At 45.2% G+C, this 72089-nt stretch overlaps 1 long non-coding RNA gene across 1 annotated transcript; it reads right to left on the bottom strand.

Annotated features, from left to right (window-relative positions):
• Nucleotides 1-26195: 26195 nt before the first annotated feature.
• LOC144771066 (uncharacterized) lies at nt 26196-62949 on the bottom strand. Its single transcript, XR_013599096.1, has 2 exons — nt 62423-62949; nt 26196-26978 (listed from the first exon to the last, which is right to left on the bottom strand). It is a non-coding gene; the product is annotated as an uncharacterized LOC144771066 (long non-coding RNA).
• Nucleotides 62950-72089: the final 9140 nt, after the last annotated feature.

Here is a 72089-nt window from a genome sequence, read left to right as displayed (position 1 = left end):
ATGCTCTGATACTGCATTCTGCCCTCTCGTTGACTGCCAATGATGTAGCTGCTCTGGTGCCCACTTTGCCCATGCTCACGCATACACTGTGATTATACCCCTATTTTGTACAATAAAGGTAGTCTATCAAGTCTCGTGGTCTGTCGTTGTCATTCCTGCTTGCGTACTACTAATGTGTATTCGTATTTGCTTCTCATCAGTGGTTTCGGTGACATGACACTCCCCCCTCCCTACGTCACGTCCCTTACTGGTATTCCCCTGCAGACAGCCAATGGTTTGTGCCTTACCTGCGTCGTCGTCCATGGTGGGCCATGACTAGGACGTGGTGGATCGCGAAGAGCATCGGGAAAGCGTGTAGCGCTGGGTCCATGGTGGTGGTCAGCTTGCGGTGGGTATCTCTGCTATGTCACCTATCTTCGCAGTGGGGATTCCGCCGTGTTCAGACAGGTTGTTTTTCCGCTGCGGTTTTATGTGTATTTTCCGCCATCTTGATTTGGGGGACGGTCTTCGACGTCAGTACGTACGGCGGGGCCTCCGGATGTGTTCCGTCCGCCACGGTCTCGTGTGTAGTTCGGCGGCGGTGCGTGCTTTTCCGTCGCGGACGGAAATTTGACACGTTTTCCTATCCTGATATGGCGGACGGAGTATCCGCGGCAGGCGGACACGGAAAAGGCTTTTTCCGCCTACTCCAGGGCCGCGGTGGCTCTTCCGTCCGCCATCCTAATGAGCCCCTTAATCTGTAAAATAATAAGTGCATGGCCCCAAACCTTTGCTCAGCTGCCACCTGTGCCAAATGCCAAGGCTGGTTAGGCTTAGTTTCACCTCATGCAACTTTAATCCATCACCAGACCCTCCCTGCCCCTCAAACACAGTGCTGCATTTCCTCTTTTGTCCCTGTTGTCTCCCTTTGTCATTCTTTTTCTTTCTTCCTCTCCCTCCTCTTTCCCTCTTTCGTGCCTTTCTCTCTTTTGTTCTAGGTCAAAGTCTGATGAGGAAAAGTAAGTATTGGTGACCTAAAATAAGTGCTGGTAGGCTCTATCTAAAACTAATAATGCAACTATTCAAATTAGTATATAGCAAAGATCGCAAAAACCTGGAGGTGGGAGAACGTTTAAAGAGAAGATTAATGGCAGTTTTAGAGACTGCTTTAGAAGGACCACATAAGCAGACAGGAAGATCAATCAGCAGGGTAGAACAGAATGAGACAGAGTAGAACTGGGAGTGAAAGGTTTGCAGCAGAACAGCGCTGAAAAGAGTCGAATTGAAATATGTTCTTCCATGAAAAAGTTGAGATTTCAAGAAAAAAATATTTGAGAAGTTGAAATAACGTGCAAGAGAGGACATTCAGAAGTCAACTACCGTAAGACAAGAGGAAATGGTGTCATGGAAAATAAGGGTAATGGAAAAAACAAATTAAAGGCTTGTAATGATCAGTATAAAGGTGCAGGAGAGCAGTGAAGATGGAAAAAAGCAGGAGCCCACCATCAATCCTAGGGGTACAGCAGGAAGTGAGTGGGAAGAAGAAGTACACCCTGAAACAGAATGTGTGTGAAACAGAGATGAGAAGTAAACTAAGAAAGAGCTCTATCAGAGATACCAAAGAATGGTAAAGTCTATAGCAGGCTAGAATTTTCTGCTTGGGCCTTAGCTATCAAGCGCCAAGTCCAGACCATCTCGTACGAGCTTGATTGCTCATCACTCCGATATAATACACTAACCCTGGCCCTGGACAAGTCTTACATTCCTGGAAAACCCCAACCGTATTTGCAAGACTCACTATCAACCCAAGCGAGAAAGAAAATTCTGTATCTGCGCCTCTTGGCCCTTGGGATCGTAGATTGTAACCCAAAATGGGCACGAACGGATTGTGCCATTGCCTGCCGGCTATGTAACTACCGCAGAGAATCCTGGTTACACCTTTTGTGCTGCTGTACAAAGTTGGTCAGCGATCTCCATCGTCTGCTGCGCCCGGCCCTACGGAACCTAGGCTATAGAACTTGCAGAGAGGCCTCGGTTTGGTGCTTCACGGAAACAACGACCTGTCTACAAGCTAGGGCCGGCAAGTTCATCCATCAAGTCAGAACTGCACTTGACATCCAGCAAAAGGCCACTGACCCGAAGGTTCCTGCTTCCGAGCCAAGAACTCCATCAGGTGCCCTAATCATACAAGCTGTCAATCAATTTAGGAGCCATTGCTAAGTAATTGGGATTACTAGACCCAGAAACCAAACCAGGGGCAGATAAAGGGCTAGTGAAGTATTCTCCCATTGACACATAGCACCGAGTTGAGATCAACCTTGCTGAATTCTGATTTAACTGTCTAGACTCTCGAAGGCGTAAAGACAAGGAACAAACAAAAGAAGTTTTAACGGACATAATGTAGTAAAAACAGTCATTATGAAATCCTAATGTTGTATATAGGGTTTTATTGCGGGAAGGGTATTCTGGGGAGGGATGTCCATGGGGGATGTTCATGTGTTTTATACTGTAAAGATTTTAAGTAATCGTACAGTCAATAAAGTTTTTTATACACTATAGCAGGCTTGAATTTTCTAGTGTAATGAAGGCAGCAAACAGATCTAATACGATGTGCTGAAGATGGTTTGGAGTGTCAAGTAGAATGATGGTGATTAGAAATTGCAACAACAAGGTGAGGGATGGAATGCTTTAATTAATTTCAATGACAAGGCAGTCACTTATAGCTGCATTCCACCATGCCACTCTAGACAAAGTCACACCTTATGCAAATCAGCACCAACCCTGCTCCTCATGGTAAAAGTCCACCCCCAACTGACAGGCAAGTCCCTTTCCAGATAGGCCCACAAGTAACCCTAGACTACTTTCAACCTACTTCTGTCTCATCAGTGCAGTATGGATGGAATTCTAGGCACAGTGAGAACGAGACCTTCATCTGGGTATACCTATTACACTTAGGGCACCCACTACCACAGCGAAAAGGTGATAGATGGAATGCCTGAACGTATCTTAGCTACTGGCAACTTGGGACACAATCCATCCCATTGTTTTTGTCCACTATGGCACTCTAGACAAAGTCCTACCCTATGCATATCAGCGCCAATGCTGCTTCTAATGGGACATGTCCGTCCCAAACTGCACGGCAGGGCTCCCTCTGGAAGGGTCCACAAGCAACACTAGACTGGGTTTGAACTAATTAGGTCTCATCAATAAGGTATAGCTATTGTGTGATTTGTTCAATGCCGTAAGTTGCCAAGGGTATGTCTAGGGTATAAACAGCAAGGATGTCCAGCAATGGTATGCCAAGACATGGGTCCAGTGCTCACCATGCCACTGGTACCAAGCTACACTTGACTGATGAACCTCAGTCAGGGCAAAACCAATCTTGTGTTGCTTTTGTGTTCTGGTTCAAGGAGGACCTGGCCTGGCAGTTCATGCTGGACTGTTTCTATTGGAGCAGGATCAAGACTGATTTGCATATGGCTGGGTTCAAACTGAGGGTTCATGGTGAGCAAAAAAAAGATGGGTAGGAATGCTACCTCTTGCATTGCCAGTGGTTAGACTTATTTCAAGCATTCCTTCCATCTCCTTTTGTGTGTGTGATGTAAAGACATAGGTGACCAAGGGTACTCCCAGATGGGATCCCATGCTCACTGTGCCACTTGACCTAAGCTACACCTGAATGAAGAGCCCCAATCAGGGTGAAACCAGTCTGTGGTTGATTTTGTTCTGGAAGGACGTGGCCTGGCAGTTTGGGCTAGACTGTTCCTATTGGCCGAGGGTCAAGACTTATTTGCATATGGCTGGATCAAAACTGACATGGCATAGTGAGCAAAAGAATGATGGATTGGAATGCTACCCTGACTAATTGCCAATGGTTAGGCTAATTACAAGCATTCCTCCCATCACCATTTGTGTTTTTGATGTAATGCCCTAAATTGCCGAGAGCACGCCCAGTTGTGGGTCTGTGGTCACTGTGCCACTGGGGCCAAACTACACCCAGCTAAATAGCTCCATTTAGGGCAAACCTATTCTTGAGTTGCTGGTGTCCTATTCAGGGAGGACTTGACCAAGTTTGGGCTGTATTGCTACTGTTGGACCTGGGTAAACCCTGATGTGCATATGGCTGGGTTCAAACTGAGGTGGAATGTTGGGCAAAAGAACAATGGGTTGGAATGCAACCCCAAGAGATTGTCAGTGGTAAGCCTTATTGCAAGCATTCCCCCCATCACCTTCAGTGTTCTTGGTGATTAGAAACAACAAGCAGTGCCCATTGAGTCTGTAAGTGGGAGGCACATTGGAAGATAATGAAATACATAAATGAAGAATATCAGATAGTTGGTGATGGAGATTTAGAGTTCATTTAAGGGTTTTAGAAAGAAGGAGGAGAATAGATCTAAAGCATATTTACAAAGGGGTTAGAGCGTCAAAACTAGAGCTTTGAAAAGTTATATATTGGCATAGTAACAGAATATCATAATTAAAAAATAGACTGACATAAATAGTCTGTCCTAAATATCATAAAAAAAATATTGCCTCATTGAAGTTAATAACAATCTACACATAATAGATGATATTTTTGTAAGTAATATTTAACCCCTTCGATGCTTGTGACGGAACCATTCTGTCATCAGTCACGGCTGAGCTGTGCTGATGACGGAACGGTTCCGTCACGACCGCACCCTGTTCTGGAATGTCCAGCACAGGGGCGGAATCGGCGCCGCACGGAAGCGGTTAGGGCACAATATTTCCAACAGATATATTTGCTGGTAATATTCTGAAATACAACCAGTAGTTAGGTGTAGAGAAGGATGACAAAGAGTGTGGGGAAAAATAAGAAGAAGAGGGAGGAGCTTCGACAAGAGATGCTGGATCAGGGTATGAAAGGTCTGCAATTTAATTGGTCATTTAATGGACAAAAAATAGGGAAACAAACAAAAGTAGGGATATATTGCTGAATGTGTCAGAAAGGATGGCCAGCACAGAAAAAATAAGTAGTCCGTTTTTTTAATTTAAAACAGTTAGAAAAGTCAGAGCCTGAAAGAGAAGATCAAAAAGATGGAGCTTGGAGAGGGGGAGCAAGAGACAACTGATAGATAGTGCAAAAAATGCACTGAGGCTAGGGGAAAATTGAGGGAGTGGGATTCTTCAAGCAGAGTGATGATATTTTTACCCACTGATGCTTCACCTCTCAATGTGGATGTCCTTGAGAATGGAGAAAAGGATGAAGGCAAACTTGAGGACATTTGCTACATAAAGTGAAAGAATGGAGATGGTGATAGTAATGTGAAGCATGGTGTACAAAGAGGACTGTACTGGATTGTGGAGATTGTGGTTTGACTAAGTATTAGACGTAGGCAGGAGAGTGGAAATAGGGAATGCCATGCATATATGTTTGCATCTTGTGGCCCGTGGCCTGACAGTTGGCAGGTACAGAGATATGACAGCATGAGGGAAAAGCAAAAATTAAGGAAAGAGATTAGTTGGGGAGATTGAACCAGCAGTGCAGCTCTCTAAATCGATGAGTGAAAAGCTGGAGCTGGATTAAATGCTGTATGCAAATGATAGTGCACAGTTGTAATTGGACGGTGGGTGGCTTTGAACAATTTATTGAACTACATACGGCAAGGATCATTTGCTTGCACGAAGCCTGACCAGCATATTTTGCTCACCAATATATTTCACCTGTCTGCTTGTTCGGCTGGTGTCTGACGGTTTAAGTAATCTATTGTTAAACACTCACACCTATGTGTTCTTATTGATATTTTCATATTGAAGTATAACTTGTTTAACCCCTTGGGCGCGGACGCGATTCTGCGCACTTTTAAACAGTGGGCGGGTTCATGACGGACCACAGCCATCATCAGCACACGCCCACTGTGGTCAGCATTGAAGGGGTTAATGGATTTGATTCAAAATGTTTGAGTCTTAAAAACTGTCAGAAATCTGCACCACAACCTTTGAAACAGCGAGCCAGGTTTCTATCCAGTTCCCAAATTTTCTAGTAGGTGGGTCATGTGAGCTGTTTAAGCAAGGTTTGAATCATTGCTTTCTAACTGGTATCAGCAGCATACAACCACATCTGTAGTCTCATTTTCAGCTCAAGTAACCAGCCACGTACTAAGCTGTTTCTCTATTTTATTGGCAAAAAATATGTAGCAAATTACAAACTTAACAGGACAGACAGCTTTAAGCATAAACAGCATTCAGCATTCGCCTCAAGCACAGTCCTTCGTTGAATCACGTGCATGGTGTCCAGTTTCATTCATCTATGGACTATGTGTATTACATACATATTAAATCACTGTTCAATGTATTACTTTTAGTGATAAATGGACGACCACGACTCACTGAAACCTGAATAAACCAACTTCCTATAGGGTAATGCCAATAAAATGCATTCGAGTAAAGTAACATTACCTGAGTTTTAACAACTACACCAAAGATCACACATCGCTTCCTCTAACCCTTTACTGTTAAATGCTTTGTAATGACCAGGTCCAAAAGCAGGAAACCAAATAAGTAGCCTTTATTGAAGGACTTTCATTTGATAATCAAGCTGAAAACAATAAAAGGATGCTTCTTCCAGGTAGAGAACGGAGAGACATGGAAATCTTTAAATCTGTACCAAGCATAGAAATACTGCCCCACGAATCCTACGAGGAATCTATCAACTGTTTAAATCATCGTGCAAAGCAAAGCTGCCCACCTGGTAACAAAACATGAACATAATATAACTATTGTAGCAGTCTTTCATTTAATTCAGTTTGTTGAATCCTCCACAAATGTGAATATGGGTAAGTTTCTAAATTTGATACAAACATCAAGTGTCACCAATCACCCTACTACACCTGGATATTCTCTTAACAAGCACTAAGTTTTCTGCAAGCAAATATATTACCAAATGGTGGTTGAAGAATAGAGGGCCTGATTTTGAGTTTGACGGTGTGAAAGCAGGACCACCCCGCACACGTACCATCAAACCTGTGGTTGAACCGCCTGCCATATTAGGAGTTTCCGCCTGGAATGGCTGGCGTTTTTTGGCATTCCCACTGTGGTGCCTATGAAATAGGCACCCCATGGGAATGTCAAAATCAGTACCTGCACAGCATGGACTGCAGCATTTCATGCCATGCAGGTACTGGGGTGCAGGCACACAGGGGGGCACAAAAACTGCCCCCTTACATCTATCCTCAGGCCCAGAGGCAACAGGTCCTGCAAAGCATATTGTGGCCTCAAGACCTCTAGGATCTCTAATCCCTGGTGGTTGTGGTGGTCCCTGGGCAGTCCACCCACTCAGTTGTAATAGGGCAGTTGGAAGACCACGGCCGCCACGCTCCCACAAGTCTGGTGGTCCATAATTAGCCCCTAAGTGTGTAACTTCTGTGATCTGGAATTCTCTACAGTAGAATATCCATTCCTGTAGCAATCTAGTGCAGGAAAGCCATTAGAACTAGAATAACCTCTCCTTATTCTTCAATTATTTATGTATTCATTCATTTATTTATTAAATGGATTGTTATGTCATGATGTAGATCATGGGTACTCACAAACATTTTCCCAGGTGCTGAAAAGTTTGGTCTTTGGTGTGACCGAGGGCTGCACTAATGCCGGCAGGGTGGTGGAAAGGGTGCGTGGGGTAAAGTGGGTGTAGGGGAAGTGAAGCATGTACCTCTAGTGGCTGAAATGAATTGCACAATGTGGAACTGTACAACCTGGGTTGCAGTACACGCTAGATAATTCTTTTCTTTAACTGAAATGAACATTTAAATAAATGCTTGGCGTTTATTTTTATTTTTTTATGTTAGTGCTAAGTTCAGTAAACAGCAGCCCAGCACTGCTGTAGCCCAGGGGGCCGTATGTAAAGGTCAGGAGGGCCACATGCGTTTCTCGGGCCATACTTTGAGTATCACTGATATAGATAAACCTCCCCACTGCTAGAGTTCAAGCTTAGTACATTAGTGAAAATAATATGTGAGAATCTGTAGAACATAAGGAGCGAAAATGTACAGTGGGAAAGACGATGGGTAGGTATCTGGAAGGGCAGATAACCAATAGAAGTACAGAAACCAGCTAAGTTGTCAGTGTCTTTGGAAAGGGTCGAAGGTAGAGGTCTGACACCTGTCACCGAACAATGCCTGCCATTTGTTGCAAAGATAAAGGCCTGATATATGTCCCTGGACAATGCCTGTCGTGTTACAGTTCATAAGAACGTACAGATGCATGATTTTGTATCATTCTGGATTGCAATCTAAATATATTGTGATGTAAAATTGGCGGTGAAGCAACAGATGTACCTAAAGGTGATTTGATTTTTAGCAGTTGTGCTCCAAAACTCCAAAATAAATTTTAAGGACCAGATGTATTTAGAAACTGTTTTGCAATTCGCAATTTGGAAATTGCAAAACAGCATGTATGAAAGTGTGTAGAACACTTTCTGCAATTCCCAGTGGATCGCAACTGACCCACCTGATGAATATTAATGAGGTAGGTTTCAATTTGCGAACCATTAGGAATCACAAAAATCACAAGGAGGTCAGCAGAACACCATGTCTGTGATTGCTGTTAAATAAAGTAATCTTTCTTTTTTGTAAAGCAGCCCGTTTTCCTGAAAATAAAAAAGGATGCTTTACAAAAGTAAAAATGAAAAGTTTTCCTTACATTTTTGAAGAGCAGGCAGTGGTCCCATGCTCTTAACAAAAGTTTTTGCATACATTCACAGAGGGTAAGAGGTCCCTTAGGGACCCCTTTCCGTTTGCGAATGGGTTACCACCAACTTGAAGTTGGTCACGGTCACAAAACATTTATACATAGCGTTACGATTCAGTATTTGGAAGGGAAGGCCTAAACACCTCCCTTTCACATACCGAATCGCAAACCCATTTTGCAATTCGGTAACAGGTTACTGAATCGCAAAATAGGGTTGATGCATGGGAAAACACTTTTTGTATTAAAAAACGGGCCAATTCTACTATAGGCCTGTTTGCAAGCGCAAAATTGCTTGATACATGTGGCCCATTAATTGTATTAAACAAGTGCTTTTACACCCACCTGATCACCCAAAACTCCTCCATATGTGAGCTTCAGAAGAAAGGAGTGCAGAGGATTAAAATGTGCACGAAGAGTGTGTGTTCTATTTTGGCTCATCACTCACTCAGTTGTTCTCCGTTAATGGGATTAACCACGCCCAGCCTATGCTTCGAGAGGGGATTTTTCATAATGTAAGTAATAATAAATCTTTAACGACCGCTAGTACATTTTGAAGCAGTATTTTCCACTTTCACTGGTGCGTCATACATTTTTTGTTGTTCTAAAAAGTAATTCTTGGATGACTATACAGCTTAACTTTGAACAGATGCACATTCTCAATATCACCTTTTGATTTTTTTCCAAATACAATGCTTTGGTCTTTGTTTCGATAAGCTGAGCTGCGTTTAATTGCTCTTCTCTTTAATTCGATAGAGAATTTCTTCTCACTATAATTCTTGTTCTAATTCCATCTGACGTGGATTGAACATTGTGGAGGGCAGAGCACGTTCCACTTGAGATTCCTTGTGGGTCTTTAAAACATCTGTTTTTCTTTGCTAACCTAAACCTGAACTATACACATGTGTTGGAAGAATGTATTTTGGAATCGGGCCCCAAAACGGCATTATTTATTCTTAATTCTGAAATAATTTATCCACAGTTAAGCTTGTGAGGTGAATCAAAAGCAGATATGTTCTGTCTTTCCTTGTTATGTACATCACATACTCTTGTTGTGCAAATTGCACACCTGGAAACAATGACTGAAAGTAGAATAACTGTGCCTAAACTGAATTTAAATTAAAGAAAATCCGCCCTTGCTTTACCAAACACCAGTTTATGACAAATTTTCTAATTTACCAAAACTATGAAAGAATCAACATATCTGCACACGGGCTGTATTTTATCTTATCAAGGCAGCAACATGAAAGGCCCTTTATTTTCAGGCCAAGTGCCCATATGTTGTGTCTGTATGTGTGCACGACAGAGGTCCCATTGATTTAAACACTTAACGAGGAGGAGAGTAAGAGTGCAGACCCACACTGACCTGTGGAGACCAGGAAATTACTTCTGTCTTGCATAACACAGTGTCCGTCTTGAAGCAGAAACTGAGCCAGGAGGAGGGTCCACCCACACTGACTTGGGAGAGCAGCAAAGAGTTTTAGGGTCTGTTTAAGACTTTGGCGGTCCGACAGCAGACAATGTGTCGTCCACTGTAGAACCGCCAATGCTGTTGTGCTGCGGCAGTCTGACAGCGGCGGTCTGTTAGCCTCATAGAAGTAGCCTAACATGCAGACTGCCACTGTCAGAGCACTGACTGAACCTCCCTGCATGGTGTGGCATACATGCCACACTGTGCCGGAACTCAGGTGCAAATCTCGGGGGGCACTACATGTGCCCCCCCCCATGCAACCCCTGGGCTCAGAAGCAGCAGGGGATCCTATTAGGACCTCCATAGTTGCCTCACCACCACCTTTTTCATGGTAGGCTCAACGCCACACAAAGTGTGGTGGTTTGGAAACTCAGAATATGCTAGGCGGTGTCTCTGTGGCACTACCAACATATTCCTGCCTCGGATCACCATGCTGCAGGATGCTGGATCCTGGTGGAGGCGATGATCCTGTGGTGGTTTGACCACCACACTCAGAATGCAGCGCAGTGTGCCGCAGTGGGCGGGTGGTCGGACCACCACTGCAAGTATGTCTCGTACTCGTAATCAGGCCCTTTGTATTCACAAACCCTGGGCTACAAAGGCTACCTGTTCTCCATAGGCCAGAATGGTCTGTTAGATTATTACATGTTTGTAATCCTAACTGCCTCAGAGGACATGGTAGAAATTCGAGTTTAGTATGCCTGAACTCAGAATGATAAAACACATATTTTAGTGAAGTTGGATTTAACAATCTGTGTTTGCAAATACCACTTTTAGAAAGTAGGTATTTGCTTGTCTAACCATTCAAACCTGCCTCTGCTAGGTTGTGTATTCCTTTGTCTGGTTTTGTGAGTGACAGGGCTGGGGGATTCCAAGAGACAGCCTGAGTCACCCAGTGGTGAATAGAGAGATCTGCATCTAGATGGGAGGGAGGAGTTGCACCTGAACCTTGAATAGGGCTGTGCCTACCTTCCACAATGCTGGCTCCACCTCCTGGGGAGCAGCTGATGTCTCTGCCCTGCACACTGAAAGAAGAGAAGGAGTCCTGTAACAAAAGTGCTCCAGGACTGTACTTGCCTTCCACAATGCTGGCTCCACCTCCTGTGGGGCGTCTGATGTTCCTGCCCTGCGCTGTGAAAGGAAAGGAGAAGTCTGGTAAACAGAGTGCTTCAGAACTGTTTGGACTGGGCAAAGGCCCCTCTCCCCTCAGAAAGTGAAGGATTTTGGTGTATAAATATTGGGACCTTGATCCCATGAAATTAGATCACTTTTGGACAAACAAGAAGACACCTCTGCTGAGAGACTATTCCTAAGCTAAAGTGGTGCTTAGGCCTGCAGTGGTTGCCTTACTGCCAAAGAGAGGATTAAGGAACTTTGTGTACTTTGCTTTCAACTTGTGAAGGATCTCCAAGGGCTTGGAAAAGAACTTTCCTCCTGCTGAAGTCTCAGGTACAACAGACTTCAACCCCCAGCTCCCCAGAGTTCTTTGGAAGTGCCTGCTGCTGTTTTGGGCCTCTGTCGCAAGGAGCTGGAAGCGCGACTCAACGAGAAAAAGCGTGTTGTCGTCGCTGTGCCTGCCTTCGCAACTCCAAAGGAGGGTGTCACCGCTGGAACTGTCGCACTGCACCGCATCGGAGAGAAGCGTGCCGCAACTAAGAGGAAGCGTGTCGCCGTCGCTGTGCCTGCCATAGCAACTTCAAGGGAGGGTGTCGCCGATGGAACAGTTGCACTGCACCGCATCGAAGAAAAGCGCCTCGCATCCCCGAGAAGCACGCCACGATCGGAGCTGCTGCCGTCACATCATGGATGTCACCGCTGTAGTTATCGCATCGTGTGGAAGCTTCATGCATCATGGGAGAAGAATGTCACAAGTAGATCTGCTGCCATCGCATCGCGGAACAAGGGCGGCGCCACTGCATCGAACCGAGAACTTCTCGCATCCCCAAGAAGCGTGCCGCACCTGGAAGATCTTCACGTCTTTATTTCTTTGTAACTGAACTTTGCCGCATTCCCATTGCTGCAACATTTCTTGTCGTGGAAGCGCAACGCAACCTATGGTACATTGATGCAAAGTGTTGCTTTTAAGAACTGAACTGAACTAAGCCTATTCTACCATCTTAACGTAACAGGTATTGTGTATTTTTGTCGTGTATGGTCTTGTGGTAACTCTATATAAAGTCTACCTATTTTTGATATAAAACTGTGTGGTGTCCATTTGTAGTGTTGTCACTGGGTTACTGTATGTGGTCACAAATGATTAATACAACGCCTCTGAGATAAAGCCTCTCCGCTCGTGGCAAGCTACCAAGGGGGTGAGCAGGGGTTATTTTAGGAGTGTAATCCCCTTATCATGACTAGAGGCGAGGGTCCCTATTTTTCACAAGTACCTATCTGTGCCAAATAGAGACCCCCAAATCTAACATTGTTGGTCAGCGGAAGGGATTCTGGATCTGCATTTGTGACTCATGTACAGTGACTGGTGAGCACTACTTAGTGAGTGCAGACCATAATGATACCACATACTTTTTGGTAGATTCCTTTTTGGATTTTCGTTCTATTTTTGAAAGATGCCTGATTCGGTTGTCATGGGAGATACAGAATTCATAGCCTCCATGGAGTATGAATGGGAATAAGAAAGGCTGGAAAGCTACAAAGTAAAGCAGCTGAAGTATTTTTGCAAGAAATTCAAGGTTTCCACTGTTGGGTGCACCAAGAAAGAAGAATTCTACAAGGCGCTGCGGGCCTGGGTAGAAGCAAGGACAACTCCTGAGATTGAGGAGGATGACCATGCAGAAGAACAACAGGAAGAACCATTGGGCTCAAGAGGAAGGAAAGTACCTTCCCCTGCAGGTAGCATTGGTTCTAACAAAAGTCTGTCTCCAGAGGAGTTGGAGGACAGAGAGAGATCAAGGAGGCATGAAATGGAGATGACCAAGTTCAAGGTGAATAGGTAACTTGAATTAGAAATTAGAAGGTTAGATATTGAGGAGAAGAAAATGCAGTTTGAGCATGAAAAAGGTTTGAGGGAGTTGGAGTTTACAACCAAAAGTTTGGAAGTTACTCCCTCTGGTGGCAGTATACCGTCAGTACATACAGAAAATAGAGTGTATATTTCCAAGGATGTGGTGAAAGAGTTTTACAAAAATGGTGATATTGGTCAGTGGTTCAGAGCCTACAAGGTAGCCATGTCTTCCCACCGGGTCCCTGAGAGAGATTGGGGAGCGGGGTTGTGGGGAAGGTTCCTTAGTGAGGGGCGGGACACATTGTTAGACTTGCCTTCTGAAGTCCACAATTCATACAGCCACATGAAAGATGCATTTATGTCTAGATATGGTTTGACACCTGAGCTCTATACGCAGAGGTTCAGGAAATGCAAGTTAGAAAACAGTACTTGGGTTGAATATGTCACTTTCTTTTGCAGAGCATTGGATGGTTGGGTAAAGGGCAGCAAGGTTAATGATTTTCAAGGTCTCTTTGATTTGATTGCATGGGAGCACTTGTCTGATAATTGTTTTCCAGAGCTGCGCCAGCATTTGTGTGGTATTCTCAAAAATTACTGGAAACAGGAGAACTTGAGTATGTTGATTTATTGAGTTAAACAATCTCTACACAGCTCATCATCTGCTAGTCCTGCTCTCACAGTCCTCCAGTGCAGTTAACCACCCAGCATTGAAACATAACATTCCAGATGTCATGACATCATAAACATAGAGACTGCACTGTTAAGAGACTGATTGACCAAGCCAGTAAACATAAACATTCATAAACTTAGAACATTGTACACAGAATATAACATACCTCCTTTCTTCAAATAAAAGAAAACAAGACTACTTTCAAACCAAAGTACAATAAATGAAATTAAAACAGTTTTAACAAATCAATCACGAAATCTACGAGGAATAATGGAAACTCTAGAACTTTTCCTTTTCTGCAATGACTGAGAAGAACAATCAGAAGAAGTAGATTGATTGAAAGAAGGATTGGCATCATTACTGTCCTTTTCCTGGACACTAGATTTTGTTTTAACTATCTTTGATACATTTATTTATTTATTTATTTTATACTCTTATAAAGCGCCAGAATCGACCCCCGAAGGGGTATCTCCGCGCTGTTGCTGCCAAGAGGGAGTGCTGAAAGGTATTAAGCTGCAATGATGATATGAAGGCAGGACGGACATTAATTAGTAGGATATAGGTGGGTTTTTAGAATTTTCCGGAAAATCAGGTGACTGTTGAGTGATCTTAATTCAAGGGGCAAAGAGTTCCAGAGTACTGGTCCGGCATGGGCGAGCGCACGGCCACCCTGTCTAGCCTTCTTTACCCTGGGTGTCTGCAACAGTAGTTGGTTGCTGGAGCGTAGAGAGCGCTTGGGGATGTAAGGCTGAAAGATTGCAGCCAGATATTTTGGGCCTTCCCCTATCAAACACTTGTGAATAGTGCATAAGATTTTGAACTGGACACGTCTCCTCACTGGAAGCCAGTGGAGTCTAATCAGCAGGGGGCAGGAAGGGGTCCTCGGTGGAACATTGAGGACAATCCTCGCTGCTGTGTTTTGAATCACCTGCAATTTATTTAGTTGTTCCTCGTTGGCTCCAAGGAGCAAACCATTGCAGTAATCCACCCTGCTGATGACAAGAGCCTGCACAAGCGTTTTCCTATGCTGGTCCGGTAAGTAGGGGAAGACTCGTCTGAGCATCCCGATTGCCCGAAAGCAGGTGCCAGCAACTTGATGTACATGGTCTTTAAATGTGAGTTGCTGATCAAATAACACACCCAGGTTCCTGACCGTACTCTTGGGGATAGGGACAGGGCCTAACTCCAAAGGCCACCAGTCCGGAGACCAGTGTATTACAGCTTGCCCAAACAGCATGACCTCGGTTTTCCCAACATTACACTGCAGATAGTTTGATGACATCCATTCTGCAATGGCTCTCATGCCATCTGCAAAAGATCTTTTTATTGCAGGTGTAAGTTTCTTAAAAGGAAAAAGGAGTTGTGTGTCGTCAGCGTACGACACTGGGGTGAAACCGAAGGATCTTGCTAGGTTGGCTAGGGGGGCCACATACACGTTGAACAGTGTAGGGCTCAGACAAGACCCTTGTGGCACTCCCCTGTTGAGCTCCCTGTGGGTGGATTTGTGGGAGCCCAGCCTCACTTCTTGGGATCGACCAGATAGAAAGCTCTCCATCCATGCCAGAGCCCCTCCCTCCACGCCCACCTCCCTTAAACGGTTGAGAAGCACCACGTGAGACACCGTATCAAAAGCGGCGGAAAGATCCAACAGCACAAGAATCGTAGAGGTGCCATCATCCAGTGCCATTCTGATGTTGTTGGTCACTGTTTGAAGAGCAGATTCTGTGCTGTGGTTTGGCCTGAACCCAGATTGTGAATAGTCCAGGCCTTCCGTCGCTTCAAGATGTTGAGAAAGATAGGTGTTCACATGCTTTTCCGCAACCTTACCCAAGTAGGGTAAAAGGGAGATGGGACGTAGGTTGGATAGGTCCGTCCAGGGGGAGGTAGCCTTCTTCCTTATCGGGTTCACCACCGCCTTTTTCCACTCTGCTGGAACCTGGCCTCTCATAAGGGAGGTGTTAATCACCTCCAGTATGGGGGGGCCCAGGAGAGAGATCATTGGGCCAACCATTTTGGCGGGAATGAGGTCATTAGGGGAACCTGATTTTATGTGACTACAGAGGGAAAGAAGCTCTGTATTCTCCATAGGGGGAAAGAATGTCAAAAGGGGTTTATTACAAAATAAAGGAGTCTGAGAAGGAACTTGAGTAATTGTGTCTGTGGTTTTTTTTCCTGCTACTATTCTTTCGTAAATGGAATTTACTTTATCCTCAAAGAATAGTGAGACTTCATCGCATAGGGCCTGCGAGAAGTCCTCTGAGCTCTCACAGGCAGTTGGCTTTATAAAATTCTGAAGGATTCTAAAGAGTTCCTTAGAGCAGTTACCTGCTCCTTCAATCTGTTGCGTGAGGTGTTGTTTCCTGGCCTGCTTAATATTTTTGTAGTACTCAGATTGGGCATCCAGGAAAGCTACACGACTAGCTTCATTTTTCCTTCTCCTCCATGCCTTCTCAGCTCGCCTACATTTTTGTTTGCCTGCTCTCAGCTCCTGAGTATACCAGCTTTCTTGTTTAGACACAGGATACTGCTTATGCCTTTTTAGAGGAGCTATGATATCTATGGCTAGCTTGATGGAGACATTGAGTTTGGCCAATGCCATGTCTGCTGTGTCTGTTACCAGAAGGTCTGGGCTTGTCCAGACCACCCAAACCCACCTTCAACTTGAACAGAATTGTTTCCAATTCTGATGACTTTGACAGGATCACTAAATCTACCTTTACCTTTCTTAGTGTGCACAGGATTTTTAATTCTTACAAAATCACCAACACACAAGTGAACCATTTTGACACCCTTCTTCCTGTCAAACCACTCTTTCTCTCTACTTTGCATGAGATCAACATTAGTAGACTCCATATCAACTAAAGGGTCAAACCATTTGCTCATCCATCCAGGACGAAAACTAGTAGTAGCTTTCCTTCCTCTTAGAACCTCAAAAGGACAACACTTAGTAGTAGAATGCGGTGTGGTCCTGTAGAACCATAGCATGCTTTCTAAAGCAGCCAACACCTCCTGTTTTTCCTTGACAGCCCATTTGATGCATTCCCCAACAACTTTGTTCATTCTCCCCACCAGGCAATTCGCCTGTGGATAATATAACGAGCTCTTGAGATGTTTTATAACACTAGAACTGAGAAAACTCTGAAACTCGTGAATCACACATTGAGAACCATTGCCTGAAACTAAAAATTGAGGAAATCCTTCACTCACAAACACCTCCTTCAAAAACTTGATAACACAAGCAGAACTCGCCTCCCTAACAATCTTCACCTCCAGCCACTTGGAAGCATGATCTATCAACACAATAATAAATCTCATATTCGAAGATAATACATCATAAGGGCCCATGATATCAATACCTACTTTTACCCATGGTCCAGAGGGACCCTCGATGGGAGATAAAGGTGGGGTATTCACCTTGAGCGTTTTTTCTGATTAAGAAAACAATAGACAATTTTCTACAGATGTCCTAATCTCATTGTCCATCATTGGCCACCAAAAATTCTCACGGACCCGTCGTGTAGTAAGAGATATACCTAAATGCCCTTCATGAGATTCCTTGACAATAACAGACCTAAGATAATGTGGAGGAACCAGTTTGTCACACCTCATCAGTAGACCATCTTCTATAGATAACTCAGATTACATTTTCCAATAAGGCTGAAGCTCACAAGAAAGAGACCTTTCCTTAGGCCAGCCCTTAATAACATATATGCAAACATCCTGAAGAAATTTATCATCAGAAAGAGCCAACCTCCATTCTTCCTCTGATCCAACAGCCAAAATGGGAATGTCTACGGACGCCACAAAAACATCCTCATCATCCTCCTCACTCAATTCTTTGAAACTCGTGCTTTCACTAATATCAGCACTTTGAGGAAAACGTGACAGAAAATCAGCTCTGATATTTTTCCCTCCAGCAATCTGTGTAATGCTAAACTGATATTGTAACAACTTGCTAACCATCCTGGTAATTCTTGGCGTGCAGCATTTTCTTGGACCAGATGACAATATAGAAACAAGGGGCTTATGATCCGTGACTAGATTCAAATGTCTTCCCAAAACATATGGTCGATATTTGTCAATAGCCCATAAGCAGGCTAACAGTTCCTTTTCGATCACAGAATACTGTAACTCTGCGCTCCTAAGAACTCTTGACGCAAATGCGACGGTGAATTCTTGTTCACCAGATTGCTGAGTAAGGATCGCTCCTAACCCTTCCTTGCTAGCATCAATCGTAATGAAACAAGGCAATTCCGGGTCGAAAGGTGTAAGAGCATCCTTAACCTCTCTAAAAGCACAGTCACAGTCAGATGACCATAAGAATTTCATAGTAGTCTTCAGCAGTATGCTGATGGGCCTAACCTTAGATGCATAATTATGAACAAAACAAGAGTAATATTCAAGCAAGCCCAATAGCGACTTAACCCCCGTTTTGTCCTTGGGTATAGGTGCATTCATAATGGCATCAATAAGACCTTGCCTGGGTTTGATTCTTTCAGGAGATAATAGATGATCTAGATATTCAATTGCACTACATGAAAACTTGCACTTTTCATTTTTCAAAACAACACAATTTTTCTTGAAAATTTCCAAAACCTTCCTGATAACATTGTCATGAGAAACATCGTCTTTGGCATAAATAAGAACATCATCCTGAAACACTAGGACACCCTCCACACCCCTCAACATATTCTGCATAACCCTCTGGAACACTGACGCCGCAGAGGCTAACCCAAACGGCATCCTCTTATACCGGAAAGTTCCAAGAGGTGATACAAAAGCAGTCAAGAAGCGTGAATCAGGATGAAGCTCTATCTGGTGGTAGGCGCTAGCCAAATCTAACTTAGAAAAAACATTAGCACCTTTGATACTAGAAAATAAATCTGTATTTTAGTCAAGGCGGTGAGAGTCGACCCAGATCTCCTTGTTGAGAGACCTGAGATCAACACACACCCTCAACTTTCTATCCCGTTTACGTGCAACCACTAAAGGTGACAACCAGAGAGAGGAATCCGTTGGTTCAATGATCCCCTTCTCACACAAAGAGGATAGCTCTCACACTAAATGGGACACCTCTGAGTTTGTGTTTGACTGGAGTTGCCCCTCTTTTTACAATTATCGTGTGCTTGAACCCGATGATTTTTCCTAACTCATTCCCAAAGACAGTTGGAAATTCACTAATCCACTTAGTACTTCCTTCTTCACTCGTGACCAGCATGACTTGTTCTTTTGTACCAGGTTTAAGTTGCATGCCAAATAAACCCTGGTGGAACCAACCTAAAATATTTAGTCCCTTGACTGCTACATAGATCTTGCACCTGATTCTCCTCCCCTTGAAAATAAGAAAATCTTCAATAAACCCAAGTAATTCTATTCTACGTCCCTCGTAAGATACTGGTGATCGATCAGGAGGAAAAAAGTACTCTTCCACCCCAAGTTTCATCGAAGAGTTTCTGGGTTATTATGGTGATTCTAGCACCAGAGTCAACTAATAACATTAGTTTCTTATCACCCACTGTGATCTCAACAATAGGATCAATGCAAGATGAGAGGTCGCCAGTAAGTGGTATATTAGATTCAGTAGAAACAGCTTGATCTTGAACTACGGACACAATTTCCTCATCTGAATCATACTCGTCAGATTCTAATACACATGCTACAGATTTCTTTTGAAACTTCTTCTTCAGACACACAGCGGCATAATGACCAACCTTTTTGCAGTAATTACATGTTGAGTTTAATGCTGGACATTTTGATCCCTTCCCATGAGAGGAACTGCCACATCGCAAGCAAACATTGCTAGGAATAGCATTGTCATATTTTGTTTTTGAAAGAAAGTTTTTCCCTTTTTTTCCAACCTTATTCCTTGTTTTTTTTACAGGACCAACAAAATTGACAGCCTCAACTGTTTTTTCTTCTAGTTCTTTGAGAGATATATGGGAAGTGTCGATACTTTTGCCAACCTTGATGGTTTCATCGAGAAGTGGATTGTCCATAGATAACAACTTTTATCTAATTTGTTTATCTTTACAATTTCCTACAAATTGGTCACAAATCAACTGATCAGTAAAATTCTCGAAAAGACACACAGAAGCGAGTTTCCTGAGAACAGAGACATATGCATCGACATCTTCATTCTAAGCCTGTTTTCTCTTAAAAAACTTGTGTCTTAATATAATCACATTAGGTTGTTTATCAAAATGTACCTTAAGTTTTGCCACAGTACACTGATATTCATCTAACATGTCTCCATTGTCAGGTAAATCCGGTAAATGCTTGAAGATGGATCTATTCTACCCTCAAATCCCAAAGAGTGTAACAATAACCACTTTTTCCTCTCTGGACGATATCTTAAAGCACCAATTGCGCGCAAATACGTTTTGAAAAGCGTCAAACCAAACGTCCCACTTTACAGGAGGCTCACCAGGAGTCTCAAGGAAAGAAGGAGGAGCATTGACCGATTGTAAAGAGGACATTATGCAAAAGAATATCAAACTGTGGAAGAAGAAAAAAAACAAATAGATAGCGAATCAATTTGAAATATACACATGCAACAAAATGAGTATTACATTGAACATTGAAGAGTGTGCGAAACACTGCAATCTACTTGTAGATAAAGTACAGGAGTGTAAATTTTTTTTTTAATTTTTTTTTTTAATAATATTTCTTTATTTAGATATATAAAACAGGAGTGTAGATACTGCCACTAGGATATGAAAACAATACCCAGCAGCGTTGAAAATGTGTGCGAATCACTGCAATCCGCTTGTATACCCAGCAGCGTTGAAAAGTATGCGAATCACTGCAATTCGCTAGTTGATAATGGATGAAGAATAGAATGAATAACTGTACTCCGTCGAATAGTGTGTGAATCACTGTAGCTCCCACTGCAATATGAAAACGGAGACCAGTAGCGTCAAAGTATGCAAATCACTGTAATTCGCTTATTGATAATGAAGTAAAGATTGTTGAATTGAAAGCCTTTAAAAAATTATATAAAGCTTTAATGCTGCCTTGTGCTTTAATATATGTTGCCTTGTGACGCCATAATCCTCCCTTGAAAACGAAAAGAATGTTGGAACCAATCTCCCAGCGAAGAAAGGTTATTGTGATGTCATGGTTGGCACATTGACAGAGCGGATGGCAACATTGAGCAAGGTAGTGTTCCAAACGTCAAACAAGGTTGGCAACTTTGAGCTTGGTTGGCAACCAAATGTCAATAGGTAATGCGCATGCGCGACAATTCGCTCTCTAAGTCTCGCAGTAACAACTGAAGTCCGGTAGCGTGAAACAGAAGAAGCAAATGGACGTTCAATATGCGAGAGGAGTCGCATGTTAACTTTGACAGCAAACAGGTGAGTTAATTTTCAAAAGTAAACAAGGCATGCCATTGAGTTGAGATACAAAGGTTGACCAAATTAAGTATCTCGAATATCGAAGAAAAAAAACCACAGTAACTGCACAAATGATTGACGCTGAATCACCCGCTGTATAAAACACAACAGCCGTGGTAAATTTTCAAAGAGTTGATCGCGCTGCACAAGGCTGTATAAAACTCAGCGGCAGCGATAGATTTACATGGAGTAGATCACTGTACATAAGACAAAGATCTCACCAACCAGATCTCAACAATCAGAATATGCCCACGCTGTGGTTGAGAAAAAAAACTAAAAACTAAACAGCAGTGGAACTTCAATTATTGATATCCAATAATAAAAAAAAAAAAAAAAAAAAAATAGTCACTTATCTGAGTATGTCCAAGTAATAGATGTCGATAAATAGCCACTAGATGGTGACTCCAGGTGAGAGAGCTCCAGGTCAAAGCAGCAGATGATAGTTGAACTTGAAAATAGATTGTGTGGATTCTGCTGTGTAGAGTCCTCGTCGCCAAATTTTGTGGTATTCTCAATAATTACTGGATACAGGAGAACTTGAGTATGTTGATTTATTGAGTTAAACAATCTCTACACAGCTCATCATCTGCTAGTCCTGCTCTCTCAGTCCTCCAGTGCAGTTAACCACCTAGCATTGAAACATAACATTCCAGATGTCATGACATCATAAACATAGAGACTGCACTGGTAAGAGACTGATTGACCAAGCCAGTAAACATAAACATTCATAAACGTAGAACATTGTACACAGAATATAACAATCTGATAGTGAGCAAGCTGACTAACCCTAGGTAGCTTGCTGAGGAGGCGGACCGCTGGGTGAGCACCCGGGTCTACAAGGGTCACGTGGGAGACTCAGCCAAAGGTGGGCAGGGTCCCCAGCAGAAGAGTGGGGGGGACAAGGTCAAGCAGAAGGAGTTCCGCAAAGGGCCCCAAAGTAATTCCCAAGGGAACCAAGGGAAAGGTTCTCAGCCTCCCCCTGAGAAGAAGCAAGGGGCCAACAGGTAGTCCTGTTCCCCAGGGGCCCCTGAAGTGTTACAAGTGTGGCGACCTGGGTCATAAGGCAAATGATACCAGGTGCCGCTTGTTTGGTAAACCAGCACCCACTGGTGCTCCGCCCCGGCAGATGGCCAGTGTAGCCTTGGGGGAGGAGATTGATGTCCAAGGAGGGTGGGGTCCCGCACAGATGATCTTAGTTTCTTTAGGAGACTGTGAGATGGTCTCAGAAGCTCAGCTGCCCTGGAACACTAAGGAATATGGACAGCGAGTGACCATCAATGGCCAAAAGGTGGAGGCTCTTAGAGATACAGGAGCCAGTGTGACAGCTGTCAGGTGTCACCTGGTTTCTCAAGAGCAGATCATCCCGCATGCATTTTGCCAAGTTGCCGCCGACAACACAGAGAGGCATTGTCCAATGGCTCAGGTTCCTTTTGTGGGGGGGATCTCTGGTACTCTTCAGGTAGCTATGAGGCGCTCCATGCCTGTTGACTGTTTGTTGGGGAACGATTTGGAGAGTTCCCCTTTGGAAAAGGTGGAGAAAACAACTCACTTGAAGATGGTTGGACTGCCTGACTGGGCATGCGTGACCACCTGGTCAATGCCAGGAAGTAGAGGTTCTCAAGAGGACCTGGAGCCTGAGAGGGAGGCCCCGGAACCTGCCGAAGAGAGAAGTGGCGGGGCGTGGGAAACCTGCCAAACCGGCCAATGAAGTTCCCACAGCACAGGAGGAGGTAGACCCTGAGGGGATGCCCTGGAGCCTACTGGGGAGCAAGTAGCTGAACTAGGGGACCTGCCTGAGATGACTCATTGGCAGCAACAGGGAGACCCCTCTAGGGAAGAATTCTGCAAGGAGCAGAGAGTGCCCTTTTCTTGTGGGCTTGCGGCCACAGTGCACAAGCCAGGCAGCAGGTGATCAGTCAGGGGCACACTTGATTTACTGGGAGAATGGTCTCCTGTTTAGTGAGCCTAAGGTTGCTGAACCTGGGTCAGCCCTTGTGCTGGTGGTACCCCAGAAGGTCAGAGCCTTCCTACTGGGGCTGGCTCATGATGTGCCCTTAGCAGGACATTTGGGGCAGGACAAGACCTTTGAAAGGCTTGTTGCCCACTTTCATTGGCCCCAAATGTGCAAGAGTTCAGATACTTATTGCAGGACCTGTCAGACTTGCCAGACAAGTGGAAAGAGTGGGAGGAAGCACAAGCCTACTCTCCAGCCATTCCCTGTGGTCAGTACCCCCTTTGAACGGGTGGGGATTGACAATGTGGGGCCACTGGACCCCAAGACAGCCATGGGCAATAGGTTCATCCTGGTCTTGGTGGACCATGCCACCCGGTACCCAGAAGCCATACCTCTGAGGACAGTGACGGCCCCCGTGGTGGGACGAGCACTGATGGGAATGTTCCTTACCACCCCCAAGGAAATGGGTTGGTTGAAAGGTTCAACCGAACCCTAAGGGGAATGATTGTGGGTCTTGAGGAATCTATGAGGCATAACTGGGTTGTCCTCTTACCATGCCTGTTGTTTGCATACCATGAGGTGCCACGGAAATCTCTAGGGTTCAGTCCCTTTGAGCTTCTCTATGGACACCCAGTCAGAGGACCTCTGAGTCTGGTTAAAGAAGGCTGGGACCAATCTCCCAGGAAACCTCCCCAGGATGTATATAGCTACATGCTGGCCTTCAGGAACCAGACTAGACGTTTCAGGCAACTCGCTGAGGTGAATCTGGAAGCCAGCTGGGAGGAGATGAAGCGCTGTTATGACCAGAATACCACTCTGGTGGAGCTTTATCCTGTCCAGAAAGTGCGGGTCATGGCCCCTGTGGAGCCTTGTGCGCCCCAGGATAAGTGGACCGGACCATTTGAGGTTGTGGAGCGCAAGAGTCCAGTTACTTACTTGGTGGACCCAAGGGAAGGATGCATTGTAAGTATAAGGTAGAACAAGCCCTGATGTGTGTGGCATGTCTTAATAGTGAATTACAAGCATTTTCGTTTTTCACTATTGCAAGGCTCCCATTTCTCCATAGGCCAGAATGGGTTGTTAGATTCTTACATGTTTATAATCCTAACTGTCTCAGAGGACATGGTAGAAATTCGAGTTTAGTATGCCTGAACTCAGAAGGATAAAATACATCTTTAAGTGAAGTTGGTTTTAACATTCTGTGTTTACAAATACCACTTTTAGAAAGTAGGTATTTGCTTGTCTAACCATTCAAACCTGCCTCTGCTAGGTTGTGTATTCCTTTGTCTAGTTTTGTGAGTGACATGGCTGGGGGATTCCAAGAGGCAGGCTGAGTCACCCAGTGGTGAATAGAGAGATGTGCATCTAGATGGAAGGGAGGAGTTGCACCTGAACCTTGAATAGGGCTGTGCCTGCCTTCCACAAAGATGGCTCCACCTCCTGGGGAGAGGATGATGTCTCTGCCCTGCACACTGAAAGAAGAGAAGGAGTCCTGTAAACAAAGTGCTCCAGGACTGTACTTGCCTTCCAATATGCTGGCTCCACCTCCTGTGGGGTGTCTGATGTGCCTACCCTGCACTATGAAAGGAAAGGAGAAGTCTGGTAAACAGAGTGCATCAGAACTGGTTTGGACTGGGCAAAGGCCCCTCTCCCCTCAGAGAACAAAGGATTTTGGGGTATAAATATTGGGACCCTGATCCCATGAAATTAGATCACTTTAGGACAAACAAGAAAAAACCTCTGCTGAGGAGAGGAACCTGAAGAAACTTAGGAGAGACTATTCCTAAGCTGATGTTCTGCATAGGGGATTGGCCTGCAGTGGTTGCCTTAGTGCCAAAGAGAAGAGAAAGGAACTTTGTGTACTTTGCTTTCAACTTGTGAAGGATCTCCAAGGGCTTGGAAAAGAGCTTGCCTCTTGCTGAAGTCTCAGGGACAACAAACTTCAACCCCCAGCTCCCCAGAGTTCTTTGGAAGTGCCTGCTGCTGTTTTGGGCCTTCTGAGGAACTGCGTGTTGCAAGGAGCTGGAAGTGCGACTCAACGAGAAGAAGCGTGTCGCCGTCGCTGTGGCTGCCGTCGCAGCTTCGAAGGGGGTGTCGCCGCTGGAACTGTCGCATTGCACCGCATCGGAGAGAAGCGTGCCGCAACGAAGAGGAAGCGTGTCACCATCGCTGCTGCTGCCGTTGCAAATCCGAAGGAAGGTGTTGCCGCTGTAGCTGTCTCATTGCTCCACATCGAGAGAAGAGTCTCGCAACGAGGTCGGAGTGTGTCGCCGTCGCTGTGCTTGCCGTCACAACTACAAGGGAAGGTGTCACCGCTGGCACCTTCGCACTGCACCGCATCGAAGAAAAGCGCCTCGCATCCCTGAGAAGTGCGCCGCCGTCGGACCTGCTGCTGTCGCATCGTGGATGTCGCCACTGTAGTTGTCACATCGTGCGGAAGCTTCACACATCGTGGGAGAAGAGTGTCACAAGTGGATCTGCTGGCGTTGTATCGTGGAACAAAGGTGTCGCCGCTGCAGTCCACACATCGAACCGAGAACTTCTCGCATCCCCGAGAAGCGTGCCGCATCTGGAAGATCTTCACGTCTTTATTTCTTTGTATTCGAACTTTGCCCCATTCCCATCGCTGCAACATTTCTTGTTGTGGAAGCGCATCGCAACCTAAGGTACATTAACGCAAAATGTTGCATCTAAGAACTGTACTGATCTAAGCTTACTCTACCATCTTAAAGTAACAAGTATTGTGTATTTTTGTCGTTTATGGTCTTGTGGTAACTCTATATAAAGTCTACTTATTTTTTATATAAAACCTGTGTAGTGTCCATTTGTAGTGTTGTCACTGAGTTACTGTATGTGGTCACAAATGCTTAACACAACGCCTCTGAGTTAAAGACTGTCTGCTTGTGCCAAGCCACCAAGGGGTTGAGCAGGGGTTATTTTAGGAGTGTAATCCCCTTATCCTGACTAGAGGTGAGGGTCCCTATTTGTAAGGAGTACCTACCTGTGCCAACTAGAGACCCCCAAATCTAACAAGACTGTAATAAGAGACCAAAAGGTGAGGATTTATATCTACACAGTGTTGCTTTATTGTCTGAGCTACAGTAGTTTTCGGTACTAAGGTCAATAAGATTAAGGGCTCTTTCCAGAGTGGTGCCTCAGAAGGAAAGTAAAACAAAAATGCAGGTAAGTTACCTCTTCTTTTCCTTGATAATACCACCACTTTCACCATGCTAATTGTGTGGTAGTCCCCATTCTCTGGGCTAAGATGATTTGTGACCGTCTGTGATTCAAACAAAATTTTAACTTCAAACAATATACGCAACTTACCATTTTGGAGTTAACAGCACCACACGTTTTAACCAGAGTAAAAAAGAAACAGATATGTCTCTGACCCCATTTGTTATTTCTCCACAGTCTCTCATTCCTTTACACTACCCATCCACCTTCCCCACGTCTTGACCCGATCACACATCTGCATTATCCACGCTCCTTCTGAAGCGTGACCAGAAAAGCTGGTACACCAGCAGGGTTCCTTTTCAGTAAACGGCTCATGGTCTCTCCAAACCTTGTGGTCTGTTTCCCTATGGCTGGTCTGTTGCTCCAGTTCTTCTCCGTCTTGTCCAGAAACCACTGCTGTCATCCTGATTCCACATCGGGGTCCTGACTGGTTCTAGATTGGAGTCTTTCTTCCAAAGTGCATATTCCCGGGATTCCTTCACTTCCGCTTATGATTTGCCACGTCGAGCTTCGTACATCCCTTCAAATGGGTTCTCATGTCTGGACCATACAGTAAGTCCCACCTCGTTCTCCTCAGCCAAATCATCCATAAATCTGCAGGGGTCAGGCTGTGGAAAAAAGGTGTCTCTCATTGATTAGTGGTCCTCCTGATCACAGCATTACTTTTATTAAGCTTTATGACATGTCAGTAGAATATGCTAATAATTCACACAGTGAAATATTTACTATGATATTGTCAACAGCAATGTAATTAATTCAATTGATGATCTTTATTCGATTTTATAAATAAATTCATAAAAGCCAATTCATACAAATTACATACAATTTCTCATTACCAAGCGCATTCTCATTTTAACATCTCATCAAAAAGCATACTAGAGAAAAGCAAATAAAAAGGACTATTTAACAGATGTAAAAACAATTAGGCTGGCCTAACTGGCTTAAAATTCATTCATTTTAAAATTGGGTGTAAATATTTGTGTCTTAGATTATTATATTTTGGACAAAACATAACAACATGCAATGTGTCAGTGATTGATTGTCACAGTTACACAGGGCGAACTCCGATTTCCTAAAACAATCATGATTAAAAGGGTTTAAGCGAGCGAATAAATTCAACCTGAAGTAAGTCAAAATGAGGCATTGGTGTTGCGTCATATTCCAGGTCAAATAAGGTTTAGTGTTACTGACAGTTTTCACTACTATTGCATGTCGCATGGAATGTTTCATTAGCGCTAAATCCTCATGTTCTGATCCCAGCTTATCCCTAAAGGGATTTTCAATCCATTTACTATCAGAGCGAGTTATGGCAGAAGGGTTATCATACGGATCACACCTCCCCAAGGCCCGGTGTTACGCTGCACGTATGCCAGCCTTGGTGTCCGGGAGGATTAGTCTAGTTATATGCAATCCTGCAAAATCAGTCTATTAAGACTAAGATCCTCCTTTACCCAGATTGAGTTCCAAAGCTTTAGCGGGCAGAGGCGCAACTGATCTGTAATAAAATCTAAACCTAGTTTCTAATGTACAATTTTGTAAGGTACACTTTGTGGAGCTTCCAGGAGACCCCTTAAAAATGTCTTTTCGACTACTTGAAGTGGAGCAACCCCGCCATTCACCCAGATTCCACTGTCATAGCTCGCTAGTGGGACACATTTGGCCCTACAGATTTGTAAAATAGATTGAATATGAGTGCACCCGAGCCTACGTAAAAAATCACCAATAATAAATATCACTCTATTAAAGGATAAGACATTCTGACATATAATTGAGTGCCAATTAAGCCCAGAGTCCAATTGGCCCCACAAGTACTTGAACTTGTCCACCTGACTAAAATGTTGGCCATCTACTACATGTTTCATAATTTTCATATTCCACTGCAGCTTTCAAAAGGGAAGTAAAAGCCATTCTTATGGCAAAATCCTCTTGATCACTGACCTTTTGTTGCCGCAAGTACTTTTGTATATGTTTTCAATCTAGCCCACCTAAGCAATCCATCTATCGTTACCATCAATGCATTTTTATCATCATCTTTCTGCTCCGTTTTTGATCGTCCTCAGTGATGTTATTTTTTACTGTTACCACTTACCTATACTGTATTTCTTCACTTTCCAGGTCACTTCCAATGCCCCGCTATATGATTGCCCATTGGCTATATGTACTCTTTTGGACTTATGTTATCTTTATTTTTCACATGTACTGTAAAGCGCTCTGATACCCGCAAGGGTCTTGTCCGCGCTCTATAAAACTCTGAAAATAAATAAATAAAATAAATGTGACTTAGAAAAATTTGTCTTTAGGTCAGGCTACTCAGAAAACCAATAAAAAGGTTAAGGAGTTTTTGTAAGTCATTGGCCGTATGAGCAAATAAAACAGTATCATCCGCATAGAACAAGGCAGTTATGGAGTGACCTCTTACAATAGGAAGGTCTACACCCGGAGCTAGCAAAGCTTGTTGTACGTGGTTGATATAAAACATAAATAAGAAAGGAGCTAAAATACAGCTTTGCCAAACCCCACCCTGCAATTTAAAGTGTTCAGTGCATTCCCCATTAGGGCCACACCTGATGCTGGCTGAAAGATTACAGTGCAAATCACACAAAAAATGTATTAAAACTGGGTTGACACCCATATTTTCCATCAAAGACCAAAGCTTAGAGCGGTTTACTCTATCGAAAGCAGAGCTAGGGTCCATGAAGGCCAGGTGGACTGCCCCCTTCTTGGCCTTAGTGTATTTACAGGCCAATAAATAAAGATTCAGAGTTTGCTCTATATTACCCCGGCCAGGGCGAAACCCATACTGGAAGTAAAATGAAAAGCATCTCTCCTCTGCCCAATCCTCAAGGCGGTTTAATAAAATCCATCCGACAATCTTTACCTCTGAATCTATGAGGGAAATAGGTCTAAAGCACGGGGGTCTGACCTGTTACCCTTTTTAAAAACAGGAACTAATATTGAGGAAGACCAAGTGGGTGAAAGAGGACCAGAGGCTGCAGGATTTAGGTGCATTGTTAATATCAGGGCCCATGAATCTATACTAGTTTTAAAGAGGTCCCCGGGTACACCATCAGGCCCTGGAGCCTTGTTTAATGGCAAATGGAAAATAGGGGCTCTGACCTCTGATATGTTAAAAATTATAATTGTGCAGTCCTACGGACTTCCAACGACTCTGGCTCCTCATCTAGGAAGTAGATAGCCTTGAAATGATCAACCCAGGCCTAGGAAGAAATAGTACAGGCCTGACCTGATAAGTGAGGTAATCTTTGCTGAAAAAAGGTGAATTAATGACACTCCAAAAAGCAGAACTGTCAAGCAGCCTGCTGGCAATTAACAGATTGTCCCAGGCTTCCTCTTTATGTTGGATTTTGCGTTCATTACAGGCCATTTTGTACACTGCCCTGGCCTGTTTGACCTTCTCTTGGCACCAGGGCTTTGCATGCAGAAGGTTCCAAATGTGCCTATGGGTTTTGGAGCACTGACTATCAAACCATCATTCTACATATAATGCCGGCGGTGGGGAAATTTTACAGAGCACAGATTTAATAAACCTGCTAAACCTGCTAATGTTAGAAAATGATGCCAAACTACTCTGTGGTAACTCTTCCTCAGACAGTCAAGTAAGGAAATCAGATTGACACGAGGTGATCAAATTATTACTTCCAATGACCTCTGATATTTTCCTGATAAAACCTTCAAAATTTATAGAAACTTTTCAATTCAAGATTCCATAGGTGCTAGTTTATTTTCAACATTGCTTGATTTTGCTTCTATCCCAGCCCCGAGGAATTTCCTCAGATCTCTGAGGCCAACTAATATCAGATATGGTATCAAGCTCACCTCTTGACCATTTTTCCCCTTATATTTCTCAGAGGCCAAGAAGTCAATGGTACTCCATTTATTAATGTATGCACAGTTCTTGTTATTTGGAAAAAAGCATTAGTCAAACCCTCTTAAAAAATCCCACAGCTGATACATATCATTAGGTTAATATTGCCCCACCTTACTACGTCCCTTCCTGACTAACATATTGCAAAATCATGTGAACAAAATGATTTCACATTATTGGGTGAATCAAAATATATCATTCCCAGTCTATTTCATCTGCAACACAGCAATGATTCCACCCTCCTATCTATACCTGAAAGTCTCAGGAATCTCATTGATTAGGGAGGATCTGTAATTCTTATACTTCTAGATGTGTTGGCTGCACTTAACATGATTTCACACCCTATTCTTATCTTTAGACAGCATTGAGATATGTGGTACAGCGTTTAAATGGTTACAGTCTTTCTAGTCCAACCAAAATGCAATTATTTTTCACACTCTTTCTATTCAAATCTACTTTCTATTTCTTTTGCGGTACACAGGCACCTCTTTTAGACCCACACTATTTCATATATATGACAAGGCTCTTACAACACTGATTCCATCTCAAGGATTTCAAATTGTGTCATATGTAGACAACACACAGATCATTGACAATGTTCCTCAGAATTCCACATTCACAAAGGACAAAATCAGTGCATGCATGATGATCGTAGCCAAATGGAAGAACCAAAACTACCTTATGCTGAGCAGCAATAAGACCGAATCCTGGAATTCTGCAAAATTCCATCCCTATGGTCTCATTTCATTTGACCATCAGATCTGGAAATGCTCCCATTCTGACTTCCACTGCAAATAATCTATAAGTCATCTTCAATCATAATCTAAATTTTGCTAATCAGGTTAATCAGATAGTGCTTACCTCCTTCAAGGCTCTCTGAACACTTACGCAAGTAAATTCCACTTCTTCCCATTTCCTCCCAAAAACAGTGGTGTAATCTTTCATCACCTTGAGACTCGATTATGCCAACTCTCTTTATCTTGACCTTCCTCACTATTTGCTTAATTGATTGCAGGTTGTCCGGAATGCTGTACCCTGGCTACTTCTAAAACTTCCAAAATGATAATCAGTCTCATCTGATATTCCTAGTCTTCTTTGGTTTCCAGTTGGAAAGAGAAAGATCTTAAAATCTTTATGTATAATCTTTAAAATCATACCAACCTCTTGGCTAGTACATATCAGACAGAAAATTTAACACTATCACCCTGCTTGCTATCTTCTAGTGCTAACTCCATTCTTATCCTAATCCAGCGCTTCTCAGATCATCGTCTTGACAGATGCCCTTTCCCAATCTGGCTGCAAAAAACCTGAATTATCTGCCTCAGGATCTGAGAATGACTGAATTTCACCAATCTTTTAGGGAAAAAACGAAAAACCTGGATGGCCACACTGTAACTTCTCTTCTGGCCTGAAACTGCTTATTTTCAATGCCAGGGCGCCCTCCCGGGTATCAGCGTGCTCTAAAACACACACATCAAATCAAGTCATATAAAATCAACATATGCTTCATGAAAAGTTAATAAACATGAACATAGTAATTTCTTTCACTTCCCATTTTCGGCTGCAGCTTTCAGAACATAGCAGCAAATGTCTTTCAAATATACAGATAGTATGTGTTTTGTAATAAAGCAAACACTCTTTTGTCTGAAATTCACAATTCTTAACTATCTAATTAAATATTTTTTCTTCTTGTTAAGCAGGCAACCAATCTGGTCCAGCATTTAATTTTCAATAAACATTTTCTTGTTTAAAAATACAGTTTTTAAGCTAAGTTCACACAATAACGAGTTTTTCAGCTTCTTACGGAATTCAAGAAGCTATGTTGAGGCTCTACTGTGGTGTAGGAGGATGATCCATGCTTTAGGAGCATTGTGTGAGAAGGCACAACCTCCTGCTGTACTTTTGCCTATGTGTGGTACGTATGCTAGTGAGAGTCTGACTGAGTGGAGGTGCTTGTAGGGCTGGTTTAACTGTATGCTGCTGTTCGGATAGGTGTGTTGTGTACTGCTTTCTATGGGTAGGGGGTGAGGAGCTTGAACTGTGCACATTCATGTTTATGGAGCCAGTGTCCTTCCCTTAGGTGTTGTGTGATGTTAGACTGAAATGGGTGGTAGAAGCCCAGTCTGGCAGCTATGTTATAGATAGTGTGAAGACTTTTGTCTGTTGGTTTGTTGATTCCTACATAGAAGGCATTCTTGTAGTCCAGTCTGTTGTTGACAAGGATTTGAGTGATGGGTTTCCTGGTGTAGTTGGGCAGCCACTTTAATACCTTTTTCAGCATCTTCCAGGTTTGGAAGCAGGCTGTGGTGATTGTGTTGGCCTAGTTGGTCATGTCCAGCTTGCAGTCGAAAATGATCTTAGGTTTCTTGTTTGTGTGCTGGGAGTGGGTCCTACGTCAATAGGTCACCAGGAGGAGTCCTACAATGAGGCATCCTTGCCAAATTTTATCACTGCAGTTTTGTCTGTGTTAATGAGTTGAAGGTGTTTGTGGTGTTGTGGGTTTAGTCCGAGAGAGACAGTATGAGTTGTGGGTCATTGGCATAGGTGAATATGTTGATGTTGTGCGCGTGGATGATGTCAGCCAACAGCATTAGTTCTTTTTGATACTATGTCTGACATATGTTGATACAACATATTATCTAACAATCTAGCATGAATATTAAGGGTCACATTGCCAAAAGTAGACAGTTCTCTTTGCAGGTGTTTGATAACTAAAATATACATTGCTATAAAGAAGTAATTGTAGAAAGTATAGTGTTAAGAAACAAAAAAGGAAAAAGAAAACAAAAATACATATATCTTTTGTTTTGCTAGTTCAATAAATTATCCAAAGGCAGAGGTGGCGGGGGTTATTTTATTTTACAGTCACAATCTTCCTACCTCTTGTTTCATTTACATAGCTTGCAGATTTTGACACGATGTAGGGTTCATCTAAACATCTGATAGATGGATCCACAGCATCCTGCCATCTACCTTTAGGGCAGTAGGGAGGGCAAGATTATAGTAAAAGGATTGTCAGACTTCGGGCCTTTCCAGTTTTGGACATAGTTCCTCACATACACTTCATTGCTTGTGTGTACAATTGGGAGGTTGACCTCAGCTGTGGTGTGCTTTTCCTTTTCTTAGGTTACCTGTTTCAAAATGAACCTTGTAGCTTTCGTTAGTCCAGAGAGACAGACATGCATTTCATCATTCAAAAATGTTGTTGTATTTTTTCCTTGTACCCTACTTCTAGTGGCAGATATTTGCATATTCATGAGTCTCCCTTTCATTATCTGATGATGTGTCTGGTGATGATCAGAACTAGGTGTGCTTCTGAGGGAGTATAGTGCTATTGGTAAGCAATACTACCATTTTTTATGCAACGTGGCACAGAGCTTGCTGATGTTATTCTTCAGCAGGCTAATAAGGTGCTCAACAATACTGTTGCTCTGGAGATGATAAACATAATATAGTTTATGCCTTATACCTAACATTGTCCTGAGATGTGTGAAAACTGCATTAACAAAGTGTGTGCCGTTATTAGATCTTATCCCTTCTGGAATTCCCCCATGGGAAATCACCTCACAGATCAAAAACATAGCAGCAGACTAAGCATCACAATTGACGCACGGTCCTGCTTCATCCCATCCGGAAAAAGGACAGACCACAACTATGAGATTCTGATAGTTGGTGCGCCTGTCTATCATAGCCATAAAGAGCTTTAAAATAACCGTGTAGGCTTGGTTTGGTCGAATTTATTACCTTCAATGTAAGATTTGGAAAGAATTGATGACAAACAATACAGTTATGAAGGTACATGGTAAGCATATCATGTAAATTGGTAATAAACCAATATGCATAGAAAAATAATCTCTCAAGATATGGGCTGGTAAATGCAGTTGATCTAGAGCTATAGATTAAATTGGTCCCTGACTGGGAGCACCATCTAGTCGCCCATAACTGTTTCTCATGCAATGGAGAAGCTTCCTGTAATTCTTGAAGATGTAAACACGCTGTCTTGGCATAATGAGGTGTAACCATATCTGTGGTAGCATTTGATTCAGACTCAGATGACGAGGCAGCCTGGGCCACTAAAACAGGGACATGTTGTGAACCTGATGATACAGATGGAGATGTATGCCTATCTGCATCTTTCTGCTCAATCTGCTAATGCATTATCCCATGATACAAAATCCTGTCCATGTGTATGTGCCTCATATACACATGGACATAACAAACTCTAATGCCTCACCCCTGATATATTTAGAAAACTGTCCTGAAGAAGGTGTTAACCCAATACCGAAACGCTGCGTCGACAACTGTTTTTCTGCAACAATATGTTTTTAACCATATGCTTTTATGATTTATGTATTAAATGATACTGTATTGTATTGACTAAATTATGCCTTTTTATATATGATTTGTTATTGTAATTTTTAAACTTGTGATGTTTACGTAAACTGTAAATATGTTTTGACATTGTAACACTATTGGTTCCGTGTGGGCTTAGTATATCTGTCTACCAGCACTTTTGAATAGTCTAAATCACATCATTACAGTATTTACTGTTATCTAGGGACTTTTTGGTTTCATGTGCAGAATAATGTGCTGGCAGTGTTAACTGCTCTACTAAGTGAATTGTGTCTGAAGAATCATGCTGTTGTGCTGTGACTAATGCTGCACCTGTGTGCCTTACTCCTGTGACCTGATCAATATAGAGGAGCCATTAATGAAATAGACAATGCTACTGGTAATAGGATCCTCTGTTGCTTGACAAGATTCATTAGGAATACACGTTTCACAATCATGCTCACCATCCTCAGAGTCTAGTATAGGAAGAGAAAATAATGTTGCAGAATTCACCATATGACACCTCACCAACTTCAAAGATGGCAGTGACAGTATCACCTCATATCCTACAAACACTGCATGTTCTGCAGGGAGCATCAAAGGTGCCCCATAACAATGGGGTGCTCTTCTGCACTGCAAAGGCTGCAGTGGCAAGAGCTTGCTCACAAGGATAATGTCCTCTCATCACTGAATCCAACTGACCTCTACAGTATGCAATGGATTTGTGTCCTTAGGGATATTTTAAGGTAATGACAGTTGTCATTACTTGACCATTGCAATGACAAAAGAGGTAAAACTCCTGGTACAATCAGGAGTCCCAAAACCGGGGTGTTATCTCAGTTTTCAATTTTCCAAAAGTCCCACTCATTTCTGGTGTCCATGTTGTATTATTTCTGTCTTTTGCATATTTAATAGAAGTCAGCAAGGGTGCTATTAAAGTGTTGTAATCAAAGACCTATTGTGTAGAGATGAAACGAAGACTTCAAGTAAGTTAAATATAGTTTATTAAGTTGCCCTAACACCAGAGGGTGCGTCTGCTCAAATCACGATCCTGCAGCAACTGTCCCAACTGTCACCAGAGCCTACAGTTCCAGTACAGAATGTTGATACGTCATAAAGGAATGGAGAGGCTCGTGGCAGCAGATGAAGCAGTGCGAGGCAATGACATAAACAAGGATATAAGCATATAACTAAACACAACACATCTCCTTATCAATAATAAAACAAAAGAGCATATACCTGATGAGACGGATAAGAAGGGAACAAAACCAGACACTAAGCACACTCGAAATCTTGCAACTTAGCTGGTGGTTTTACAACCCTACCATATCTGCTCACCTTGAGTTCATTGCACATTGTACTGTTTTGGGACCTTACTTCTACTTCCCAGATCCATTAGGACTAGCATTTGCATTTCTTGTGCACTGATCATTGTCCCCACCTTGAGATAGTTCTTCACTCGTGCCACCACCACTGCGCTCAAAGCTGGGAATGTCGCCAGGAGTGCTCTCCCCCTCAGGAACCGCCATGTGTGTTCCCTGTGAGAAGAAACCCCCAACTGCATCAATATCCAGAATCCACTCGTAGTCTCGAGAAGAAGAACCACCGCGGTTGTCATTGGTGATAATGGAGGGCGAGACCCCCATCCCCTTCCTGCACAATGATAATGATGAAAAATGCCAAATTTTGCCATCGCTCAATAGGGCAGAGTTACAAAAAACTTTCTTAACTTCCATAGGTTGTGAAAAACGACTTTGTCCTTTACCAATGAGCTTTGATTTCTTAACTCTGACAATGTCACCTACTTGAATGACACTTTCTTTGCATGCATGTTTTAAGTCATAGTATTTCTTGTTGACTGTTTGAGACATTACAATGCTTTTTCTAACCTTGGCAGGAGACCAACAAACTCTCTTAGGAGTGGACCAACCCACAGTATCTTTGGTGATAGGAGTTCTACATCTAAGTAAAACAAATGGACTTGTACCTGTGGATTCGCGAGGTTTAACACGTAACGCCCATAGATTCTTAATGAGTTGTTTCCTCCATGAAAGATTGTTTTGGTTGGCTAATTATTACCCCTTTAATTACCCTGTTCAATCTTTCTACAGCCCCATTCCCAGCAGGATGGTACATGGAAGTGGTCTTGTGGGAAATTCTGTTTTCTTTAAGGAATGTTTTGAAGCATGTAGATAAGAATTGTGGGCCATTATCTGAAACCAAACACTTAGGAAGGCCTTCTCTAAGGAATAGTCTCCGTAAAAAACTGACGATTGTCTTGGCCTCCGTGTTCTGGACAATTTCCACCTCCGGCCATTTTGAAAAATGGTCCATCAGGACAATGAGATACATTTGTTCCCCATGTCATGAGATAGGACCACAGATATCAATGCCCAGTCTGACCCATGTCATGGTGGGACACGAGTGGCTGGAGGGGTGGTCTAAGTGTGTGTTGTGATTTATCTGAATTTTCACATGCCACGCAGTTTCTGACACTTCTTTCAATCTCTACATCAAACCCTGGCCACCAATACGAGTTCCTGACTCTACTTTTAGTTTTTCCTATGCCAAGGTGGCCCTCATGACATATTTCAAGAAGTTTTGTGCGTAAGGAGGTGGGAGGAATGACTTTACCATTCCTCAGTATCAAATCCCCTTCGATGGATAACTCATCTTTGAGTTCCCAAAAGGTGTACAGGTGTTTGGGAATACATCTTTTTGCAGGCCAACCTTCTCTTATATATCTCTTTACTTCAAGGAGGATAACATCTCCATCCATAGCAGTAGACCAATCATTATGTGATATACAAGGTACTTCGTCAATGATGTTTGCAATGCAAAATGTTTCAATGACAGAGGTTTGATCATTAGTGTTAGGTAGGGGTAAGCGACTTAAACAGTCTGCCACTCTGTTCCTGGCACCATGCAGGTATTCTATGTCATAATTAAAATCCAACAGTCTCATTGAAATTCTAGCAAGACGTTGAGAGGCATGCTGCAGCCCTTTGGTGGAAAGCACTTTGATTAAGGGCTTATGGTCGCTTCTGAGAGTAATCTTAAATCCCCATATATATTGTCTAAAGTGCTCCAAACCCCAAGTGCATGCAAGTGCTTCATGCTCGATCACAGAGTACCTCTATTCTGTAGGCGTAATCGAACGTGAAGCAAAAGCTACAGTTACCTCTTTCCCCTCCTCAGTAATCTGGCTCAGAACAGCACCTAAACCAGTTCCACTAGCATATGTGGTTACAATGCTGTGGAGTGAAGGATTAAAACCTTGGAGGGGTGGGGCCATGCAGATATCGTTCTTAATATTTATAAAAGCTTCCTCACAGGCAGTATCCCACACAAATTTGTTATTTTGTTTGGTAAGTTCTCTCAAAGGAAAAGTTTTAGATGAAAAATGTTGTACGAATTTGGCATAGAATTCAGAGAGGCCTAAGAAAGCTTTTACTTCCTCTTTGTTTTTGGGTGAAGGGGCTTCTCTAATGGCAGCAAGAAGTTCTTTTTTTGGTTTTATGCCACTACCATTAATTTCATGCTCCAAATAAGTGACCTCATTAGTGGCAAATTTACATTTGCGGACATCAGCAGTAAGACCATGAAGGTCAAGTGTACTTAGGACTCTATTAAGTTTCTCATCATGCTCTCTTTTGTTTGCACCTGTCACCATTATATCGTCTTGAAAAATCAAAAGTTTTTTTCTCCTTTAAAGATTTTGCTCATCAATCTTTGGAACATGTCCGCAGCCGAGGCCAGTCCAAATGGTACTCTTCTGAATCTAAAACATCCTAACGGTGTTATAAAAGTAGTGAGATTCCTACATTTGGGATGAAGTGCCACCTGGTGGTAGGCCGAACTTAAATCAATTGTGGAAAACCACTTTGCTCCATTAGTGTGGGACAACATTTCGCTGATTCTCGGCAAAGGGAATTGGTCCACCAAAATGTTTTTATTTAGATCGCGAAGGTCCACACATAGGTGGAGTTTGCCATTGGGCTTCTTCGCGATAACTAAGGGAGATACCCATTCCACTGATTCCACTGGTTCAATAATGCCTGCCTTCTGTAGTCTCATAAGCTCTTCTTCCACTTCCCCTATGATTGAAAATGGGATGTTTCTGGATTTGTGTATGCAAGGTACAGCATTTTCCTTGAGTTTTATTTCCTGAACAAATCCCTTCAGCTTCCCTATTTCATCAGAGAAAACCTTAGCAAATCTTTTGACTATGATGCTCTCGTAATCTTCTTCAGTTTGTAAAACTAGTACGGGATCAGGGCTGTTTGGGTCCAATATTATACCTAATTCTCCTTGGTCGATCCAACCTAACACGGAAGGACCAACTTTGGAGACGTATAATATGCCCTGCATTTGGCGTGATTTGAAGTTAAATAGCAACTCCCTGGACCCTAACATCTCAATAGGTCCCCCAGTGTACGTTCTAGGACATATATCAGGACTCATTAATTCTCTGCCTATAACAGGGACACATTTCTCTAACCACACATTCTCATTTATGATGGTGTAAGGAGACCCCGAATCCGCACAGATTGAGATATCTACACATCCAATATTTAAAAGACACATACGTTTTTTCTTTTTGTTAAACTTGTCATTGATGTTCAATACGAATAAATTCATATCATCATCTTCAGAAGATTGTAGGAGAGTGGGGTCTGCAATCCTATGGTCACCCCAGATTTTTGCTTTTTGCTTCACTGGTTTACGACTTTCCCTGGCTGTGGGCCTGCTAATCAGGCCCACAGCCTAGCTGTTCTCTTTCTAAATTGACAACCATGTACTTTAGGTGCATTTACCAATTGGTACTGGGCCACCTTATCAGTCCCTGTACCCAGGGCATAGGTGTACCCAGGGCCTACCAGGGGCTGAAGCATGTATTATGCCACCCCTGGCTGGCCACCTAAAACTGACACAACTGGCTGCATGACAGCTGGGGCAAGGTGGTGTAATCACCCTTTGCTGTAAATATAGTATACCTATATCTAACCCTAAAATGGACACATATATTCCTATCAGTCACCCCTATGGCAGGCCTTATCAATCCTGAAGGCAGAGTGCTTGGAATTAAGTGAGATGGTGCTCTGGCATGAGCTGAGCCCGTTTGCAGCTTGCGGAACCAAGTCCTAATAGCTGTTCCATGATAACGCTATACCATATACTCTTAAGTGCATTATCAACCTCGCGGATAAATGCTAACTCTGGTATAACATTATCAAAACATGTCGAGTAAGGTGTCATACGAATTGGAATACTACCCCCTCGCCAATTCTGGCGACGGGGGTAGCATTCCACCCTTCTAGAGGGACACGACATGTATGTAACTGAGAACCCCGGTTAAAGTTAACTCGAGCCTTGGCATCACAAAATAGATGCTGCCACCACAGACACAAGTCTGAACTCCTGCTGCTGGGAGTCCTTTCAGCGAGGGAGGCTTGGACAAAGGGTTTCCTGCCTTGGGAGGGGCTAGCACCACCCCAGACAGGATTTTGTGTATTGGGTAGGACAGGCCTGAAAGGAATGAGACATGCCCGGGGCACACAAGGTGTCCTGTGCATACACCGGTTCAAACCAGTTGCTGGGGCATCCCTGCCCCAGCTCTGGTGGGAAACCGGACAAAGGATAGGGGGTGTAGCCACCCCCCTTCCTGGTCCCACCCAGGGGAGGGACCTAGTCAGTAGTGCAGCCCCCTTTAGTAGGATAAAGGTAGGAGCTGGTCCCATTCCAAATTAGATCATCCTGAACAATTCTACAAGAAGAAACTCTGGACTTCGACGTTCTGCTCCACAGAAGACTGAAGAATCTCCCTTGTGGACAAGGAGTGTCCACCCTGCAACTGTCCTCGGATGCTTGATTCCGGTCTGGGAAAGATATGGCTGTTGTAGTTCGGACTGGACTGTTCCCATGGGGCAACAGGGTCAGAGCTGATTTGCATAAAGCCATTATCTGACCCAGGGTGGTGTGGAGTGCAAAAAAACGATGGATTTGGGCCCAGATCTTTTGACTGGGGGAGTGTGTGACATTGATCCACATTCAGTCCATCACTTGTTGTTTTTTGCAATTGCCGCCCTAAGTGCGCTGGGGATGCCCAGACGTGGGTCCCAGGCACTCCACACCACTTGGAGTCAAGCTAGCCGGGCTGAAGAGAGGTGTTACCTCGAAACCGGTCCGGTCCTCGGATGCTTGATTCCGGTCTGGGAAAGATATGGCTGTTGTAGTTCCGACTGGACTGTTCCCATGGGGCAACAGGGTCAGAGCTGATTTGCATAAAGCCATTATCTGACCCAGGGTGGTGTGGAGTGCAAAAAAACGATGGATTTGGGCCCAGATCTTTTGACTGGGGGAGTGTGTGACATTGATCCACATTCAGTCCATCACTTGTTGTTTTTTGCAATTGCCGCCCTAAGTGCGCTGGGGATGCCCAGACGTGGGTCCCAGGCACTCCACACCACTTGGAGTCAAGCTAGCCGGGCTGAAGAGAGGTGTTACCTCGAAACCGGTCCGGTCCTCGGATGCTTGATTCCGGTCTGGGAAAGATATGGCTGTTGTAGTTCGGACTGGACTGTTCCCATGGGGCAACAGGGTCAGAGCTGATTTGCATAAAGCCATTATCTGACCCAGGGTGGTGTGGAGTGCAAAAAAACTATGGATTTGGGCCCAGATCTTTTGACTGGGGGAGTGTGTGACATTGATCCACATTCAGTCCATCACTTGTTGTTTTTTGCAATTGCCGCCCTAAGTGCGCTGGGGATGCCCAGACGTGGGTCCCAGGCACTCCACACCACTTGGAGTCAAGCTAGCCGGGCTGAAGAGAGGTGTTACCTCGAAACCGGTCCGGTCCTCGGATGCTTGATTCCGGTCTGGGAAAGATATGGCTGTTGTAGTTCGGACTGGACTGTTCCCATGGGGCAACAGGGTCAGAGCTGATTTGCATAAAGCCATTATCTGACCCAGGGTGGTGTGGAGTGCAAAAAAACGATGGATTTGGGCCCAGATCTTTTGACTGGGGGAGTGTGTGACATTGATCCACATTCAGTCCATCACTTGTTGTTTTTTGCAATTGCCGCCCTAAGTGCGCTGGGGATGCCCAGACGTGGGTCCCAGGCACTCCACACCACTTGGAGTCAAGCTAGCCGGGCTGAAGAGAGGTGTTACCTCGAAACCGGTCCGGTCCTCGGATGCTTGATTCCGGTCTGGGAAAGATATGGCTGTTGTAGTTCGGACTGGACTGTTCCCATGGGGCAACAGGGTCAGAGCTGATTTGCATAAAGCCATTATCTGACCCAGGGTGGTGTGGAGTGCAAAAAAACGATGGATTTGGGCCCAGATCTTTTGACTGGGGGAGTGTGTGACATTGATCCACATTCAGTCCATCACTTGTTGTTTTTTGCAATTGCCGCCCTAAGTGCGCTGGGGATGCCCAGACGTGGGTCCCAGGCACTCCACACCACTTGGAGTCAAGCTAGCCGGGCTGAAGAGAGGTGTTACCTCGAAACCGGTCCGGTCCTCGGATGCTTGATTCCGGTCTGGGAAAGATATGGCTGTTGTAGTTCGGACTGGACTGTTCCCATGGGGCAACAGGGTCAGAGCTGATTTGCATAAAGCCATTATCTGACCCAGGGTGGTGTGGAGTGCAAAAAAACGATGGATTTGGGCCCAGATCTTTTGACTGGGGGAGTGTGTGACATTGATCCACATTCAGTCCATCACTTGTTGTTTTTTGCAATTGCCGCCCTAAGTGCGCTGGGGATGCCCAGACGTGGGTCCCAGGCACTCCACACCACTTGGAGTCAAGCTAGCCGGGCTGAAGAGAGGTGTTACCTCGAAACCGGTCCGGTCCTCGGATGCTTGATTCCGGTCTGGGAAAGATATGGCTGTTGTAGTTCGGACTGGACTGTTCCCATGGGGCAACAGGGTCAGAGCTGATTTGCATAAAGCCATTATCTGACCCAGGGTGGTGTGGAGTGCAAAAAAACGATGGATTTGGGCCCAGATCTTTTGACTGGGGGAGTGTGTGACATTGATCCACATTCAGTCCATCACTTGTTGTTTTTTGCAATTGCCGCCCTAAGTGCGCTGGGGATGCCCAGACGTGGGTCCCAGGCACTCCACACCACTTGGAGTCAAGCTAGCCGGGCTGAAGAGAGGTGTTACCTCGAAACCGGTCCGGTCCTCGGATGCTTGATTCCGGTCTGGGAAAGATATGGCTGTTGTAGTTCGGACTGGACTGTTCCCATGGGGCAACAGGGTCAGAGCTGATTTGCATAAAGCCATTATCTGACCCAGGGTGGTGTGGAGTGCAAAAAAACGATGGATTTGGGCCCAGATCTTTTGACTGGGGGAGTGTGTGACATTGATCCACATTCAGTCCATCACTTGTTGTTTTTTGCAATTGCCGCCCTAAGTGCGCTGGGGATGCTCAGACGTGGGTCCCAGGCACTCCACACCACTTGGAGTCAAGCTAGCCGGGCTGAAGAGAGGTGTTACCTCGAAACCGGTCCGGTCCTCGGATGCTTGATTCCGGTCTGGGAAAGATATGGCTGTTGTAGTTCGGACTGGACTGTTCCCATGGGGCAACAGGGTCAGAGCTGATTTGCATAAAGCCATTATCTGACCCAGGGTGGTGTGGAGTGCAAAAAAACGATGGATTTGGGCCCAGATCTTTTGACTGGGGGAGTGTGTGACATTGATCCACATTCAGTCCATCACTTGTTGTTTTTTGCAATTGCCGCCCTAAGTGCGCTGGGGATGCCCAGACGTGGGTCCCAGGCACTCCACACCACTTGGAGTCAAGCTAGCCGGGCTGAAGAGAGGTGTTACCTCGAAACCGGTCCGGTCCTCGGATGCTTGATTCCGGTCTGGGAAAGATATGGCTGTTGTAGTTCGGACTGGACTGTTCCCATGGGGCAACAGGGTCAGAGCTGATTTGCATAAAGCCATTATCTGACCCAGGGTGGTGTGGAGTGCAAAAAAACGATGGATTTGGGCCCAGATCTTTTGACTGGGGGAGTGTGTGACATTGATCCACATTCAGTCCATCACTTGTTGTTTTTTTCAATTGCCGCCCTAAGTGCGCTGGGGATGCCCAGACGTGGGTCCCAGGCACTCCACACCACTTGGAGTCAAGCTAGCCGGGCTGAAGAGAGGTGTTACCTCGAAACCGGTCCGGTCCTCGGATGCTTGATTCCGGTCTGGGAAAGATATGGCTGTTGTAGTTCGGACTGGACTGTTCCCATGGGGCAACAGGGTCAGAGCTGATTTGCATAAAGCCATTATCTGACCCAGGGTGGTGTGGAGTGCAAAAAAACGATGGATTTGGGCCCAGATCTTTTGACTGGGGGAGTGTGTGACATTGATCCACATTCAGTCCATCACTTGTTGTTTTTTGCACCCTGCAACTGCAGGCACCATCAAGCGTTCAACGGCTTCACTTTGTCGTCTTCCCTCAAGAATCCAGACTTCAGAGCCCAACGAGACCCGGATTCCCAGACCTCTCCAACCTCATCTCACATCTGCAGCTAAGCTGAGACCCGTGGGTGCGAAAAGACACGTGGGACCGGCCATCTTGAACAAACCTGCACTTCGCTTCCAGCACAACTCCCGAGGTAAACTCGACCAAGTGCTTTGGGGATTGAGAAGCCCCAGCCCCGAGCAGCCCCTGCACCGAAGATCAGCCCTCCAGCCTCCACGAGATCTGCGTGGGGCCCTTCTGCTTGTTTGCTGCTTGACGCGTTGTCTGGTCACTTGCCGGCTGGCTAGTGGCCTCCCAGACGACGAACCTTTGAATCTTCACTGCTGGTCTGGTTGCTCCAGACTGGCCCTTGCTCCCTTCCAAAAGAGGGGCACCCCGGACTCTCCTAGTCCGCACCAGACGTCTCTTCCACTCACCGCATGGGTTGCCTTTGCCAAGGCCTGTTGACTCCAATCCCGGATCCGACACCGCCGACAGCGAGAGCGTGCATGGCACAGCTCGTGCCTCCATCCTGGTCATCAAAGACACCTCCTGGTCCACGTGGCTGCAGAGTCAAGCGTCCACTCTTCACCTGATCGCGACGACAACATCTGGTTCCTTCCTGGTTCCACACCGGTCACTGGCTAGTGACTTTGAACACTGTCCCCTCTGCTTTCAGGACCTCTTCTTCACCAATCCACCCTTGGATCACACCGGACATCTTCCTCCTGGTCGCCTGCAGCATCTTTTCTTTCAGGCTCCATTGACTTCAACGTGAGAACCCGACACACTTTGGCACCTATGCACCCGCAGCCCGTGGGTGAGGTAACGAGAGCATTTCGGTGCTCAAGGGTAGTTTAACTGTCCTAGTGTCCAGTTCCACAGTCGTTTTTTTCCTAACTAGTCAGGATTGTCCGTACTCACTTTTTAACTTGAACTGTACTGTCCATAGACGTTGTTACGCATCTCGCGTGTGAGTTCACACTCTGCACACGCGTTCCGTGGGCCTCCTATTACTTACCTAGAGTTAGTGTAGCATGGTCCCATCGATCCTACAGCCTCTGGACAGCTCCATTCCTTTTATCGACTTTCACATTCCACATACTTAGTATATGGTTTGTCGTGCCCCTAGGGCACCATTGTAATTTTGTGCAACTTGTCGTATTTTTCTTAAGAGATTGTCATGTGCTTAGCCCTCTGACCTCATAAAGAGTTCAGAGGTGTTGTTATTAATAAATATAGTGTTTATTTTCATAACAACCTGTGTGGTGTCCTTTCATCTGGTATTCAAGGGGTTATATTGTGGTAAAACAGCTGGCTTAACATGCCAAAATAGTTTAGCCTAAGACTGCTTTGTCCATGCTACCATTAGGATAGCTGGTCTATAAGGTTGACTTACAACCAATCACCATAAGGGTTGTTTGGACTGATACAAGGTGATCACTAGAACTAGTGAGCATCATATATCAGGCCAACTTCTCACATTGGTGTGCAGCGGTTGGGATTTGAGCTTGCTGTTGTTTTTACCAAATATAATCTTGAAATATCATTTGAAAGATCACATAAGGTACTCTAGGTACATATAACAAGCTTAGAAATACTCTGAGTTCTACTGAACCAGCTATTGTAGTAGAAAGGGCCTAGCACACCCTGACTACAACTCTTAGCAAGTGATCAGTAGGAAAACCCATAGTGTAGGTAGGTGCATCACTTACACCTCACTAGAAAGCATGTCTACCCATGGAGAGTCTTCAGAGACTCCCCTAGTGGTTAGTGACCCTCCACAGGTCCTTTCCAGATATGCAGCTCTCAGTTTCCAGGAGATGAGACACTTGTGTACCTTCAGGAAATTGAAACCTGGTTCTAACCCTACCACTCCTTTTCTGTTAGGTCTCTTAGAGACATATGATGCCAGAAGGGCTGCTAACACAGACCCCTCTAATCCAGATAGGAGCATGCCCCCCTTGGAAGGTACTCTTGGTGATCCAGATCTCCCTGAAACAGAGAATGTAGATGAGGAGGAGGAGGAAGAAGAAGAACCATCTGGGGATGAGGCAGACAAAGGCCCTGTGAAAGTCAGCAGACTCACAAGGGCCAACCTAGACCTACATAGGGAAGGAACTGGGCGACCCCCAGTGCTGACCCTAGGCAGGCCTAACTATGGAGTTAGAAGAGATAGATCTCATTCTAGGGACTCCAATAGATCTGTGAACTCTCGTGCCTCTCATGCATCTGCTCAGAGGAGGAGGACTACCCCTCAGAGGAGAGAGCATGAGGCAAAGATGAAGGAGGCCAATCTGAGGATCCAAAGGGAAGAACTTGCCCTTGCCAAAGAGAAGCTTGCCTTTGCTAGAGAGCAACAGTTGAGTGGGGTAGTCCCCACTGGTGGCAGCAATATCCCTAGGGATAGAGAAAGGGGTTTTGATACTAGAAACCTGAGTAAAATAGTGCCCTCCTATAAGACAGGAGATGATATCCACAAGTGGATCACTGCTTTGGAGAGAGCCTGCAAAGTACAGCAGGTACCCCAGAGTCAGTGGGCACCTATATTGTGGCTCTCCTTTGAAGGTAAAGGTAGAGATAAGCTCCTCACTGTTAGAGATGAGGATGCTAATGATTACCAAGTCTTGAAAAATGCACTGATTGATGGGTTTGGCTTAACCACTGAACAGTACAGGTTAATGTTCAGGGATTCACAGAAAACTCAGGCTCAAGATTGGACTGACTTTGTTGATTGTGCCACTAAGGCTTTGGAAGGCTGGTTACTGGGAAGTAAAGTTACTGATTACACAGGATTGTATAATCTAATTATGAGAGAGCAAATCTTAAATAATTGTCAGAACCAGTTGTTGCATCAGCACTTGATTGACTCAGATCTGACCTCTCCCCAAGAATTGGGAAGGAAGGCAGACAGATGGGTCAGGACAAGGGTCAAGCAGCAGAACCAGAACCAGGGTGGTGGCCAGAAGAAAGCAGACCAGAAGGTTAATGAGAATAAGCAAAATGACCAGAAGTCTTCAACAGGGCCCCAACAACCTAAATGATTAAGGAGGGTGGGTCCCAGAATTCCCTGAAAAAGAAGAATGATGGTCCTAAGAAACCATGGTGCCAATACTGTAAAAGTACGACTCACTGGTTTAGTGAGTGCACCAAGAAAGGCCAAACTCCTACCACTACTGTCCCTAAAACACCTGCACCCCCTAGTACAGTTAGTAGTGGTAGTGTAACTCCCAAGGCTATAGTTGGGTTAACCCTGGGAACTGAGGTGGGTTCTGACTTAGTCAGAATTCCTACTCAGGCAGTTCTTGTTTGTACTGGGGACATGGATATGACCCCTACTGTAAGTCCTAGTACTCTGGGCAAATACAGGCAAACGCCTTTAATTAATGGAAAAATGGCTCAGGCCTACAGGGACACATGTGCCAGTGTCACTATGGTGACACCAACATTTGTGGACCCTGACCAGATCATGCTAGGTTAAGACTACCTAGTGACCAATGCTAGCAATGTCACTACCAATCACAGTATGGCAATTGTTAATTTCTCCTGGGGAGGGGTAACTGGCCTCAAAAGGGTTGTAGTTAGTTCAGACCTCCCAGTAGATTGTCTTTTGGGCAATGATTTAGAATCCTCACTGTGGTCAGATGTGGAGTACAGGACTCATGTAGAAATGCTAAGTCTCTCCTCACATGTCCTTGCTGTGACTAGGTCACAGGCCAAGAAATGCCCAGCTGAACAAGTGCTGGATCCTGGAAGAATGGACCAGACACTACCCAAGAGAAGGAATGGTAGGGTTAAGGCAGAGCTTTCCCCCCTGCCTCAGGTTGAGGATCAGCCCTCTCAGGAGGCTGACCCAGAGACCCCAGAAGGAACTGTCCTAGAAGAGCTTGAACCTGATCAGGTTGAGTTTCTTGGGACAGGGGGACCTTCCAGGGCAGACTTGAGACATGCCCAATTAGACTGTTCCTCTCTTGAACCCCTCAGACAGCAGGCTGCTGCTGAGGCTGCAGGGAATGCTACAGGTGCCCATAAGGTATATTGGGAAGATGGACTCCTATACTCTGAGGCAAGAGACCCCAAGCCTGGTGCTACTAGGAGGCTGGTCATCCCCTTTTCTCTTAGAGGTTTCCTTCTCACCTTAACCCATGAGATTCCCCTTGCAGGTCACTTAGGCCAGAACAAGACTTGGGACAGGCTTGCCCCACACTTTCACTGGCCTCATATGTCTGAAGACACTAAAGAGTTTTGTCGCTCATGTGTCACCTGCCAAGCCAGTGGCAAATCAGGTGGCACAACAAAGGCCCCCCTTATACCACTACCTGTGGTGGGGGTACCCTTTGAAAGAGTGGGGATAGACATTGTTGGACCAATGGACCCCCCAACAGCATCTGGGCACATATTTATACTGGTGGTAGTGGATCATGCCACCAGGTATCCAGAAGGTATTCCCCTTAGGACCACTACAGCTCCTGTTGTGGCCAGGGCCCTACTTGGAGTTTTCTCCAGAGTGGGGTTTCCTAAGGAGGTTGTCTCTGACAGAGGTGCAAACTTCATGTCAGGATACTTTACTGCAATGTGGAAGGAGTGTGGTGTAAATTACAAATTTACCACACCCTATCACCCACAGTGCAATGGGCGTGTTGAAAGATTCAACAAGACCCTCAAAGGGATGATAAAAGGGTTACCTGAAAAGCTTAGGCAAGCAAGGCTTTTACCCTGTTTGAAACAACAAGAGGAACGGGGATAGGACGATATTTAATGGGGTCCAGTGTACATGTCCAAGTATAGAGCACACAGAAGGATACAAAGTTCCCCGGGGAGAGTACAACAGTGTGGAGAAGGAGAAGAAGTGCAGAGTCAGGGAACTAGAGAGGTTCCCTTATCGGAACTAGAGAGCCTCACACACCCAGAGCGCTAGGTGTGAAACACCCTGACTGTAGGATGTCCAGCTTCATCATCGGCTCACTGCTCCTCGTCAGACCGGCGCTGCAATGTCTGACGGAATGCCAGGAGGCACTCTTTTGGCGGAGTTCTTTTGTTCCTTGCCGATGGTGTGTGTGAGTGAGAACAAGAAGTGTAGTCGGTGAAAAGTGAGTGAATGTTAAAAAGGGTAAGCAATCCACAATGTATTTTATTGGCGTGGCTGATTCCCTGATTAAAAGGGGGTGAGAGGGGAGCTAGAGACTGTAGGGTATGCAGAAAACTAACTCAACCCCCTATTGTGGTCAACATGTTTCTCGCCAACCGGCGATTCGTCAGGACCTTAACAAGGTACTACACAGGAAAACGGTGATACACTGCTCATTTAAAAAGTAAAAAGCAAATGCAAATACAACCTCACTGGGTCGGGTACAAAGCGGGCCAGGGGTCCTGCTCTAATTAGGCGACCTTAAGGGAGAGTAACACAGGCCTCGCAGCATGCTCCCGTGAGGCCAGCGCTGTCTGGTAAGAGTACCTGAGCGTAGACGCTGGGACGACGGCGACACCTACCCCTCACGCTTGCGGCACCTGGTCAGGGTGCGGAGCAGCTGGACATCCTTTTACCCTGCCTCCTGTTTGCTTACAGAGAGGTCCACAGAAGGGGGTTGGCTACAGCCCTTTTGAGCTTCTGTTTGGGCATCCTGTAAGAGGACCTCTATGTCTGGTGAAGGAAGGATGGGAGTTACCTCTCAAAAAGCCTAAGCTTGACATAGTGGACTATGTACTTGGTCTCCGCTCCAGGATGGCAGAGTACATGGAGAAGGCATCCAAAAACCTTGAGGCCAGCCAAGAACTTCAAAAAGCTTGGCATGACCAAAAGGCTGTCCTAACTGTTTATCATGCAGGACAGAAGGTGTGGGTGTTGGAGCCAGTGGCCCCAGCAGCTCTCCAAGACAAATGGTCTGGACCCCATACCATCATTGAGCAAAAGGGAGAAGTCACCTACTTGGTAGACATGGGAACTCCCAGGAGCCCCCACAGGGTGCTTCATGTAAACAGGCTCAAAGCATTTGTCAACAGGGAGGACATGGGCTTGCTCATGGCCACAGATGAGGGGCAGGAGGAAGAGAGTGACCCTCTCCCAGACCTGCTCACTCAGAACCCTGATGATGGGTCAGTAGATGGTGTAGTCTTTTCTGACAGCCTCTCTGAACATCAACAAGAGGATTGTAAACAGGTTCTTCAATCCTTCAGACAAATGTTCTCACTGACCCCCAGTCAGACAAACTGGTGCACCCATGAGGTGGACACTTGACAGTCTGCCTGTCAAGAGTAAAATCTACAGGCAACCTGACCACGTCAGGGACTGCATAAAGAAAGAAGTTCAAAAGATGTTGAAATTGGGAGTCATTGAACCCTCAGAGATCCCTTGGGCTAGTCCTGTAGTTCTAGTGCCAAAACCTCACACCCAGGATGGTAAGAGAGAGATGAGGTTTTGTGTAGACTACAGGGGTCTCAATGCTGTCACTAAGACAGATGCCCATCCAATACCGAGGGCAGATGAACTGATAGACAATTTGGCTTCTGCAACTTTCTTTTTTTTTTTTTGAAAAACCTTTATTGTACAAAAGGAAAACAGATACAGACCTACAACCAACACGGCCGGTCAGTAATGCAAATCAGCAAAAATAAAACAGTACATAGCTCATCAGCCGACAACCCGAGGGTCCGGCAGCTTAGAAGCAGGATGTGGTTAGGAGCACCTGTCAGATGAGGATAAATAAAAGGTTTTCATGTTTTAATACACACAAACAACAAAAAGAAAACCCACAAGAAAAGAGTCGAGGCAAGAGAATCAGTATGGGGTCTGCTACTTGCGGTATGGGGGAGACAACGAAGAGCAAGCATCGGAAAACATGGAGATGGGTGGCGGGGATCAGGAGCGAGCAACACTTCACAGAAAACAGAAAGTCAAAATACTGGAACGTAAAGTCAAGGAGATCCTGTAATGTCAAGGGGTTCTGCAATGGGAGGGTCACAAATCTCTCCACGATAAGCGTTCCATTGACCCCAAATCCTAACCCACTTCCTGGGCCTACCCCGGGAGACGTATACAATTTTTTCACGAAACATGCACCAGTCCATGTTCTCCTCCCAGGTCGAGATCAGTGGCGCCCTATGTGACCCCCAAAGTTGAGCGATGTCTCTTTTTGCAATCATACTGCCCAGTGTGACCCATTGAGTCTGAGCAACGGTGCGGTCATTCGGTTCCCAAATATTCAGCAGACAGCGTCGGGCCTCAGGAAATAGCCCGACGCCCGTCACCTCTCGCATCACCGCATGAACACGATTCCAGAAGGCCACCACCTCCGGGCATTCCCATATAATATGAAGGAAGGTAGCAAGCAAACCACATCCACGCCGACATAACCCATCCACCGAATAACCCATATGTATCAACCGTGGACCCGAAACATAGACACGATGAAGAATATTTAGCTGCATCAGTCGGAGACGCGCCGGAATAGCGACTTCCTTAGGGGAGGACACTGCAGCCTGCCAGTCCTCATCGTCCAACTCCAGCCCGTCACCCGTCCAAGCCTCACGCAGCTGTAGTAGGAGATCCGAACGGGTATTAATAAGTTTTTTGTATATGAGGGAAATAGTACTATCAGGAACATGTCCATCCAGCACTCTATCCTCCAAAGGAGAAGACTCGGGAATCAAGGTACCAGTGGGGAAGACCGAGGTGAGCGCATGACGGATCTGAAGGTATCGGAAATATTCGCTATCATTCAGCGTATATTCCCGCTTTAACTCGTCAAAAGTTTTGACTCTATCGGTGGCCCAAAGATCACCCACTTTGCTGATACCGATAAGGTCCCACCGATCAAATCCCTTTGAAGACCACAGACCGCCCAGCCTCTCAGCTGCATATAAAGGAGTCGCCCTAGTGAGTCTATCAGTCCAGCCTGTGGCCGATGTTGCGCTATCCCATTCACGTATGGCCACCGCAGTGGGGCCCGTCAAACATCTCCTGTCAATCTTGGAGTAAAGCGCTCTATTATAATCGCCCCCCGGCAGCTGCCACCTGTCCATATCATAAGCGGGATTAGGAACAGGTCCATACATGGCGTGGTTGATAGCACTCAACTGGGACACCCAATAATAGCGCCTGACATCCGGCAAAGCTATACCACCGTCATACCAAGGCAGAGTCAATTTCGCCAGCGCTATGCGTGGCCGTCCGTCCCAAACCAATTTCCTCTGGAGGCCCTCGATCTCACGGAAATAATTAGCTGGAACCAGATCCAGCGTGTTCTGAACGGCGTACAAGAATCGTGGAAGAAACATCATTTTAAATAAGGCCGCCCTCCCCAAAGGTGAAAGAGGCAATTTACACCACGCCGCTACAGCCGATCGAAGTCGGGCCAACGGGGGCTGTAGATTCCGCTCAAATCGGACTTTGGGGTCCAAAGAAACGTAGATCCCCAAATACTTGAAACCAACACTGGAGATAGGTATAGGGCAGAAGCGAGGCAAAGAAGGTTGGCCACCCGCGAGTGGGTAAATACAGGATTTAGTCCAGTTGATAATCAGACCAGAATTCTTTCTGAAAGAGCTCAAGACATCAAACAGGACACCCAACAACTTACGGGGAGAAGTAAGGTACAATAGTATGTCATCGGCATAGAGCGACACGCGGTCCTCGAAGGTAGGGGACCACCGTATGCCCTTGAGCGAGGGCTCCCAACGGAGCCACTCAGCAAGGGGTTCGAGAGCGAGCGCGAAAAGGAGAGGCGACAAAGGGCAGCCCTGTCTCGTGCCACGCCCAAGGACAAAAGGAGCCGTGGCCCGTCCATTAACCACCACCTGAGCGAGCGGTTGTTCGTATAAAAGTTTAACCCACCCGATAAACTTGGGACCAAAGCCGAATTTGGTGAGGGCAGCCCACAAATATGGCCATTCCACCGTATCGAAGACCATCGAGGCGTCAAGGGAAACCAAGATGGCCGGGTCAGTAAGAGACCCCGCCCTCGCCAGGACACCATGGAGGCGTCGAAGATTGAGTGCCGTATTACGGTGGGGGATGAATCCGGACTGATCAGGGTGCACCAAATCGCCGATCACCATGATCATGCGGCTCGCAAGAATTTTAGCAAGAACCTTGGGTTCTACGTTCAGAAGCGAGATCGGCCGATATGATGAACAGTGTTCCCGAGGATTACCGTCCTTGTGGATGACCACAATGGACGCCAGTCTCTGATCTCGGGGAAGAAGCCGAGATCTCGTGACGCCAAAAACGATCGACGAAGGTACGGCGCCATTTTGTCGGGACAAAATGTACAGCTCAACTGGCAAACCGTTCGGGCCCGAAGCCTTACCCGGGCGAAGTGCACGGATAGCGAGCGCTACTTCGTCGGTAGAAAAATCTGCCTCCATAAGCTCCCTATCCGAGTCTGACAGACTAGGCAATGTAATATCACGGAGCAACAGGTGCGAGTCCTCCTCAGGTCTATCCGAGGCCGGCGAATACACCTTCCGAAAGTACTGGGCAAAGACCTCAACTATCTCGATCGGGTCCATAACACGCACACCATCCATTCGCTCAATAACAGGCACCACATGATTCACTCTATCTCGTCTATCAAGCCAAGCCAGCAATTTCCCAGCCTTGTCACCCACATCATACAGGCGTCCCTGCTGTTCACGATGCATTGCCTTAGCCGCATCGGTCACCAGAGCTCTGTATTCGAACTGTTTAAGCACCAAGGAATGCAAGTTATCAGGCGTAAACACAGATTCCATACGTTCCTCCAATTCAGAAATATCAGTTTCAAGTCGTACCACCTCTACAGTTCTGCGCCTCCTGTCGCTGACAATCAGAGAAAGAGTCTGACCTCGGATCACAGTCTTGTACGCCTCCCATAAAATAACAGGGGAGGATACTGACCCCTCATTCTCAACAAAGTAATGTTCCATACACTTAACCACTTCCTTACTAATGTTGGGGTTACGGAGATGCCACAGATTAATAGGGGATGACACGACCCCCGGACTCCAGCCGCACATCAATATTAAGCCACAGTGGGGAGTGATCTGAGATCCCTCTTGCCAGTTGTCTAATTTCTCTCACGGATATCATCTGCGCTGCTGGTACAAGGATATACTCAAGTCACGAGAGACTACCGTGGGCCCCCGAATGAAAGGTATACTGGAGCTGCCCAGGGTGTAGTTGCCTCCAACAGTCTGCTAAACCCAGGGTATCCATGAAATTTCCCAACCATAGCTGCGACTTGGGGAGGGTTCTACGTGGGCTGTGATCCTCCTCTCCACTGACAACCGAATTAAAATCCCCACCCACCACAGGCAGACCATCGGGGAGTCCCAGGACCACCCCCCCCAAATACGAGAATGTGGTGGACTGTAGACCAGGGGGAACATACACAGACAAAATGGAGATCGTCTTCCCCTCCCAGCGACCCACGACAGCAGCATAACGGCCCCTATCATCCAACACCTCGTCATCTACCTCGAGGGGGAGGGAATTCCTAACCAAGATACCCACCCCCCTCGATCCAGTGGTAAATCCAGAGTGGGCCACCAAACGGTAGCCTCTTCTATTCAGTGCATGGCACGTATTGCCTACCAGATGCGTTTCTTGTAGTAGAACAACATCAGGGGAGTGTCGCTTTAAATACTGTGAAACTATCCCCCGTTTTATTCTATCTCCGAGACCATTAACATTCCAGCTCAGCACCCGCAGCCCCCTACCCGCCATCCAGAACAGAAACCAACAGTCCCCCGCCACAAAGCAGGCACAAAGGATAAAATAGCAACCAAATCAGAGCCTCGAAACAAACAAACAAGAAAAGACCCCCCCTACCTCCCCCCAAAGAACCCTCAACACACAACCCCCCACCCTGCACCCCTGTGGTAGACCAGAAAGCCACCCCAACTTGCAGTGTGCCTGTCACCCCATTAAACTAACCTACAAGAAGAGAGAGAAAAATGTCCCCTGAGGAGGAAGAGTTCCGAATCCCCCCACCCCTGGGTATCAACAACGTATAAAACAGAACTATCACAGAGCCGCTGCAAAGCGTCCAATAATGGCTCATCTGTACCGACTCACTGATCCTGTTCTTCCAGGACGCCTTCGGCACCTCTCGAACTCTCCGAATTGGTGTGTTTACATCGGCAAGGAGTCTAGCCAGTCACTAGCTACTTCAGGACGATCAAAGAAAAATGTACGTTCATTATACACAATCCTCAGGCGAGCCGGAAAAAGCATGGCATACTTCAGTTCCATATCTCTGAGGCGTCGCTTTACCCCCGTAAAGGCCATACGCTGCTTCTGCACCTCCTGAGTGAAATCCAGATAGAAAATGACCGACACATTTTCAAACTTGGTAGCACCATTAGTACGGGAGGCCTTCAGGATAGCGTCTCTGTCACGTAAGTTAAAAATCCTGGCTATGATAGGCCTCGGAGCGGCCCCGAGCTTGGGCTTCCCACCTGGAATCCTATGAGCACGCTCCACCGCAAAAAGTTTACTAAGGCCCTTTGGTGTCAAATAGTTTTGGATAAGGTCCTCCACCAAAAGGTCCGTTGGCACATCCGTAGAATTCTCCGGAACACCTATAATGCGAACATTATTGCGTCTGGCTAGGCTCTCAAAATCATCCAGCCGACGGGCAAACGAGTCTCTGGCCACGCGAAGATCGCGGACCTCGGTCTGAAGATCCGACACATTTGTAATCAAGCTTGCTGTCTTTACGTCCAGAGATTTGACCCGTTCGTTGGTTTTCCCCAGGTCTGTCCTGATAAGGTTGACCTCAATCGCAACCGTATCCAATTTAGTGGCTAGCGTTTTGTATTGCTGACCCATCGAAGTCTGGATATTGGCAATAGCGCCCATGACAGCCGTCAAAGTCGGCTCCTCATTCGCAGGAGGACCCATACCTAGGGCAGATGAACTGATAGACAAGTTTGCTTCTGCAACTTTCTTAAGTACATTTGACCTAACAGCTGGTTATTGGCAGATCAGGTTAGCTGAGGATGCCAATGCCAAAATAGCATTTTCTACCCCAGGAGGTCATTACCAATTTGTGGTGATGCCCTTTGGTTTGAAAAATGCACCTGCCACTTTTCAAAGGTTGGTGAACCAAGTTCTCACTGGGTTGGATGACTTTTGTGCAGCATATCTAGATGATATTGCTGTCTTTATCTCCACCTGGGAGGATTACCTGATCCACCTGAGCAAAGTTTTTGAGGCCCTGCAAAAGGCAGGCCTCACTATCAAGGCCACTAAGTGCCAGATAGGGCAGAGTCAGGTTGTGTACCTGGGCCACCTTGTGGGTGGAGGCCAGGTTCAACCATTGGAGAGCAAGATACAGGCCATAAAGGACTGGGCTCCTCCAACCACCCAGACACAGGTCAGAGCTTTCTTGGGCCTGTCTTGTTACTATAGGAAGTTTGTCAAAAATTATGGGTCGATTGTGACACCACTTAATGACTTGACAAGCAAGAAAATGCCAAAGAAAGTTCAGTGGACAGTTAGCTGTCAAAAGGCATTTGATGACCTAAAGCAGGCCATGCGTACTGCACTTATTCTCAAGAGTCCTGACTACTCCAAAACCTTCATTGTCCAAACAGATGCATCTGAGTTGGGTGTGGGAGCTGTTCTATCTCAACTGAATATTGATGGTCATGACCAGCCCATTGCTTTTATAAGTAGAAGGCTGACCCCTAGAGAGAAGCATTGGTCAGCTATTGAGAGGGAGGCCTTTGCTGTGGTTTGGGCCCTGAAGAAGTTGAGGCCATACTTGTTTGGAACTCACATCAAGATTCAGACCGACCATAAGCCCCTCTTATTGCTAAATCAGATGAAGGGTAAAAACCCCAAACTTCTTAGGTGGTCAATTTCCCTACAGGGGATGGACTTTACAGTGGAGCACAGACCAGGGACTGACCATGGCTATGCAGATGGTCTCTCCAGGTATTTCTACTTAGAACAGGAAGACTCACTTGGTCAAGGGTAGTTTAATATCCCTAAGTTTGGGGGGGGGTTATGTAGGAGAGTGGGGTCTGCAATCCTATGGTCACCCCAGATTTTTGCTTTTTGCTTCACAGGTTTACGACATTCCCTGGCTGTGGGCCTGCTAATCAGACCCACAGCCTAGCTGTTCTCTCTCTAAATTGACAACCATGTACTTTAGGTGCATTTACCAATTGGTACTGGGCCACCTTATCAGTCCCTGTACCCAGGGCATAGGTGTACCCAGGGCCTACCAGGGGCTGAAGCATGTATTATGCCACCCCTGGCTGGCCACCTAAAACTGACACAACTGGCTGCATGACAGCTGGGGCAAGGTGGTGTAATCACCCTTTGCTGTAGATATAGTATACCTATATCTAACCCTAAAATGGATACATATATTCCTATCAGTCACTCCTATGGCAGGCCTTATCAATCCTGAAGGCAGAGTGCTTGGAATTATGTGAGATGGTGCTCTGGCATGAGCTGAGCCCGTTTGCAGCTTGCGGAACCAAGTCCTAATAGCTGTTCCATGATAACGCTATACCATATACTCTTAAGTGCATTATCAACCTCGCGGTTAAATGCTAACTCTGGTATAACATTATCAAAACATGTCGAGTAAGGTGTCATACGAATTGGAATACTACCCCCTCGCCAATTCTGGTGATGGGGGTAGCATTCCACCCTTCTAGAGGGACACGACATGTATGTAACCGAGAACCCCGGTTAAAGTTAACTCGAGCCTTCTTATCACAAAATGGATGCTGCCACCACAGACACAAGTCTGACCTCCTGCTGCTGGGAGTCCTTCCAGCGAGGGAGGCTTGGACAAAGGGTTTCCTGCCTTGGGAGGTGCTAGCACCACCCCAGACAGGATTTTGTGTATTGGGTAGGACAGGCCTGAAAGGAATGAGACATGCCCGGGGCACACAAGGTGTCCTGTGCATACACCGGTTCAAACCAGTTGCTGGGGCATCCCTGCCCCAGCTCTGGCGGGAAACCGGACAAAGGATAGGGGGTGTAGCCACCCTCCTTCCTGGTCCCACCCAGGGGAGGGACCTAGTCAGTAGTGCAGCCCCCTTTAGTAGGATAAACGTAGGAGCTGGTCCCATTCCAAATTAGATTATACTGAACAATTCTACAAGAAGAAACTCTGGACTTCGACGTTCTGCTCCACAGAAGACTGAAGAATCTCCCTTGTGGACAAGGAGTGTCCACCCTGCAACTGCAGGCACCATCAAGCGTCCAGCGGCTTCACTTTGTCGTCTTCCCTCGAGGATCCAGACTTCAGAGCCCAACGAGACCCGGATTCCCAGACCTCTTTGACCTCAACTCACATCTGCAGCAAAGCTGGGACCCGTGGGTGCGACGAGACACGTGGGACCGGCCATCTTGAACGAACCTGCACTTCGCTTCCAGCACGACTCCCAAGGTAAACTCGACCAAGTGCTTTGGGAATTGAGAAGCCCCAGCCCCGAGCAGCCCCTGCGTCGAAGATCAGCCCTCCTGCCTCCACGAGATCTGCGTGGGGCCCTTCTGCTTGTTTGCTGCTCGACGCGTTGTCTGGTCCCTTGCCGGCTGGCTAGTGGCCTCCCAGATGACGAACCTTTGAATCTTCACTGCTGGTCTGGTTGCTCCAGACTGGCCATTGCTCCCTTCCAAAAGAGGGGCACCCCGGACTTTCCTAGTCCGCACCAGACGTCTCTTCCACTCACCGCGTGGGTTGCCTTTGCCAAGGCCTGTTGACTCCAATCCCGGATCCGACACCGCCGACAGCGAGAACCTGCGTGGGACAGCTCATGCCTCCATCCTGGTTGGCGAAGACACCTCCTGGTCCAGGTGGCTGCAGAGTCAAGCATCCACTCTTCACCTGATCGCGACGACAGCATCTGGTTCCTTCCTGGTTCCACACCGGTCACTGGCTAGTGACTTTGAACACTGTCCCCTCTGCTTTCAGGTCCTCTTCTTCACCGATCCATGCTTGGATCGCACCGGACATCTTCCTCCTGGTCGCCTGCAGCATCTTTTCTTTCAGGCTCCATTGACTTCAACGCGAGAACCCGACACACTTCGGCACCTATGCACCCGCAACCCGTGGGTGAGGTAACGAGAGCATTTTGGTGCTCAAGGGTAGTTTAACTGTCCTAGTGTCCAGTTCCACAGTTGTTTTTGTCCTAACTAGTCAGGATTGTCCGTACTCACCTTTAACTTGAACTGTACTGTCCATAGACGTTGTTACGCATCTCGCGTGTGAGTTCACACTCTGCACACGCGTTCCGTGGACCTCCTATTACTTACCTAGAGTTAGTGTAGCGTGGTCCCATCGATCCTACAGCCTCTGGACAGCTCCATTCCTTTTATCGACTTTCACATTCCACTTACTTAGTATATGGTTTGTCGTGCCCCTAGGGCACCATTGTAATTTTGTGCAACTTGTCGTATTGTTCTTAAGAGATTGTCATGTGCTTAGCCCTCTGACCTCATAAAGAGTTCAGAGGTGTTGTTATTAATAAATATAGTGTTTATTTTCATAACAACCTGTGTGGTGTCCTTTCATCTGGTATTTAAGGGGTTATATTGTGGTAAAACAGCTGGCTTCACATGCCAAAAGAGTTTAGCCTAAGACTGCTTTGTCCATGCTACCATTAGGATAGCTGGTCTATAAGGTTGACTTACAACCAATCACCATAAGGGTTGTTTGGACTGATACAAGGTGATCACTAGAACTAGTGAGCATCATATATCAGGCCAACTTCTCACAAAGACCATGCTTCACTTTGTTCCTCAGGTATCACTACTTTTACATTACTATTTCCTCTCTGTTTCCTATTACATACAGATGAAAAATGCCCAATTAGCCCACATTTAGTACATTTTTGCTTCAAAGCAGGACATGTTTTATCATTTGCCAAATGGTATTTACTGCCACATCTGTAGCATTTCCCATCATCTGACAGTTTATTTCTGGTGATGGAATCTTTCTTTTGAAAACTGTTAGAACGTAACTTATTGTAAGAACTTTTTGAAGAACTTATTTTATCAACAGTAGATTTCTCATCAGTAACTGGTTTTTCCTCTTGTAACACAGCTTTGGCACATCTACCTGTCAATTCCGTACATTTCACAATCCCAATAACCTCATCTAGAGGTAATTCCCCTTTTGCCCATAATTTCTCTTGGACATGTTTGTTGGAAGATCTCATGACTATCTGATCACGAATTAATTTGTCATGTAATGTGCCAAATCTGCAAGTGAGTGCTAAATCCTTCAATGCGGCAACAAAATCCTCTATAGATTCCTCAGGAGCTTGTTTGCGTTGGAAAAACTTATACCTGTTGACTGAAATAGAAATAGTGGGTTTGAAGTACATGGTTAAGTCTTCTAGAGCAATAATATAAACATCACCTTCTCTTGGTTTTTAGGGCTCGGCTATAACGCGCTGAAAGCGCGTTCTCGCCGAGAACTATTGTCGGCGTCTCAGCAGTCTGAGACGCCGAAGGGAGACAAGACCTGGCCGCGCGCAGTGTTTTCCCATAGGATAACGTTGTGCGCGCGGCCAGGTCTTGTTTCCAGAGCATGCGAATGCAGCCCGGATCGGGACGCGCGCCTGCTAGTATGCAAGGGGAGTCTGCATACCAGCGCGCGGCGCTGATAACACACACGCCTGCCGAACCGTTCTGCAAATTCCTCAGCGGGTTGTGTCTTGGAATGAGCACGTGCCCCCTTCCTCTTACACCACGAGCACCGCGCTTTGAGAGAGGCGCCAATGACTGAATGGGCATGGAGATGGTCTTGTCCTCCGAGGTGAGCCGCCCCTACAGCGACCAGATTAGAGGTAGAATCGGCGTTTCGACCACCGCACCCTTTGGTGAGCCTCACGATGCACGGCCTGGGTGTGTAGAGAGAGATGTCCACGCGCTCCCAGTGTGTTTGCCACGGTTTTTTGAAGTGACTGTGCAAAGTAACCGGGTACATGGCTATTTCTGTGCCTGGCAGACCGCACGCTCTTTGCCCTGTGGGGAAACAATATATTAAGGCAGGTCCGAGGACTGGTAGAGCCGGGTCTTCCGGCTATGTGGCAACCACTTTAATGTTTGGGGTGCTGATTGCAGGCGTGCCTGGAGAGCCGGTTTAGCATCAATGAGCCCCATTCATGGCCTGCAGTACCTCGAGCTGTCCAACGCCTGCGGCTGAATCCCGCCCGCAGCACGCCCCGTGCACCTGTGCTGCAGCCTCCGGGTGTCACTGCTTGCCTGCAGTGCTGAACCCAGCCCGCAGCACGCCCGTGCACCTGTGCTGCAGCCTCCTGGTGTCAATGCTTGCCTGCCATTGCTGAACCCCGCACGCAGCACGCCCGGTGCACCTGTGCTGCAGCCTCCTGGTGTCACTGCTTGCCTGCAGCGCTGAACCCCGCCCGCAGCGCTACGTATGAACACCAGCCCTCCCCTGCGCACCCCCGGCAGCTGCAGCCCTGGCATCCACTGATACTCTGCCAGGGTATCTGCCGAGACCGTTGCATTGTAAATGCTTGTTTGTTGATGCGATTGTATATTTTCATTGCCTTGGCCCCCAAACAATGGAGAAGTATTTTTTTCTTCCTTTCAGGTGTTAGCTCTTCTTCTTCCCCTATGGCTGAAATATAATTCTCAAAATACTCCTTCCAATCTTCCCATTTGATGGCGTCATCACTTGTTGATGGAATAAAAGGTTGTGGATGAGAGAGGTTCGAAATTATACCAGAAGCCATGAGTACTTAAAGGAATTTACCTTATACAAAATAAAGAAATGTCTCCAAAGATTATTTTATCTAAAAAAAAAAAATTGCACTAGAGGTTTTGCACTATGACCCACAATGCGAAAAGCGTGAATAACCAGGTGTGCGTGTCACCGCTGTTAACACGCTTATCTTGAAAAGATAATTGGAATAAATAATCAGAATTTTAGTATAATAAGGTGTACGACACACTTTCTAATTTAATAGCCAATATTTTGCGCTTGCTAAAAACATAGCCAAAGAAATAAGGTGTGTGTGTCACCGGTAAATAAGTAACACAACAATGCTCCCAGAAGAAGTCCTCTGACGTTTATAAAGAAGGACTTGGTGTGCGTGTCACCGCTAGCAACACGCTTGTCAAAATCTGTTAATGAAAGTGGTGTGCGTGTCACCGGTAGGAAACACGCGTCAATATCTCTAGAAGTGCAGTATTCAAAATGGCCACCCTGCGTGACCCTGCGTTTGCGTTCCACTGACGTAATGACGCACAGAAAAAAGCCTGACAGGATTTCAGGTGGGCGGGAATTGCGCAGGCATTAATCGCACTGAGGCGAAATTTCCCTCAGGTGCACTGAAAGTACACTTTTCCTTCAGCAAGAAGGTACAGCAATGCTCAGCAACGCTCTTACCGGTCTGTCACAGCGCCACAGAAGTGATCCTCATTAGCCCTCTTGCCTCCTTAACGATATGGATTCTTTGACCCGTCTTCGAAGTGGTCTTAAAGCGGCTAGACGGCATACGCTGCTCAAGGACCGGACACAGTGGAAGTCTGGAAAGACGCGACCGCTGTTTACACCAGCTCACTTCAGTTTCCGTCTGGTGAGGATGATCAGCCTTGTTTCCACCATCAATGACATGCAAGGATTGAGGATCTGGAAAGGTCAGCCCTAGCCAGGGCAGTCAGTAGGATGGAGAATACTTCCGCTGCTCTCCGAATAGTTGTTAATCTTGAAAACTAGACGACCCTCAGCATGAAAAAAAAATCACAGGAATAAACAGCACACTGAATGAGGGTTCTGGCAGGTGTCAGGGCTTCCAACGTCACCAAATTGTAGAGATGAAACGAAGACTTCAAGTAAGTTAAATATAGTTTATTAGGTTGCCCTAACACCAGAGGGTGCGCCTGCTCAAATCACGATCCTGCAGCAACTGTCCCAACTGTCACCAGAGCCTCCAGTTCCAGTAGAGAATGTTGATACGTAAAGGAATGGAGAGGAATGGAGAGGCTTGTGGCAGCAGATGAAGCAGCGCGAGGCAATGACATAAACAAGGATGTAAGCATATAACTAAACACAACATATTGTCTCTCATAATTACAGAGGCTAAGAAACGTTTGATTTTCCTTCACAGTTTCTGGCTCAGTCATTTGACGTATAGATGCTGCTCTCTCAGAAGTTACTCGCCAACCAAAAGCTGACAATAATTGTCCTAAAGAATGGACCACCTCCTGACACTACTGAGCTTTGTCTTTCTCTAGCTTGTATCCTCTCCGTGTGAGAGTAACGAAGTACTGAGTTTTTCAGAACCGGTACTGAACCGGTAACCCAGCGGTGCCAGGGACAACACCCTAAGACTTCGGGTCCTTCCTGTTCCAGACTACAGAAACACAGAGTCTTCTAGGTGAAGTCAAAGATCGAGTTTATTGGCTGCAACCAAGTAACAGGCGTCCTAGAAGTACAAGACAGTGTATATTCTCAGGAGACTGCTCAAATTTACAAAGCCAACCTTCTCTTTTTATACAAAATATTATGCTGTAGGCCAGTGGTTCCCAAACTTTTGACTCCTGAGGACCCCCTTTGAGTCACCACTGGAAGCCGGGGACCCCCGAGCAATTTGTATGAGTTAAATTTCAAATATTAAAACTGTAATTCGAAAAAAATACACACGTGTGCACACAAAACAAATACTCAAAGTACTTAGGGGCAGATTTACAATAAGTGACGCATCCATGCTTATCAGCAGGGATGCGCCACTTATTGTGCGCCATGCCTCCGCCACCATTGATGCGCCGCATTTACAATGCTGCGCCTCATGGGGCAAAAAAGCACAGATGCATGACGCATCTGTGCCGTAAAGGTGGCGCATTGCTGGAGTTGCGTCGCAAGCGCGACACAGCTCCAGCAATGCTCTGGGGGGCAGAATCTTGTTAATGCTGCGTCAATCCTTACGCCTGCTTCAAGCAGGCGCAGGGTTTTGACGCAGCATGGGCCCCAAAGTGACTGAGTGAAATCTTGTAGATTTCCCTCAGCCACTTCTAGGAGGCGTTCCTGCGCCGGAACGCCTCCTTCTGGCGCAGGGCTTTACAACGTGGCGCATCTCTCAGATGCGTCACGTTGTAAATACCCTGCACCATGGCGCATCTTTTGCGTCGCTGCTGCATCACGAAAGTGACGCAACGGTGGCGTAAAAGAGGAGCAAGGGGCTTGTAAATCTGCCCCTAAGGATTTTGGGGCCAGATGTACGACCATTTCATTTAGCGCCTCGCAATTGGCGACACATTGCGCGTGGCAAATTGCGAGTCGCCAAATGAAATGTACAACAGTGTGTTTAACACTGTTTCAGATTCCCAATGGGGTCGCAAATTGCGAGGTTCATTAATATTAATGAGCCTCTCGCAATTTGCGAGCCTATTGGGAATGCCATCTCTCCTAGGTATGGTGCCTGCTGGGCTCTGCAGGCCACCATGTCTGGTACTGCTTTTAAATAAAGCAGTTAAAAAAAATGCAGCCCATTTACCATTCATTTAAAAAAAAGAAGAAAATGAAACGTTTTTGTTTCATTTTCTAAGGGCAGGCAGAGATCCCTTGGACCACTGCCTGCCCTTAAAAAATAATTTTGCATGCATTTGCAAAGGGGAAGGGGTCCCCTGGAGACCCCTTCCCATTTGCAAATGCATTACCATCTACTTGAAGTAAGTGGTAATTGCGAGTGTTTTGCGACCGCAAAACATTTGTACATAGTTTTAAGACTCGCTATTTGGAAGCGAATGCCCCTTCCAAATAGCAAGTTGAAAAACCTATTTAGCGAGTCGCAAACAAATTGCGACTCGCGAAATAGGCAATGTACATGGCCCAATACGTTTTTGCATGTGAAAGCGGGTTCACAAACCCGTTCACGCATATAAAAACGGATCGTACATCTGGCCCTTAGTATTTTATATTGAAGTAATAGCCCCTCTGTCACATGTATTTCATTTGTTTTATAGCATCTCTCATACCATTGTAGGATGTCAGAGCACTTTACATCACACACATATAGAGACATTAAATAGTACATGTAAATCAGTGTGTGCATATAAAATGTTTAATGAGTGCTTGGTCTGGAAAAGCACAAACTCAGGATTCAGAACATAACACAGTGGCTAGCACTGACTTTAACATTAAAAATGTATTTCCACCCAAATAAATCTTTTTAGCAGCATCAGGATAATGAATAACTGGGAAAAAACCAAAAGTTACTAACTGGTACCATGCAGTTGGCAAGCAGCTCTATGATGACAGTTTATAGGTCCCTCTGCTACATTACGATTGTCACTTATGAAGTGCACAGTAACAAAAGAATCTCTGTGACAAAAGCAGTAACCACAAACCTATGCACATAAAATGCTGCTTTTAAAAATGCATGTTACACGTTCTTTGCAGTAGGCACATTAACCCTCTGTACTACATTAGTTAAGTCAAAGCTGCCACTAAACAAAACTCTCCTCGCTCCAGCAGGTACATTAATCACTGGCTTTATCTTGACACTTGTATTGCTGCTGGAAAGCTGCTAATTATACAAGAAACTTTCCTGTGCTTTTAAAACTGTTGCCTGCGGACCCCCTGGCAATGTGTCACGGACCCCTGGGGGTCCGGGGACCACAGTTTGGGAAACACTGCTGTAGGCAAACTTTCTTTGTTTTACAGTTGATCATTCACATATTTTCACTACAAAGAAAAAGCAGAGTCATGATGACAATCCCACATTTCAGTTTGTTCAGCCCACAATCAATTACCCGGCAAGGCCCAGTATTTCCATCAGATATCGACGAAACCCCAATAAAAACGGGCGCCTCCTCCTCGTAAAAGAAGGAAACAGGGGCAGGTGTGTGTAAGATTAGGAAGGGTTTGTGTGTGGTGAAGGGTTTATGGCATGTTGTGCCTTGATACTATCTCGACCGGCCACTGGGAGAGGAAGTGCCCAAACAGGTTCGGCCTTGGGCAGTGGAGTCAGCTTGCCCAGGTCGCAGAGAAGTCAGCAAAGGTGTACGTGTCCTTCAGAATCATGTTTTGGCCTTAGTCACCGGCCTATGTGAGGGCAATCACAAAATGGCTGCCATTCACAAAAATGGAACCCAAGGGTTCAGGACGAAAACTACGTTTTCAGGGTGAAATCGTCACTCGAATATGACGAAAATGCTTGTGCATAGTATACTGGCCATTTTCGGTCTGCTGATATCAAAATCGTCATGATATGACGATGTTTATAATATAGGTCCAAAATTTTCAGTACCACAGTAACCAAAAGGAGTGTAATATCTTTCCTACACTGTTGTTCTGTAAGACTGCTAATTATTATGTCATCGACACTACAACAACATACTGTCACAATGAAAGTTTGACAGGTCATTTTTCACCACTCTGTTGAAAATGCTATGGGACTCACAACACCCTTGAGGCAAACAGGAATACAAATACTAAGTCATGCGATGGGAGAACGCTGTCAAATAATGACTCTGTGGATGGATAGGGATGATAAAGAAAACATTCTTGAAATCTATGATAGAGAAAACGTTTGCATCCTGAGAAATATTTGTGAAAATAATGGAAGGGTCAGAGAACAATTAGAAATGTTGATACCAATACATTGTTCAGGGGGCCAGGTCTTGAACCATAGACCAAGTATTACCCTTGTGTTTTCTAACCGGGTAAATAGGGATAATACATAGAGATACTCCAGGGTATATTACTCCTTGCTCTAACAACGCCTGTACAGTAGGTGTGATGCCCTCGCCTGCTTCTTTGAAAAGAGGATACTGTCTCACTGTGAGTAAAAGAGCACCTTCCTTCAATGCAATTCTAAATGGATTAGAAGTATAAATAAGACCTTCATCATGGCGACCCTTAGACCACAAAGTGTCTGGAATTTTGGAATGATCTACCTCCCTAACAGAATCAAAGGCTCTACCTGGTGTGGGCATCCTTACTTCCAATACTGTTCTCAACTGTATGTCATCCTGAAAGACTAAAACTGTTTTATTAGAATCATCATCAAATAGTTGATCATACAGTATTCCCTTAACCATTTTACCAGACCCAATGAATATAACACATGCCTAGAAGATATGGTAATGATCACAAGCTATCAGAGCACAATAGGTCTGTGTTATCTCTAAGGCCTCTATTTGTAGAATCAACTCATCATCAGGAATCCAAGAATCTTGCCCTCTTTGCCAGTAAAGGAGCTCTTTGGGTAACTGGACCTCCCTTACCAGTAACTCTGGTGTTTCTGCTATTATTGTATATACTGCTCTGGTAATTGCTTCTATATGAGTGGGCCGAGCTCTGATTTGATTTGATGTCCAGAAGAAAAATCTAAAGTTACAGCCATGATTCTGGAAGGAGGAACTGGGGCAGCCGGAGAGAATAATAAACAGGTCGTTAATATATCTTCCTCCTATTTTCATTGACACTAGTTTAGTAAATGGAACCCTCTTCATCATCCCAGAGAATCCTTGCATGTCCATTGAGATATACGAAATTAGATGGCTCTCTCCCTAATACAAGAAAGGATTGATCCTGTGTCTATGAGGAATGCATACATCTTGTTATTGAAAGCTACCATCGCAGTGGGTTTTTCATCTGCCCATTATGTCCCTTACAATACAAGACACATGGAACTACTCTGTGAGCCCCTTCATTGTGTAAATCCTCCCACATAATTTGTTTGGAAGGTATTTCTTCCTCTCACAATCACACCTCCCTGTCCACTTTGAGGTGGAATTGCCATTTGGGGTGCTTGATAACTTTGCTGGAGTGGGATTTGTTGCACTTGAGGCATTACTGGTTGTTGCACACTTTGTGGTGGCATCTGAGGCACATATATCCTTTGAAGGTTTGACTGTGGCTGCACGACTGAATTCCCTGGCTAACTGTATATCCCTGTCCTTCCATTTTGTTAATCACATCTCTTAGTCCTGCAATCTGTAACGAAATGTCCATATCTGTAACAGTAATGAGATGTTTGATCCATCCTCTGGTGACCTATATGTCCCCTTTCTATTCCTCCTAGTCTTCCTCTGCTACTTCCTTGTGCCCTCATACTATCCTGCTCCTGTGGGTACTGTTGTTTGATGGTCACTGTGACTAATCCCACATACATTGCAGTCATCTGAGTGGTGGTTGCTACCACAGCCTTTTCCATTGCTCCTTTCTTTCCCAATTTTTGCTGCACCAACTTAGCTGCTGCTTTCCCTGTTACCTCCTGCTTGTTCCTCTCTTTCTCTTGCTTCTTTTTACAAAAAATCAATTATATGTGCCTATATCTCTGTCCAGGGTTTAGCTTTCAATGCCACTATATTGTCAAGATTATCCTTGACATTAGAGAGTAAACCCTTATTCACTACATTATAAAACAACACAGCATTTCCTCTGTTACTTCCCAACCCTGACCTATTTCTTGAGTCATCCTGCTGAGAAACTGAGTGGAGTCCTCATTTGCCTACATTGATTGAGCCATGAGAGAACCAATGTTTGGCCTAACAGGCTACATTTTCCTCAACTGATCCCAGATTCGTTTCCGGACTACCTTGAATGGAGACCCATCATACCTAGTCTTATTGAAGGTAATATTTCTCACTCCAGCCTTATAAAAAACAGTCTTTCTCATCTCCTATGAGAAAGCTTAGTAACCTCTTTATTTCCCCTACTTCCAGGGTAATGTCTGCAGTTTGTTTCTCAAAGGACCTAATCAATTTTTGGCTCCCTCTGTAAGCGGTAGTAACAACTTTTTAAGATTCTCTATGCCTCTTTGTGACCAAGGAACATAATGGGGTGCCCAAGGTCCCTTACGCATCAGGGGCATCTGATATACACGAGTAAGAGATTGTTTGGGGTTGTGCTGTCTGGCATATTTTTGCCACACAAGCAAACATTTCTGCATGAAGTGATAATCTCAGTCTGGATCTCCCTCACCATTAGGAATGCAATCCTCAGCATTTGCCATGTCACACGGATCAAAGGGCCCTCCTCATGGCCATTGACTCATCTGAAGGGCAAAACCTTCAGTCCATCTTGCTAAATTATCCACATAGGGTACAACACTGTATCAACTGTATTCCCCTTCGGTAACTGTCTCATTAGGGGTGAGATCAGTGTTGTGCAGAACTGATTGAACACTCATCTGCTGCATCAGTCTATCGTGTAGTGTCAATCCTCCTTTAGCGCCACAAGATCCCAACCTGGAATCTGGCTGGCCATGTCTTCCTTGAAATTGCAACCACTCAAGCTCTGTTGCTCGGGGTCTCCTAGTTTTAAAGAACATGTATTTTTTTGCTTCTCTAGTGTTGGTGCGATTAGGCAATCCCATTGCTCCCTTTGTAAGGTCAATGTCAATAAGAGGACTTTGTCAAGTGCTATTGTCTTAAGTAGGGTGCCTGGCCTTTGGAGATCGAAGTGTTTCACTCATATTACCTACATGCTTATATATTGACTCTATTCTGTATGCCATACTGCCAAAACTTCACTGAATCTGTCCTGATAAAGTATCACTATATTCTTCTCTCCTCTTTCACATCTCTTTGATCCTCACTTCATTATAACCATTCCTGAACACACTCTCTGGTGAAATTATTACGTTTCCCTTCTTCTGCCAAGGTGGTAAATTATCCCCTGTCCTTCTGAAATCCTCATCTCTTTCTGGAGATACTGGCCATCAACCCATACTAACAGTCTTGTCCACATAGTTATTCTATCTAGCATCATCTTCATCTCTCCATTGTGGAGTAGACATTTGCCCCTTAATTATCCTTCCCGTTACATCTCTCGTCTGTAACAAGTGCGATGTTGGTGAAACAAGTGACTGATTGTCACTGTGTGGGACACTGTTTTTCACCTCTACCTTCCTGGAGAGGCTGGATTTAAATGCAGTATAAACTGTGCTTCCAATTGTCCTGAAAGCTGAGAGTCATCCACCCTTACTGGGAGTACTCATGTGTCTTGAATTTGACATCTGTGGGGCAACATTAGGCGATCCCTTCAGGGATTGTGAAGGAGTCTTAACCTCAGGATTCTTAAATCCCACTGAGGCTTCCTCTAGCTGTGCCAATGGATAACTATCAGGGACCTTAGGAGAAGTACTTATAGGGTCATATGAAGGTAGGAAAGTGGATAGGGTACTAGATGTGTTAGCATTTAAGGAGTCCTTAAACTTTTCTCAGAAGACTCGCCATAAGGCTAAGGTGGCTTCTGCCTTCTGTAAACCTACTTCCTGCATATTTACGCTTAACATGTGTAACAATGTCTTCTAATATTTTGTCATCAAATGCCCCTTCCTTTGGCCAGGAATCTATATGTTTCTAAAAACCATTCCTTGCAATACTTTTGCAACCTTTTCTGATCACCTGGGAAAGTCTTTTGCATATGTTCTAAGGGAGTCTCCATAGTGCCCTGTATTCATAGCAATTTTCTAATTTAATCTTTTATCTCTCTACTCGATATTTCTTCTTTTAATTTCTTATGCTATTCATCACAAATAAGAAATATGTCAATTTGTCTGTTCAGTCATATGTTTAAACATTATACAACACAACGAGTTTATACAATAACATCACTGTGGCCACATTTTTAGTTACATGCATACACGTGCATTCATTATCAAAATAATTAAAAATAAAAACACTTCAGCTACTTCTAAATGTTAATCACAATTGTTTGACTATAAACTTTAATGAAATCAGTTGCAACTAGTCACTTCCCTTCGTGCTCAGGAAAGGGTAACCCTCAACCATACATCTTGTAGAACATGGAGTGGGTTCTGGACATTAGGTCCAGGACAGAAATTTGATCATACTTGGAAGTAAAGTTTAGTGACTTCAGCCTTTCAGCAGTCCCTCTATGTCAAAATATTGGAACACGTATTGGACTCCCACCTTCAAATCACCCACATTGACAACTTCCAACTTTATATTGGGATAATCACTCTACCTACTATGCAGTGCCTTAACATAATATTGTGCAGCACCTTTATACAATTTTTCATGTGATAACCTTATTTACATTACATCTACATTTACCATTGCCAAAGAGACAGTAATATAATATACAAAATGGGGAACAACGTCCAAATTGTCCTCACCTTAAAGAGGGCAATCGCCGGGTCCTACCTGCCCCCAAGAATAGGCAGAGCTTTAAGCAACAAGGTGTCTGCCTACCTCACATATGCACAATGATCTATGCAGCGGGGTAAGCGGGGGAAACAACCTTTACAACGCAACTTTTACAACGCACTACCATTACAACAAAACTTTTACAACGCAACATCCATTACATTGCATGCCATTACAACGCAACCATTACAACGCATGACACTACAACGCATACCACTACAACGCATGTCATTACAACGCAGTCATTACAACGCATACCATTACAACGCATACCATTACCATCCAACACTTACCCTACTGTTGCACCCACTGGAGTTAGAATAGAAATTTTTACCCCTACACTATCCAACACTTACCCTACTGTTGCACCCCCTGGAGTTAGAATAGCAATTTTTACCCCTACACTATCCAATACTTACCATACATGCAATGTAATGTTATGCGTTGTAATGGTATGTGTTGTAAAGGTAGTATGCGTTGTAATGGAATGCGTTGTAAAGGTAGTTTTTAGAAATTCGTTGTAATGGCATGCGTTGTAATGAAATGCGTTGTAATGGAAGTTGCGTTGTAAAAAACGCATTGTAAAAGTATGCGTTGTAACGTCATACATCCGGTAAGCGGTATTCTGTTGGCAGCAGTCATTTTGGGACAAATGGAACTCTTGGCTCGACAACTGTTGCGGGTAAACTATAATGAAAAAGAAAAGACTCCCCCCCCCCCCCAGCAAGGAAAAAGCAGGTTTACTGTCGCAGTTGGGAGAGAAGCTATCTCCACACAGATAAACATCTGGTCTCAAAAGGCTGCTCACAGGCTGCCACTTAAATAGTCACATGAACAATATGTCTTACAAAAGGTCAAATAATAGATTACTTAGTAGTCACATATTTGTTACAAAAACATCACATCACCTGTGTCTTCAAACTCTTGACCTT

This window comes from Lissotriton helveticus, chromosome 1_1 (assembly GCF_964261635.1).
Source record: "Lissotriton helveticus chromosome 1_1, aLisHel1.1, whole genome shotgun sequence".
In the NCBI taxonomy this organism is placed as follows: domain Eukaryota; kingdom Metazoa; phylum Chordata; class Amphibia; order Caudata; family Salamandridae; genus Lissotriton; species Lissotriton helveticus.
Note: the sequence above shows the minus strand (reverse complement) of the source record. Positions and strands in the feature narration are given on the sequence as shown.